Raw genomic sequence first — 72,089 nt, 5'->3', positions numbered from 1 at the left:
ATTACAAACCCACTGACTCACATGGCTATCTGGACTACACGTCTTCCCACCCTGCCCCCTGTAAAGACTCCATCCCCTACTCCCAATTCCTCCGCCTACGCCGCATCTGTTCCCAGGATGAGACATTTCATACCAGGGCATCGGAAATGTCGTCGTTCTTCAGGGAACGGGGATTCCCCTCCGCCACCATAGATGAGGCTCACACCAGGGTCTCATCCATACCCCGTAACACTGCTCTCTCTCCCCATCCCCGCACACGCAACAAGGGCAGAGTCCCTCTGGTCCTCACCTTTCACCCCACCAGCCGGCAAATACAACACATAATCCTCCGCCATTTCCGCCACCTCCAACGTGACCCCACCACTCGCCACATCTTCCCATCTCCCCCCATGTCTGCCTTCCGCAAAGACCGCTCCCTCCGCAACTCCCTCGTCAATTCTTCCCTTCCCTCCCGCACCACCCCCTCGCCGGGCACTTTCCGTTGCAACCGCAAGAAATGCAACACCTGTCCCTTCACCTCCCCCCTCGACTCCATTCAAGGTCCCAAGCAGTCGTTCCAGGTGCGACAAAGGTTCACCTGTATCTCCTCCAACCTCATCTACTGCATCCGCTGCTCTAGATGTCAGCTGATTTACATCGGTGAGACCAAGCGTAGGTTGGGCGATCGTTTCGCCGAACACCTCCGCTCAGTCCGCAATAACCTACCTGACCTCCCGGTGGCTCAGCACTTCAACTCCCCCTCCCATTCCCAATCCGACCTCTCTATCCTGGGTCTCCTCCATTGCCAGAGTGAGCAACAGCGGAAATTGGAGGAACAGCACCTCATATTCCGTCTGGGGACCTTGCGTCCTTATGGCATTAACATTGAATTCTCCCAATTTGGCTAGCCCTTGCTGTCTCCTCCCCTTCCTTAACCCTCTAGCTGTCGCCTCCCACCCTCCCATCCGCCCGCCCTCGGGCTCCTCCTCCTCCTCCCCTTTTCCTTCTTTCTTTCCCCCCCCCACCCCCCATCAGTCTGAAGAAGGGTTTCGGCCCGAAACGTCGCCTATTTCCTTCGCTCCATAGATGCTGCTGCACCCGCTGAGTTTCCCCAGCAATTTTGTGTACCTTCGATATTCCAGCATCTGCAGTTCCCTTTTGAACACCCAGTATCATTCAGTCCGCCTTGGCCTACGCGATCTTAGGACATTATTCACCAGCATCTCTAGAGCACCAACACACCCTTAAATCGTCAGTGGAAAAAGAAAGTATGAAGACCAACAGTTCAAAAGCATTAAATTCATAATTTAGTGTACATAAGTGATTGCCATTTTCCTGTATACATTGGATATATGGACGAGAAGCTTTCGAGAAGCATCTCAAAGTAGTGGAGAAACCACACCAATGCTTCTCCCATAAAATCCTCCAAATCCAATAGATGGATAGGTAAACTACATTTTCATTCTCTCTCAGGCCAACATTCCCAGCAACCAACCTCAGACCACACACAGCCAGCTCCAATATTGGCAACAGAACCCCAGAAGAAGCACTGTGGTGTTATGGCAAGAAATTCCAAGGAGGTCCAATAAAACTCTTCATGGACATATTCAAATCTCCTTGAAAAAAATGTAAACATCTGATCTCCTAGAACTGTAATGGAGGCTACATTTTTTTTTAACCTGAGCGATTGCCTGAGAAGAAGAAGGAAGAAAAAGAAGAAGAAGAAGAAGAAGAAGAAGAGGAAGAGGATGAACAAAATTAAGATAACAATGTTCAGTTCCATCGAAATAAATGATTACACCAAGTTGCTGATATTGTTGTTCAGGGTGACATAGTGGCACACCTGGTAGAGCTGCTGCCTCACAATCCCAGAGATCTGGGTCATTGCTACAATCTAATGCTATCAGTGTGGAGTGTACATGTTTTCTCTGTGATCATGTGGGCTTCCTCCAGCTGTTGTAGTTTCCTTCACATTTCAAAGATGGTATAGAGTCATGCAGCACGGAAATGTACATCACGATTAATGTCAATTACCAGCACTTGGTTATAGACTACTATGCCTTGCTTACTCAAGTTCTCATCAAGATACTTTTGGCAGCACTGTAACACAACAATAGAGTTGCTGCCTTACAGTGCCAGAGACCAGGGTTCAATCCTGACGACAGATTATATTTGTACAGAATGAGTACATTCTCCCTGTAACCACATGGGTTTTCCCTGGGTCCTCTGGTTTCCTCCCACATTCCAAAGATGTATAGGTCTGTAAATTGATTTGCTTCGGTAAAGATTGCAAATTGTTCCCACTCTGTAGGATAGTGCAAGTGTACGGAAATCTCTGACTGGCATGGACACAGTGGCCCAAAGGGCATGTTTCCGTGCCGTATCTTTAAACTGACCTAATCCAAATGTTATAAAGAGTTCTTAATTCCAACATCTTCTCAGGTGGTGCTTTCCAGATTGCAACAATCTTCTGGATGAAGAAAAATCTTCAGATCTCCTCTAAACCCTTTATATCTCACCTTAAACCCTCTATAGAGAATGGGAAAAGCTTCTCACTATCCCTCTGATCTATGGCCTTCATAAATGTGTTTACCTCTGTCAGATTCCTTTGCTCTAATGAAAACACATCCAGCATAACCAATCTCTCCTCATAACCGAACCTTTCCATCACAGGCAACATCCAGTTAAGTCTCCTTTGCACCCTCTCAGTTCCTTCCAATTATGTGGCATAATCAGTTAATTGGCCTCAATAAATTTCCCCTAGTGTACAGGTGAGTGGTAGAACCTTGATGAGAATGTGGGGGAAATAAAATAAAATTAATATAGGATTAGTGTAAATAATTGCTTGAATGGTTGACATGGACCTGATGGGCCGAATGGGCTTTATGGATATGTGATTCCATCTCGTGCTGGCCACCCCAGAGATTCCTTTACTCACAGCAACTTCCCCAGTGCTCATTCTTAAAATCCACAAATACCAAGGTACAACAATCTACTGAGCTGACTGATCCTGCTGAATGTAATACTTTTGAACTCTTGTTGTTTAGTGATTACGGAAACCAGATATGTTTTATTTTACTGAAATCAAGCAAAAATATAACTTTAACTGCTAAAATAAAATCTCAATAAATGATTTATGTTACTTCGTTCAGAGATGCGTGATCCGAAGGGATTCATTTCTTTGAAGTATACAGATTTTCCTGGCATCTTCTTAACGTGACAAAATGATCAGTGATTTACCATTATATGTATGAACTTCTTCTACTCGATGTCTGCCGTATATTCCACCTTCGCAGTGGAAATAGAAACTGTCATCCTAATTTATTAAAGTCCTTTCTTGTTGTTTGTTTTTAAAATTTGCAACGTGAAGTGCCCCCATATTCACCTTATTCGTTAAAGTAGGTGAACACAATGAGGTTGTCTCTTCTGAAGGAGTCGGGCAATGGCTTTCACCCAGCTCCATTAATTGTATCCAGAACACAATTGACAGGAGTGCAGTTGGTGTGATTTTCACTTACCAGATGAGAGCTATTAAGAAAATGGAGAGTGTCATCTTCAGAACACAAATATTTTCCCTCACCATATGCCCTCTTACAGCATGTGAAGTGGACGAGTATTGTTATGCCTCTTATATTCACATACTGACCATTTTTAACTGCCACAGCAGACTTTTAAGTGCAATCCAGAAGAAGTTACCACTTGTGGCTATTGTGGTTTATCCTTTTGGACAAAGACCCCACCAGACCCTCTGTTCAGAGCTGAGAGAGAAACTCGTTCCTTTTTTTGGGTTGGGGGGTCATAATCACCCTTTTTTCAGGGAAAGTTAAATAAATGCATCCAGGATAAGGAAAGTTTTAGATTCCCCTTGTTTTGTTTTGTCCTATTCTTTTCATTCTTTCTGGCTCTTTGTTAAGATCACTATAGAACAGAGAATGTTTTTGTTAGCGTGGATTGTGAGGATTGTTTCACATCATCAGGCTATTCATCGTTTCCCCTCCCCTGTTGTAAAACACAAGCTAGTGCCAGCTAAACAGTGGTGGCATTGTGCTGAGCCTCAATACCACCCAGATTCTACCTCAGCCAGCGTCCCACCCCCCTGATCCTTTTTTGTATGAAAAAATAAAGCATTTGCTCTGGGGAGGGAGGGGTGTGCCTGTTGCTTCAACCAACATGGATGCTTGCTTTAAAAAAAAAGGCAAGATTGATGGGAGAAAGTTCTCCAAGAAACCAGGATAAATTTCTTCCAGGCCAAGGCCAGTTGTTCTATTGTTTGGAGGCCATGTGTTTTGTTCATTATCTCTTACTCTCTTCTTTTATCAGGAAAACTAGCAGAAAAGCCTGAAGAAAAGGACAGGATATAGAGGTCAGGGGTTCTCATTTGACCACCTAGGTGTTCCATTTCTAATGCCAAGGAAGGGCAGGGCAGAGGCTGAGTTCCAGTTACACGGTGGAATGTATTCCTTTAAAACAATAAGGGATGGAAGGCGTAATTTATAGCTCAGCCTCTCTACCCCAATACCACCCCCCCCCCCCCCCCCCCCCCCCCCCCCCCCACCCAAACCCTCCCCTCCCCTTCAGGGTTAATATGCAAGAAAGTGGTAAAATCTACTGAAGAAGAGTCGCTTGAAACAAGGGCCTGTTGTCAAGGGAATAAGCCTAGCGGAGTGCAGGCATGATCAGAGCAGCTGCTGGCTGTGGCTGGGTTTGGGATTTTGCTGGTAAATGGTAGTATTTCTGCATGTTGGCAAAAGCAGAGGGAGTTGGGAAAAGGAGAAATGTTTTTATTTAAAACAAACTGAAAAGCTGGTGTGGTCATAAATGGCCGAATAAAAAGTAAGGGCATGTATGTTAAAAGCAGATAACCAGTTTGTTTTCCCTTGGTCGTGTACTAGTCTGTTTAGAAAAAAATGTAGATTAATTAAATGGTGACAATGTACCTTTGACAGGCAGCTGCATCTAACAAACAGAGCCTTTAGTCAGTAAATGATACTGCTTCCAGCAACAGAACAGAGAGAAAAAAGATAGGAGGGAAGGAAAAGAAGTTACTTATATCAAAGCAGCTGCAATGACAATCTGATATAATGAATGTCTTTTTCTTGATACCTGTTTACATTTCTGAAATTAATGGAAAAATAATTCCAAGAAATTGGTAAACAGGTCATAGGTGATCATGCAGAAAACTCCCATTAACTGTCACTTCATTACCTCAGCTTTATAATCTTTCATGGAAGTAAATTAAGATTCAAAAATAATTATCTGGCATTTCAAATACCTTTGCTTCCTGTATTCTATTCTAAGTAAATGAGGGAATCATTTACTAATTGTGTTTGCTGTTGTTTACAAAAGGTGTAGATGTTGCAGAGAATGTAAAGGAGGTATTCAAGGAATGGTTAAGGAATGGGATCATAAAATGCTAGGTTAGACACATTCGGCCAGGATGAGCAGACAGACAGACAAAAACAGATGCTGGAAATCTGAAACAAAATGGCAAAAGCCTGAGATACTTATCATCATGAGAGATAAACAGTTAATGTTTCAGGTCAAAGACGTTTCATTAGAACTGTTCTGATGAAGGCTCATTAACTGAAATGTACACTGTCTGTCTCCATACTTGCTACCAGTATGCCGAGTATTTCCAGCATTTTTTGTTTTTAATTATGAAAAAAGTGACCTAATGGAGGTTCTGAAACTTTGTTCGAGACAACGCAAAAGTGTTTTCACTTGTGTGAAAAATAATCAAAGCTGCAAGATATTCATATCAGATAGTCACTCAGAAATTAAACAGGGAATTCAGAAGAAACTACTATATTCAGAAATTGGCAACAGGGGAGCAGCACAGTGGCGCAGTGGTGGAAATGCTGCCTAACAGTGCCAGAGACCTGGGTTCGGTCCTGACTGCGGGTGCTGTCAGTAATGAGTTTGTAGATTCTCCCTGTGACTGCGTGGGTTTTCTCCGGGTGCTCTGATTTCCTCCCACACTCCAAAGACATGCAGGTATGTAGGTTAATTGGCTTTGGTAAAATTGTAAATTGTCCCCAGTGTGTAGGATAGTGTTAGTGTATGGGGTGATCGCTGGTCGGTGTGGACTCAGTGGGCCGAAGGACCTGTTTCCGCGCTCTAAATATCCTATGTCTTAAGTCTAAAGTATGAAACGCACTGCTACTGGGAGTGGTAGCGGCACACACTGTTAGAGAGGGATGGGAATGGAAGATAAGTAAAGTCAGGGAGCTTGAATGCACCATAAATGCATCCTTGGACTGGCTGGGCTGAAAGGCCTGCCTCATGTGCAGTCTATGCTATTTGCTTTCTGCTTTAATTCAAGAGGATGCCTGGAGTCCTCCAAGACAACTGCAAGCAGTTCAAAATTTGTCAGAAAACAGAATGCAATTAATGGCAGCAGACAATGCCATTATTATAAGAAGATGGGGATAAATAAACAGTTGTCTATCATGAATTGCTGCTTTCTAGCCTTTTACTGATTGAAAGCTCTTGTCCTCTGACTGTACACTATGGTGACAGTTAGAACACCAACTTTGGAGCCATTATAACTGGCAACATCTGACAGGTCTTAATTAATCCGTTTAAAAAAAATAATTCTTTGCCCCACTCTTTCTAACGATGGCTGAATAAAAGAAGAACAACTGAGAAGCCATTGTTTTGGTCGTGTGTGTGTGGTATGAGGCTGGCAGATGCAATACTTGGCTGACGCTGCACAGTGGCAGGTAGGGCACCCTGCTGCGAGGGCCTGCTGTTGTGCACACTCCTCGAACCAAGAACCGAGTGTTTTCAATATTCTCCCCTTAGTAGACATGATCAACACAGATCCATTCACTTCTGATGAGATGTTAGAACTCATTTAGAGATGACAAAAAAAAAAAATACTCCGAAAGATAAATTGAAGTTCTGTGGCACTGATTATAATCGTAAAGAGACTGGTGTCACAAATAAACAATCTCTGTTTTTTCATATAATCAGCTTCAACAAAATTATATTTGTATCTCTGGAAAAAACGATTACAAATAAAAAAAACTGAAAATTAAAATACATGTTGAACTATTAATAGATTTATATTGTACCAATATCCTGCTCTGTTTTCAACACCTATGTAAAGACCTGTGTTGAAATATTTTTGCAAAAAAGATTTAAAAAACAAATACCCCAAACAATCTGCGAAAAGAAAAGTAATAGGTCTTTCAGCCCATCCAGTCCAAGGATGCATTTATGTAAAAGTATTAGTTCAAGAGTATTAGTATTTGCTGAAAACGCAGCAAAATATCTCATCCAGTTGCAGATTTTTTTGGAAAAAGAGCTCTAAGCTCGCAATCTTCTCCATCTGTTTGCACACGCTGCACCTCTGTGACTTCTCCACTTCTCAATGACAATCAGAGGAGCCGGCTGCAGACAGAAGGCTTGTTGCACGGATCTTTGCTCAAGTGGCTGCTCATCCATTGTGAGATCAGCTATGATTTATGGCAGGTCCCTGGCCCTAGTGGCCACTGGATAGGGATCAGAAACCAGCATTCTTGCCCTACTTGAACAGTTGCCCTCAATGCCAGTTTAGTTTACAGATACAGAATGGAATTTGTATCGGGCCAGCAAGGCCATGGCAACCATTGATCCCCCAGTTCTAAGATATCCCACTTTCCACTTTCTTCTTTTGCAGGCGACAATTAACCTACAAACCTGCACATCTTTGGGATGTGGGAGGAAACTGGAAACACACACGGTCACAGGTAGAATGTGCAAACTCCACACAGACAGCACTTGAGGTCAGGATCGATCCAGGGTCTCTGGCACTCTGTGGCAGCAGCTTTACCAGCTGTGCCACTGTTAACAGTAATTTTAATCCTGCTGGGATCAGTTTAAAAAAAAGATAAGTTACAGTGAGAATCATGCCAGCTTTATAAATATAAAGCAAACAAGTCAGACACAATTCTAGCACGAGAAAATATCTTCTGCCTTGTTTATGATTCCATTGCCACAGCTTAGTTTACAGATACAACGTGGAAACAGGCCCTTCAGCCCACTGAGTCCAAACTGACCAGCGATCACCTGTACACTAGTTCTATCCTAGCCACTAGGGACAATTTACAGAAGCCAATTAGCACACAAACCTATACGTCTTTGGAATGAGGGAGGAAACCGACAACCGGAGAAAACCCACGCGGTCACAGGGAGAGCCCATAGTCAGACTCAAAGGCAGGTCTCTGGCGCTGTGAGGCAGCAACTCTACCGCTGCGCCACTATGCTGTCAAGAATTGTATAAAAAATGTTGATGTTATTTATTGGGGATCTCAAAGGCTGCGCAGAACTTTTCTGGGATCCACAGACTAATTCAAATCACTGCTGTTTGATATGTTATCGCACCACCAAGTTATAATGATTCTCCCGTACCCCACCACGGGCCCCACTCTGACCTCCATCCTTGCTTGCTGGGACAGACTTAACCCAGGGATTGCCATTGGTTCCTGGAAGTTTTTCTGTTTGATGTAAATAAGGCAGGAACACCAAAATACTGCAAATCTTTCATATCTAAAATGAAAACAAAAAATGTTGGAGATGTTTGGCAATTTAGTCAGCTACTGTGTGGAGAAAAAATGAGTCGACATTTCGGATTGATGTCGTTTCAGCAGAACTGGTAAAAACCTGCATCGGGGGGTGCTCCAGTACTTCCAGCTTGTGGACTTTGGACTTCTTATTTTTTGTCAACGCACCAAAATATGGCGACTGTGCATTTGTGGGTTGTGCAAAATTATTTCACTCTGCTTTGCATACGTGGCAACCATTGAAGCAATGAGCCACTGAAATACAAAGTAAACAAGTTTGAATTGTGAAGTTGTAGAATCATGCTGTCATACAGCATGGATCATGTTGAATGGTGGTGCAGGCTCGAAGGGCCGAATGGCCTACTCCTGCACCTATTTTCTATGTTTCTATGTTTCTAAACAGGTGCTTTGGCCCAACTGGACCATGCCAACCAAAATGCCCATCTATAATGCCCATCTATGCAAGTCCCACTTGCCTGTATTTGACACATTTCCCACTCCCGTTTCCAAATCATGTACGTGTCCAAATGTCTTTTAAATGTTGTTATAGTACCTGCCCCAACTACTTCCTCTGGCACCTCATTCCATATTCCCACCATCTTCTGTGTGAAAAGGTTGCCCCTCGGGTTCCTATTAAGGGAGAGCGATGGAGAAGGCTGGCAAATAACAACGTGTGTTTTGCAAAAGTGTAAATGGGAAGAGATAAATCTAAAACTGACTGAAGAAGGGAGCAATAAAAATTCCGCACAGGAAGTGCAGGATATGAGTGAAGAATGGCTGAAATTATTGAATTCAGCATTGGCTGCAAACGCTGTGCCTTGTTCGAAGACGAGGTTCTTTTCATCAAACTTACGTCGTCCTTTGTTGTATCTGTGCAAAGTCAGAGACTAAAGAGTGAGTGTGGGATGGAAAATTAAAGTCATTAGCAATGGGGAGCACAGGTTTCCACTTACAAACAAAACAGCCATGTTCTGCAAAGACATGTATACAGTGGGGTTTCTGACCAAATCTACAAACAGTTCTGAAACAGTCACTCCAATGTAGAATCAGCAAATTCTAAGTTCCTATTTCAAAATTGATATGAATTTACCAGGATGTAAAACACTTACATTTCAAACATTGAATAAACAACTATTCAGCACACTGACGCAGTGGAAGAGTTGTTGCCTTACAGCGCCAGAGACCCAGGTTCGATCCTGACTACGGGTAATGTCTGTACGGAGTTTGTTCAATCTTCCTGTGAATGTGTAGGTTTTCTCCAAGTACTCTAGTTTCCTTCCACATTCCAAAGATGCGCAGGTTTTTGTCGGTTAATTGGCTTCTGTAAAATTGTCTCTTGTGTGGAGGATAGAACTAGTGTACAGGTGATCGCGGGTCTGTGTAGACCTGGAGGGCTGAAGGGCCTATTTCCATGCTCTCTCAAATAATCTCTAAACAAAGTGAATAGTTCCAGAAATAAATGTAGAAAAAAGTGATAATATAGCTGGCAGTAACTTTTCCATATTTCTTTATGACATTGAAGGAAATCATTTGGTCCATCAAATCAAAAGTCAAGAGTTAAGAGTGTTTTATTGTCATATGGCCCGAAATGAAACAATGAAATTCTTACTTGCAGCAGCAGCACGATCGTTAGGCAATAATCTGAGAGAATGGAGCAGCTGGGCTTGTACACTCTGGAGTTTAGAAGGATGAGAGGGCATCTCATTGAAACATATAAGATTGTTAAGGGCTTGGACATGCTAGAGGCAGGAAATATGTTCCCGATGTTGGGGGAGTCCAGAACCAGGGGCCACAGTTTAAGAGTAAGGAGTAAGCCATTTAGAACGGAGATGAGGAAACACTTTTTCTCACAGAGAGTGATGAGTCTGTGGAATTCTCTGCCTCAGAGGGCAGTGGAGGCAGGTTCTCTGGATGCTTTCAAGAGATAACTAGATAGGGCTCTTAAAAATAGCGGAGTCAGGGGATATGGGGAGAAGGGAGGAACGGGGTACTGATTGGGGATGATTAGCCATGATCACATTGAATGGCGGTGCTGGCTCAAAGAGCCAAATGGCCTACTCCTGCACCTATTGTCTATTGTCTATTGTCTATTGTCTAATCGAACTGTGTAAACATCTATGCTATCTCACAGAGTAATCCCGAAAACTATTCTCTCTGCTTCTGACCGAATTTCACAGATTCTATCACCAATCTAATTTAGTGATTGGTCAATTAATCTACCAACCTGCGAGTCTTTGGGATGTGGGAGGAAACTGGAGCACCTGGAAGAATCACACACATTCACAGACAGCAGTGGAGGTCAGGATTTAACTTGGATCAGCCATGCTGTGAGGTATCATGTTTAGCAGCTGCACCAATCAACCACCCATTTTTATGTCAATTGATGCCATGAAAATGACACTTGATTTAACTATGTGTAGAATTATCATATCCCATGTTTTTGGAAAAAAATCACCGATTCAAAATGTAATCACATTAAGATCTTCCTTTTAGAATAAAAGCACAGTTCAAAAACTTCAAATAGTAACCCTGTAAAGACAGATAAGAATACTTGCTGTTTCAAGTCAAGTCAAGTTTATTCGTCACATACACGTACGAGATGTGCAGTGAAATTAAAAGTGGAAATGCTCGCGGACTTTGTGCAAAAGGACAAACAAACAAACAACCAAACAAACTACAAACAGAATGGAACAGAATCACATATTCTTTTACATATTAAATATTGTGGGCGGAAAGAAAAAGGGAAAAAAACAGCAATTTTAAAAAAAAGCAGTAGAGTGGTACAGTAAAGTTAGTCCCTGGTGAGATAGGAGTTTACAGTTGTAATGGCCTCTGGGAAGAAACTCCTCAACCTCTCCGTTCTCACAGCATGGCAACGGAGACAACAATTTAAAATTATATCTAATGATATAGGCAAATAACATTTATTGGATCAGCAAAACCAATTAATTGCACAAGGAGACAGAAGTACTCAAATATTTTTAAGCCCAACATGTAAAAGATGCCAGGACTTTAGTCTAGTTTAGTTTAGTTTAATTTAGTTTAGATGGGACGACTTGGTCGACATTGGCAAGTTGGGCCGAAGGGCCTGTTTACAATACAATACAATTCAATTTATTGTCATTTGGACCCCGTGAGGTCCAAACGAAATGCCGTTTCTGCAGCCATACATTACAACAAATAGACCCAAGACACAACATATTTTACATAAACATCCATCACATTGCTGTGATGGAAGGCCAAAAAAACTTCTCTCTCCACTGCACTCTCCCCCCCATGTCAGAGTCAAAGTCAAAGCCCCCGGCGGGCGATGGCGAATTGTCCCGTGGCCATTAAACCACGCCGGGTAATGCAAGTTCGCGCACCGGGTCTTGATGTTAGAGCCCCCGGTGCGCGCTCGCAGCCCGCAGCCATTCCAAGCCGCGCGGGGCGGTGCTGTAAGGCCCCGCTCCAGGAGCTCTTCAACCCCGCAACTCGGGCGGGAGAAGTCGCCGTTGCGGAAGCCCCGAAAAGCGGTCTCCCTCCAGGGACCCGCGGGCTCCCGGTGCCGTCCGCCAAACCCGCAGTTGCAGCCACCGAATCTCCGGGGGTCGGGCCGCAGCAGCGTCCACCACAGCTCCACCCGCTCTGGACTCGGCCAGCTCCGCGACGGTGAGGTGCGTAGTCGGCACCACAGCCCCCGGTTTTCCTGTTGGAGGCCGCTCCTCGTTGCAGCCCCAACTACAACGGAGACCCGACAAAGAAAATGTCGGGTCTCCCGTGCAGGGAGAGATTTAAAAGTTTCCCCCTCCCCCCCACACCACCCCCACCCCCCCACACACATGCCCCAACAAAAATAACAAAAACTACATTAAAACATAGACATAAAATAATAAAAACGCAGACGGACTGCAGAGGCCGCTGCAGAGGCCGCTGCTGGCAAGAGCCGCGCCGCCTCCATGCTGTATGACTCAATGATTATGACTTCTATGACTTCTATGATATTGTATGGGTTCACCTCACCTGTATGTACATGTACTCGTTGCTTGATCAGCACTTTTGTTGATAGTTGTGTCTGCTGGTGATGGTGCTTGCCATTACATTATCACTCATTAGTTGTTGGTTGTTCCTTTAACTTTCAGAGTAACAAATTTACGAAATTCACAAATATTTAATGGTTATATGGGGAAAAGAATCATCCGTTTCTCTTTATCCAATGTCTATCCATGAAACTGGCAGCCAGACTCTCAAGGTTTTCTTTCAGGAAAATCTGTAAATTATTGGGCAGCCACTCACCTGCAGGGAGCCCATTTGCAAGTTCAAGTATAATTGTGCAAATTTGCAGAAAGGTATTTATGCCTCTTTTCATTAAGCATTTCCTAATCTAACCCGTGGGGTCAAGGAAAGAGCGTTCACGTTGTGGCCCTTTTTTCCACCACTATGCACATGAAGCGTAAGACGCCATTGTATGCAGATGCCGAGAAGTGTGTTCAGCTTTGGATGAACCATTTCTAATCTTGTGATGTGCACTCGATAAGAAGAATCTAACCAGTGATCTTAAAAGGTCTGGTATTGGAAGTTCTTCACAGAACAGTTCAGGAAACCTCCCCCCCCCCCCCCCCCCACCTCTGAAGAAGGGTCCCGATCCAAAATGTCACCCAACGTCACCTTCTCCAGAGATGCTTCCTGACCTGCTGATCTACTCCAACATTTTGTGTCCATTTGTTTGTGAACCAGCCACCGCAGTTCCTTGTTTCTACAGTTCAGGAAACCTACTTGACTTAGGCTGGTCTGGAAGGAGCAGAGGTGTTAGTCGCAGATTCAGAGGAAAACTCCAGCTTCAAATTCACCCTCTCATCACTATTTTGGAATTTCCAGCCCTAGTCAACTGCAGTTCATATCCAAACATAGCTCCATGGCAATTCACATGTGTGGCCTGAATTGAAAATTCGCTGGGTTTCCAAATTGGAATTTTTGGGGAGAACTTCACCCAAATGATCGATGCTCATAACTGTAGCACCCATTAGGTACCAACGTTCAGTGTAGTTCAACAGATATGTTACTCAACCTCTACTTCTTCTTCTTTTGTGTCCATCTTCCATGTTTCAAACGTTGACATCGCTGTCATCGTCCGTCCTGAAAAGGACGCAAGCTTCCGGCGACAATCAGTGGGAGCCAGCACTTGTTGCAATAGATGATGGTGGTAGCAGAATTAGCTCAGGATCCTTCCAGTTTCCAGCCCCGCGACATGGACGCTTCTGCTATGGGGCCACTCAACCTCTACTGTCTAATTATAACTCCTACCAGTCCCAGATTGACCCCCTATTCCCAATCCCAACATGCTTGTCACATAACAATGGAAGCTGTTATGATTTTCCAGACAGTGACCAATGTGGGGTATCCAATGTCCACCTGTAGTTCAAATAAGGTCTCAAATGAAAGCATTTAAGCCTTCTCTCTGCCAAGCATGGCTCCTCAGTCAACTTCATAACTGTACCACATGAAGTGACACAACGGAGAGGTGCGTGGAATGATATTCATAATTCATTTCATCGCCTAACATTGGGTTTACTTATCAAGAGAACGGTAATTAAAAAGGATGCAGAGAGGGCAATGGTACCATACCAATGGTCCAAATGGTAGAGCAATTATCTTTCACGATATTACATATTTTATATTTCTTCAGTTTTCCTGTGCCTGAATATTTAGTCGGCATTTCGGCAGCTTTGCAAACAGGCAAAATCAGCAGCTGTGGCTGTTCCCTTCGCTTCCCAGTCAAAACCCTTCTTCCCTCTCCTCTCTTCACAGTTTTGTTGGCTCACTTAAATCCTGATCAGACCCTTAGCGAAGTCTCCAAGTTCTACATATTGAAATGCACAACACATGTCTTTCATACGTCTGAGTGAACAGAGCACACAGTGCAAGTCATTCAAGCCCCATAACAGATGTGTGAGAACGGCGGAGCTGGTACATGACTGTTCATCTGGGACTTGTTAAAAATAACTAAGGGCATATAATTAGTGGCTGGAAACCTCACCTGCACTCAAGTTTATGGCCCACATCTCACAGTTACATTTCATAATATCTTTTGCCTTTCATCTTCCACCGTTAAGGTATTCAGGTGTAGGATACAGTAACCGTTTATAACTTGCAATATTGTACTTTATTGATAATTTCAGATCATACAACAACATTCTCCTTTCATTACTCACAGATAGGACTATATATCCAGAATACAGCCAGACTCTTGACAACAACTTAATACTCTTAGTGATCTGTATTGCAGTAAGATATGACACTATCCTTCATATCAAGGAGAATAAAACTCTGGGCCTGATCAGGAATTGGAAAAGGGCAGTGAAGGGAGTTAGGGCGCCAAGCATAGGTACATCAATATAAAATCTTCTGAAGTGGTATCTCACAGAATGGAGGGGGATGATGAGACCGAAGGATCTTGGAGAGACATTAAGAGATATATGCGTGTGAAAGGTAGGCTAAAGTGGCTAAAGGCTAAGTGGAGGAAGCTGAGGAGAAGGGAAAGCCTGATCGGAGCTTCAAAACACCAATAGACCACAAGGGGAGAAGAAACAAACTTTTTTTGAAATTGGTTATGGGGAATGAGGAGTTGTAGAGCTCGAAGAATTATAATGGTGGAATCATATGGACTATAGACTGACATTTGGCAAATACTTGTAAAGGAGATGACTCAATAAAACTATTTATTTAAAAATATCCAATGATCTACAAATATATAAAAAATGAAGTTCAGACAAGGATCATCCAGCCTGTCCCTCATAACTGTGATCCTTTGTGCAAACTCTTTCCATTCCACAGCAAATCATCTGACTTGGGATGAGAGAAAACCCCAGCCCATTTTGAAGCAGGGGTAGGTATTGCTCTGATGTAAACCAGTTATCCCATCAGTGCAATTGTTCAGAAATGTTTGCTAAAAAAAAATACAAGGAGTAAAATTTCAAGTGTGTTTCCCCCCTTCCTTTCTCCCTCCCTCCCTCCCTCCCTCCCTCCCTCCCTCCCTCCCTCCCTCCCTCCCTCCCTCCCTCCCTCCCTTCCTTCCTTCCTTCCTTTTTCCAATTGTTCATTTCCCTCCTGGGATAAATAAAGTTCTACTGTATCGTATCGAATCGTATCATTCATTCGCTCCTTCCTTCCTACAATGCACATGTTTAAGAGTCACTGAAACCCCAGGAAACAGCAATAATATTGTTTCTCCAGGGATTTTCACAGCTGAGCAACCAAAGATTTAGCCTACAGTTACTCACTCTTAACGTTCTATTTGAAGGGATATTGAGCATTTAGACTGACAATGGAGAAATGTGTATGACTGACAATATAAGAAAGTTACTTCATGGATATTTTTCACAACCCAGAATATGTTACATGCATTAATGTGCACTTATGTTATAATTTTAAAAAAGTACTAGCTGGCAGGAAAGTCCTGAAGTGCACATGCAATTCTTCCTCAATAAGAAGTTCTCCACTTCACCAATTGGAATATTTAGATTTCCTCATAAAATTACATTTGATTTTTCCAAGAATCTTTTCATAAAATACTTTATGCCTCTTTGATTAACCATAGCTTGATTAATAATGTGTTGCAATGACCTTACGACTTTGGGGTCAAATCTAATAATATTAATGATGAAAAACAAAAATATATAAATGCTGGAGATATTCAGCAAGTCTAGTAGTATCTGCAAAGAGGGAAACAGAATTCTCTCCTGTGTGCTATTTGTAATTCTCCAATGTGCTGATTGTAATGATACCAATCGAATATCTGAGGACTATGATTTTCAGCACAAAGTTGTTTAAATTTGCTTCTTTCATTATTTCCAGAGAATAATTAATTGGTAGTGATCTTGCACACTAACAAATTATTAAACCTATCTGTTAATGTTCATTCTGGCTCCAGCGACACATGAGTTAGCACAACCTCGACCATGCCAGCTAAGTTACAGATGCCAGTTTAGGCGATTTCCAAATATTAGTTTTTCAGTTGCATTAATATGAATGGCTTGATTATCTGAAGTGTAATTTTGTCACTGTGAGCCTTTCAGGCCAAGGATCCTATCCACCTGACCCAGTAGAGGAAAGTAGAATCAATCATGGAATATTTTTGTATCCAGTGAACAACCTCTTTAAATTTTGGACAAAAGCAAAAATCATTCAGGTGGTTCAGACAAACAAGCCTTTGAAACAGAAAGTAATGGATTCTTTTAGTAGACGCAGCTGCACTGGCAGTCGTTTTAATATTCAGGAAACATGTCTTCGATGTTTCCAAAATCTGATACCATCTACAATGGTTAAACTGATGCATTGTGTGCTGAGAACACACTAGTGAATGAAATGGATGATTGGAGCAGTAAATCTTTATGGTATCATTCAGTCTGAGTGAACAAATCCCTATTAGATCAGAGACTAAGAACTTACAGAAAGGAAACTCACCTCCTGAAAGAACGCACAGATACAAGAGGAATAAACCGATCATATATAAATGCATCTGCATATGCCTCTTGACGTGATAGAGCATTTATCACTTGATGTGATGTGAGATGTTATGTTACAGTTGTACAAGTGGGACGTTATGATACAGCGTACAAGATGTTGGTGAGGTTGCATTTAGGAGTATTGTGCTCAGTTTCGATCACCCTGCTGTGGCAAATATGTATTAAGCTGGAAAGAGTGCAGAGAAGATTTACAAGGATGCTGCCAGGACTTGAGCACTTAAACTATATAGGAAGAGGTTGGGCAGATTGGGACTTTATTCCATGGAGTGCAGGAGGCTGAGGAGCGATCTTATAGATAGGTATAAAATCGTGATGGGAATAGATGGGGTGAATGTACGGAGCCCTTTATCCAGAGTAGAGGAATCAAGAACTGGAGGGCATAGGTTTAATTTAAGCGAGGAATGATTTAATATGAACCTGAGAGGTAATTCTTTCACACAGATGGTGGTGGGCATAGGTAACAAGTTGCCAGAGGAAGTAGTTGCGGAAGGTACAATAAGAACGTTTAAAAGACATTTGGATAGGTACATGAATAGGAAAGGTTTAGTAGGATGTGGGTCAGGCTCGGGCAAATTGGACTAGCATATTTGAGACTCCCTGGTTGGCATGGACGGGTTGGGCTCTAGGGCTTGTTTTCATACTGTATGACTCCTGTGACTATACATTTTAGTATAAAGGCTAGTATTTGGTACAGTATAAAATGTTTATCATTATCAATAGGTTAACTTGTCTGATCCTTGCATCTGATACACAGGAGCTCTTGGATCCAGTGTAGGCTTGGATAAGTGGTGGCAGTCAACCCTCTGAGTCAAACGGTTATTCAAGTAAAGTTATAAGAATGGCACATTATTGGAAGTACTGTAACATTGTTTTGATGAGATAGGCACATAAACCCTACAACACAATTTAAAGTTGACCAGTTCTTGCAGTATTCTATGCAACATTCATGTTTCCATCAAAGGCAGAATAAATGTTCATTTATGTCTTTCTGAATCTGTTTGTTTGCCTTCCAAAAAGGTATGCACATTTCCATTGATATATTGAATTTAAAATAATTTAGGATGTTTCAAAAATGTAAAACTTTGCTCAGATAACCATATAACAATTACAGCACGGAAACAGGCCATCTCGGCCCTTCTAGTCCATGCCGAACACTTACTCTCACCTAGTCCCATCTACCTACACCCAGACCATAACCCTCCATTCCTTTCCCGTCCATATACCTATCCAATTTATTTTTTAATGATAAAAACGAACCTGACTTCACCACTTCCACTGGAAGCTCATTCCACACAGCTACCACTCTCTGAGTAAAGAAGTTCCCCCTCATGTTGCCCCTAAACTTTTGTCCCTTAATTCTCAAATCATGTCCTCTTGTTTGAATCTTCCCTACTCTCAATGGAAAAAGCTTATCCACGTCAACTCTGTCTATCCCTCTCATAATTTTAAAGACCTCTATCAAGTCCCCCCTTAACCTTCTGCACTCCAAAGAATAAAGACCTATCTTGTTCAACCTTTCTCTGTAACTTAGGTGCTGAAACCCAGGCAACATTCTAGTAAAATGCAATTTTTCGTTTCGTAGTTTTATGCCTTAAAGCTTTCATTCATATATAAAAGCATCATGCAACTAACAACTCAAACCCCATTAAAACCCAAACTAGATATTGGTGTATGGTGTAATTTTTATTTATTACTCTGAAGATGGAAATAATTAAAAACTTGCACTTGCCTTGCTCTTGTCCTGACTTCATTGTGTTTTTATATTCTCTACAATCAAGTTTATTTTGAAATACAGTCACTGTTTCAATGCAATAAATATGTATGACAATTTCTAAGAACATCACTGAGAACATGACCAAGTAATCTGGATCAAATCAACAAAATGATGAAAAACATCATTCATTTGTTACTTTTTTGATTTTATCCATTTTTAAGAATTGGAAGTAATTGCCCTGCCAGTAAAGTGAGAATATCCAATAAATTATATTAAGCAAATGAGTTGAATTGTTGTGAGGATATTTTCCACTAATCTGAAATAATGTTATTAAGGTATTGAACTTAAATATGTAAAATTGTTGTCACCTGCTATTTTTCTTTGTAGACTCTATTTACATATGTTAGCCATTACCTACATCATTTAAAATCATTCGTTTTCTGACTAAACAAAAATACTGGATTATTGGTCAAGTCAACTTGATGGTGTTGATGGATAATTGATGTTGGAAAATTAGTCGGAAAAGACTGGTTTGAATAAGTTCCAGCGAAATGTGTTCAATCCCTCATAGACCTGTTAAAATAGTCACAGTGAATATACCAAATCAAGGAAAGGAATAGAGATGAGATGAAAATATGGATTTAAGAATTGTAATGAATTATTAACCAGTGTGGTATCAGGATATTAAAATAGTGTTAAACTGCTCATCATACCTAATTTGGAAAGGTATCTGCTAACTGTACAATTAAGACTAGAAAATCTAAAGTTAAATCTGTGGTAAGGCTGAATTAACTATTGTCTGCCTTGATGAGAGAAAAGGGCCAATTGGATAAACTTTCAACAACTCGGGATTAAGGAGGAGGTGAGGGTTGCAATTATCCAGGTTTCCAATTCCTCCCGCACTCCAAGGACCTGCAGGTTTATTGGCTTTGGTAAAATTGTAAATTCTCCCTAGTGTACTAGTGTATGGGAATCGCTGGTTGGTGCAGACTCAGTGGGCCAATGGACCTGTTTCCTTGCTGTAGCTCTAAAGTCTAAAGTAATAAATCTTTGGCTTTATATTTGCTGTAATTTTGTATTGCTTGAATAGTTTTGATTTTACCCTGGCATTTATATGGAAGCTTTTGGATTTCAGGACTCCGATGAGCTGAAATACTTTTGAAGTATTTTAACTATATAATTAATTGCTAGGGGTTGCAAAGTCACATATTAGTTCTTTATAAATGAATCTGCCACTTTTAAAATGTCATCTTATTCTTTCTTGTCTCTCCTGAATATATTATTTCCAGCTGCTATATTGATGGCTGTACACCAGAAGGTCTACAATACTTTACCCCCAAAATCCTACATCACATAATGTGGAAGGCGAGTGTTCGCGAACATTTTGACCAGGGTAGCTGTCAAAGTTGAGCCCGATCTTCTTCTAACCCAAAGCTCGCGTGCTCATGCAGAAGCCACTGTCAAATGGAACATAAGGTCAAAAGTGATCAGAGTCTATCTGAGGTGCAGGGACAGTAATACAATTCAGGGACCATCCAGTTTACATGGCTTGCCATTATAGCATGTGCCATAAACTGCCTCTTGCAAAATAGGCAATCAGCATGGTAATTATCTTATTTATTTTTGATTCCGTGCAACATTTCTCGGAAGACTTGTTTTATGATTTTTCACAATTCATCTATTTGAAAGGGCAGCTTCCCTTGCAAAAAATTGTCAAAGTCTGACAATTAAAATATGAAATGCACAATATATGGTGAGAATCTATTGGATTGGTACCTCTATCTTATGGCTATATACAGTATATATATAAAATGTATATAGCCACATACGGTTATATATATATATATATAAATGGATGGCTCTATTTGTGCAGAAAAGCTATTCAAAGCTTGACCACACATCATTTCATTGTGACTTTGTTTTTTTAATAATGTTTTAAATAATTATGAGAATAAATAGAGGGAGATATTTTAAAATGTAGTAACTCCAGCCCCTAAAGAGTTAACTTTACTCTTTGCACTTCTGAACCTTAAATCCATTAAAATATATTCAAAGACATGAATAAATATCGCACAGAAATCACAGAGCCACACAGGCTGCTGTGAAGTGGACCATTTTACTGTACTTTTCTGAAGTTTCCTTGAAGCATGTTTGTGTCGCCCGAATCGACAATCCAGGATTAAACAGCTCAACCTACCACCGAGTTCTTACACCCTCCCACAATCATTATCCTAAATCCGCCATCATTTCAGATTCATTTTTCCCTTCTTCATCTGTCCAACTAATTCCTGCTGCATTCACTAAGCTTACATCTTAATCTTTTCTGTTACATAGAGAATACAAAATGAAAAGCTGCATTTTCTGGGTACATGCACACATTTGGAACGGATGAACCATATGTGAAGTGACATACAATACTGAATGGAGCCTGAATGGTGTCCGGTGCTAAAGACAGTGCGAGCCAGGAACAAAGGCCCAGCGAACAAGGGGGCTGCACTGGGGTAGCTTCAATCTAACACTAGGGGATTGGCCAGTAAAACATGGGTATAATTTCACTGTTTTCAATCGCACAAGCTGTGGGAAAAGAATCACCATCTGATGTTTGATTGTGGCAGATATTTTCCAGCAGTGGCTCCAGTATTGCAGCTGAAAAAGAGAGAATAGGGCTACATTTGCTTCTTTGAGTGCCAGGCCTGGCAGAGGCACAGCTGATCGACTCCATGACTTTGGGAGGTTGGTGGCAGTGTAAAGGTTGTAAGGTGGGAAGGGGCTGCTGGTGTTGATGGGGGGGGGGGGGGGGGGGGGGGGAGGGGGGGGGGGAGGGGTGCGATTTGGCGGAAGAAGAGCTTGCAGTATCATCCAAAGTGGACTGTCAGATTATTTCACATTCTGAAACATGATATGCTGATTAAATTTGTAAATTATCCATCGTTATAACCGTTTGATAAGAGTTACATTATTCTCTTGTTTAAAGAATAAGTGAATCATATGAGATTCCAGAAAAATTCAGACTTCGAGAAAAACTATTAATTTTTTAATAGTCAGGAATAAATACCAAAAAGTTTTGTTTTTGGAAATCTTTCATCAAGGGTAGAACGCTTCTAAGTCTGTGCTTATTTATTATATGCCAACCTTCATTGAGGTGCTAACTTAAACATATTTAACTATATTTTTCCGATCAAAAATAAGCACGTTATGCATGTTGAAATATTTTGATAATTAATCCTTGTACGAACCATTAATCTGGATTGCTCTTTTATTTTTTAATCTATTTTTCTGTACTTTTTCAAGTGAGATAATTTCTTTGAACCTTTTCCCCTACTGTCCTGAAGATGCGCTGGTCTATATTTTCGTGGTGGAGATCGTGTTTGCATGATATTTGCTTTGGAACGGCATCGCATTGGATTTTTAATTGTTTCTTATTTATGGGATGTGGACATCATTGACGAGGCCAATATTTATTGTCCCTCTTTAAAATGCTCCTTAGACGGTTGCGTAGAGCTGCTTTCTTGAATTGCAGTAGTCGTTCCGGTGAAGATTTTACCACAGCACTCAAAATACTTGCAACCCTATTGGTGATAATATCATGGGAAATTTAAGCTGGTGCTCTTCTTATATCCTACCCTGGATGACAGAAGTCATGGATCAGGAGATAGTTTTGAAGTAACCTTTAGCAAATAACTTTGATACATTTTATAGATGGTATTAACTGTTGCCCCTTGTGGTGTACTGCTGGTATAAGGAATTGATGCTTAGTGTGGTGGAGGAATATAAATCAATCCAGCTCATTGTTACAAATGTTATCAAGTTTTTTGACCTGTTGTTGAAGATGCATTCATCCAGGGAATTGAAGCATGTTCCGACATACTAGACACAAAGGCCTACGGATGCCGGTTTACACATAAGGATACAAAGTGCTGGAGTAACTCAGTGGTTCAGGAAGCATCTCGCTGAACGTGGACAGGCGAGGTTTCCGGTTAGGACCGTCTTCAGACTGGGTCTGAAACAGGGTCCCCAGCTGAAATGCCACCTATCCATGTTCTCCATCGATGCTGCCTGACTCACTGAGTTACTCCAGCACTTTGTGTTTCAACACACTCCTGACTTACAGATAAGAACCTCAAGGAGTTAGGAGGTGAATCGCTTACTCCAATACCCACACCCAGACCTTCTCTTGTAGCCACAGTATTCAAGTGTATGGCCCAATTGTTTGATGGATAGCTCCAACCATTTACATGCTCAGTTAATAAATAATAAACACAATTCAAATGCCTGCAGATGCTGAATATCTGAAATCAAAGCAAAAAGCGCTGGAAATGCTCAAAGGTCACGCAACATCATGCAAATTACCACTGTTTAGTCTATTGGGTTTGTGGAGCTCCCTGAACACTTCATGGTAAAAGGCCATGTCAGGCAGCACAGTGACCTCTATCAATTAACAGTTTAGTTTAGTTTAGTTTAGTTTATTATCATTGCCACGTGATCATATAGTGAAAAGCTTGTGTTTGCATGTTATCCAGTCAAAAAACAAGAATATACATAAATACAATCAAGCCGTCCACAGTGTAATGGTAAATGGTAAAGGGTAGCATGAAGCTCTGTTGCAAGACTACGTGTGATTTAAGCTGGAAATATGTATCCAAATATTTACTAATCACACTTTAAAAAAACGATCATCTTTACTTTGTTCGAAATCTGGCATCAACTAGTGGAGGGTGAAGTCAAAATTAATTCAAGGACAGTTCAAAAGTGATCAACTGTGTAAAAGCTGCAGCATGTTTTCAGGATTGCAACTCGTTGTATTCTTTGTTTCATCGAGCAGTCCTCCAAAACACTCAGTAAGACATGCCTGAGATAATGAAACTCCCAGCATAATGAACCTCCAGGCACAATGAGACCTTGTCGTGAAATGTAATTTTTTAACTACATAAGTTGAAAGCAGCTGCACAAGCTCAGCATCTCCCAATGACCATATGTGACAATGCCCAGGGATTGACATCCATGCCTCTGATGAGATCTACACTTGACTTTGCATGGATCCGGAGAATGGATGTCAGAATGAGCATCAGCTGAGATCAGGTGAGAGATAAGCCTGCACTGAGGGATTACCTCAGTGAAAAATAAAAAAATAAAAGTGTTTGGGGCATAAAGCGATAGTTTAGTTTAAAGACACAGCGTGGAAACAGGCACTTCAGCCAACTGAGTCCATGGTGACCAACAATCACCCGTACTCTAGTTCTATGTTATCCCAGTTTGGCACCCTACACACTTGGGGCAATTTACAGAAGGCAAACAACCTACAAACCTGCACGTCTTTGGGATGTGGGAGGAAACCTGAAGAAAAACCACGCTGTCGCAGGGAGAACGTACGAATTACAAACAGTCATAACCCATTGTCAGGATCTAATTCGGGTCTCTGGCGTTGAAAGGCAGCAACTCTACTGCTGCAGAACTGTGCCGCCCATCAATAGATATTGAAGTGTTTCTTCTCCTGTTTGAGCTATCTAGACCAAAACAAGAGAGAAGCCATTCAAAACAAGAAATATAACATATTTCTTCCAGAAATTAAAATACATTTCTACTGAGGGTAATGAATACTTGGGAGAAAGTGTAGCTTAGTCACTCGTTTAAGAAAGAACTGCAGATGCTGGAAAAATCGAAGGTAGACAAAAATGCTGCAGAAACTCAGCGGGTGAGGCAGCATCTATGGAGCGAAGGAATAGGTGACATTTCGGGTCGAGACCCTTCTTCAGACTGATATGGGGATGGGGGGGCGGGAAGAAGAAAGGAAGAGGCGGAGACAGTGGGCTGTGGGAGTGCTGGGAGGGGGAGGGGAAGGAGGGAAAAAGCAAGGACTACCTGAAATTGGAGGTCAATGTTCATACTGCTGGGGTGTAAACTACCCAAGCAAAATATGAGATGCTGCTCCTCCAATTTGCGGTGGGACTCACTCTGGCCATGGAGAAGGCCCAGGGCAGAAAGGTCGGATACGGAATAGGAAGGGGAGTTGAAGTGCTGAGCCACTGGGAGATCGGGTTGGTTGATGTGAACTGTGCGGAGGTGTTGGGCGAAGCGATCGCCAAGCCTGCGACCTTAGTCACTCTATCCATTCAAAAGAGATATATTTTTACATATTAAAGGAAACATATTAAAGGAAAAGGATGTAGGGATTGTGTAAGAGAGTGGAACTGATGTAAGAAAGTGGAACTGATGTAAAAATTGGTCATGATGTTATTGAAATATAACGCAGGAAGGAGGGGCAGAATGGCAGGCCCGTATGAAGCTTTTCAAAAAGGGGGGGTGGCATGACAGGATTACAAAAAACTTAATGTGAAATAATGTGCGCGCTGCGCACATCACGAGCGCGAAGCGTGAAGTCCTTCGATGCCAGGGTCCAGGGCCCTGGAAGCTCTGGGGCCCTGGAAGCTCAGGGGTTTTAGATGCTCTCTGATGCATTCTGAGCCTTATTTTGGAGCATTTTTGCACCAAATATATGACCAATATTTCAGAAATTAACAGGAACCTGAGAGGTAGCTTTTTCACACAAAGGGTGCTGGGTGTATGTAACGAGCTGCCAGAGGAGGTAGTTAAGGCTGGGACTATCCTAATGTTTAAGAGACATTTGGACTCGTACATGGATAGGACAGATTTAGATCGATATGGGGAAAACGCGTGTGAGTGGGACTAGTTTAGATGGGACATGTCGGTCGGTGTGGGCAAGTTGGGCTGAAGGGCCTGTTTCCACACTGCATCATTCTATGACTAAAAAGTGAAGAAGAAAAATGCATGTAGATAAGTAGAGCAGATTTGAAAGAGGAGTGAAATGTAAAGGCAGAGAGAGGTTTATGGGTGGAAAGGAACATAGGAAAGGAGGGGGGAGAGTGGGCTTGGGCAGATGGGCGAAGGGAAAATAGTCACAGAGTGCTGGAGTAACTCAGCGGGTCAGGCAGCATCTGCGGAGAATATGAATAGGTGACGTTTCACAGAGTGCTGGAGTAACTCAGCAAGTCAGGCAGCATCTGTGGAGAACATGGATAGGTGACATGTCACAGAGTGCTGGAGTAACTCAGTGAGTCAGGCAGCATCTGTGGAGAAATGGTATAGATTATATTTTGGGTCAAGACCGTTCTTCAGTAATATTCATGATGTGACATGCATAGACATTCCTGAATGTTACCCAAACCATCGTGAGCTACTTTGTTACGGTGCTTGCCCTCTCCTATAACATCTTTGCTGCCTTGGGTGATGCAGGACAGGACACAAGCTTTGGGACACGGTGTGAAGCTGTTGCCGTCTGTCACAGCCTGGTAAAAAACTGGATGGAGTGGATTTGGAGAGGATGTTTCCACTAGTGGGAGAGTCTAGGACCAGTGGCCACAATTAAAAGACATTCCTTTAGGAAGGAGATGAGCAGGAACTTCTTAAGTCAGAGGGTGGTGAACTATGGAATTCATTGCCACAGACAGCTGTGGAGGTCAATTTAATGGACATTTTTCAGGAGGAGATTGATTGATTCTTGATTGATAGGGGTGTCAGAGGTAATGGGGAGAACGCAGGAGAATGGGTTTGAGAGGGAAAGATAGAGTCATAGGGTGATACAGTGTGGAAACAGGCCCTTCGGCCCAGCATGTCCCATCTGCACTAGTCCCACCTGCCCACGTTTGATCCATATCCCTCCAAACCTGTCCTATCCATGTACCTGTCTAACGGTTTCTTAAATGTTGCGATAGTCCCAGCGAGGGTGGTGTGGACCCAGCAGGGGTGGCGTGGGCCCAGCGGGGGTCAGCAGGGGTGGCGTGGACCCAGCGGAGGTCAGTGGGGGTGGCGTGGGCCCAGCGGGGGTGGCATGAGCCCAGCGGGGGTGGCGTGGGCCCAGCGGGGGTGGCATGAGCACAGCGGGGGTGGCATGTCCAGTGGGGGTGGCATGAGTCCAGCGGGGGTGGCATGAGCCCAGCGGGGGTGGCGTGGGCCCAGCGGGGGTGGCATGAGCCCAGCGGGGGTGGCATGAGACCAGCGGGGGTGGCGTGGGCCCAGCAGGTGTCAGCAGGGGTGGTGTGGGGGGAAGATGGCTTGTGCCCCGGCGGCGGAGGGAGGTGAGGGGAGCGGGCTCCACCACAGCGGCATCTGGTGTTGGGGTTACAGCCGTTGGGTTCAGATTCAGCCACTCTTGCCCGGCGACGGGAGAACAGAGAACTGGCCGTATCCAAAGTGGAAACGGTGATTTTTTTTCCCCGTTTTTCTGGGGGTTTTTTTGGTGATTTTTTCTTAGGGGAGAAAAAAGGGGGGTGCGGTCGCACCCAACGCACCCCCCCCCCCCCTTCGGACGGCCATGTATGGCCTACTTCTGCTTCTATTTCTTTAGTTCATGTTTAAACAAACACATTATGAAGAAATAAGGAACTGCAGATGTTAGAATCTAGATTAAAACTCAAGTGTTAGAGGTACTCAACACGTCCAGAAACATGTGTGTACCTTACTTTATACTGATAGTAGTAGGGAGAGTTACTCCAGAACGTTGTGCTCTACACAAAGTATATTTAAGTTTAGCTTAGTTGAGATATACAGCACAGAAACAGGCCATTCAGCCCACCGAGTCCACGCCGACTAGCGGTCTCCCCGTACACTAGCACAATCCTACACATTAGGAACAACTTATAATTTTACCAAGCCAATTAACCTACAAACCTGTACGTCTTTGGAATGTGGAAGGAAACCGGAGATCCCGGAGAAAACCCATGCAGATCACGGGGTGAACGTACAAACTCTGTAAAGACAGCACCCGTAGTCAGGATCGAACCCAGTTCTCTGGCGCTGTAAGGCAGCAACTCTACCGCTGCGCCACCGTGCTGTCATATATATTCAGCATCTCTGGCTTTTTCCTATTTTAATGGTCAATATAACCATCATCAATTTTCAAAAGCCTCAATGCTTTCCTTTGTCTTATTGTAATGGTAATATTCAGTTGTTTTTAACACGTCCATTTTCAATCACATTCATATGGATATTACCATCTGCTTTGTCAACTTTGTATCTCTCCTATCAGTTGTGACAGATTTTGTCTCCTTTTTGCCTGATTTTTCTTTAGGTAATATGTTCTCTACCACCCCACCTTTTTAGTGTTTAGTTTAATTTAGTATTAGTTTTAGAGATACAGCACGGATAACAGGCCCTTCAGCTCACCGATTCCGTACCAACCAGCGATTCCCACTCACTAACACTATCCTGCACACACTGAGGACAATTTAGATTTATAGCAAGCCAATTAAGGTACAAACCTGTATGTCTTTGGAGCGTGGGAGGAAACCGAAGATCTCAGAGAAAACCCACGCAGTCACGGGGAGATCGTACAAACTCTGTACAGACAGCAGCCGTAGTCGGGATTGAACCCGGGTTTCTGGCGCTGGAAGCACTACATGGCAGCAACTCTACCGCTGTGCCACCGTCCCGCCCTTAGTGGTCCATAACTTATTGTTTCCTCTCTGAGTGGAGCTCTTCCCTCTTAATGATCTGAACTAGTTCTATATCATTTTAATTCCTTTTGGAAATTCATCCACTGATCCTCTGTGGCCTGGAAATTCAATTCCCCGAATCCTGATTTCTCAAGTGTTGTTTCATGCTCCTTGAAAAAATCAACCAGGCAATTTTTGGTGTGAGTCCCTGCTCCCTGCAGCCCTGATGGAACATTCCGTGATCGAACATTCCCTGGATAACCTTGTCATAATAGAAACGTTGCACATTTATCTACATCCTTACCATCATTACACGACCCCCCGCAACCACAACCGCTCATCCCCACTACCCTTAGGTTTTGGGGTGGATTAATGGTGGTAAGGATAAATTAATTTCCCCCCCCTTGTTCCTCCACACCAGGCTGATCGCTCCATTCTTCCTGCACCATCAGCTGAATGCATGCTGGTTCAGTTCCTTCCCCTCCCCAACCCCTGTTTCTACCACACAGGATGACTGCAATGGTCAAAGCACCCCCTATCTTAGTAAATCCTTGATTAAATGAGATCTTAGATTAGAGATACAACACGGAAACAGGCCCTTCAACCCAACCAGCGATCCCTGAACACTAACACTAACCTACACACTAGGGACAATTTACAATTTTTTATACCAAAGCCAATTAACCTACAAACCTGTACATCTTTGGATTGTGGGAGGAAACCGGAGCACCCGTGGAAAACCCATGTGGTCACAGGGAGAACATACAACCTCTGTACTGACAGCAAACTGTAGTCAGAATTGAACCCAGGTCTCTGGTGCCAGAAGGCAGCAATTCTACCGTTGCGCCATTGTGCCACTTGTTATGTTTTACTGATAGAAAGATCGATGGTCAACTATATAATGCTGGAAAAAGAGTCAATGTTATTCAATTGAATTTCTAGGCAGAACTTTTAATGATGAAATATTTTATGATTAAAAATATATAAATTAGCAATAAGCTTCTGTCTGTTTTAAAATGCAATGGGCATTTTTGTGTTTGTGAATATTACACAACATTACTGAATCTCCAGCAAAAAGCAGGCCTGCTTATGACCTGCATAGGTTTTATGGTTAATTTGAGGGGTAACTTTATCACACAAAGGATGGTGGGTGTATGGAACAAGCTGGCAAAGGAGGTAGTTGAGGCAGGGACCATCCCAACATTAAAGAAACAGTTAGACAGGTACATGGATAGGACAGTTCTAGAGGGATATGTACCAAACGTGGGCAGGTGGGACTAAAGTAGCTGAGACATGTTGGCCGGAGCAGGTAAGTTGGGCCGAAGAGCCTGTTTTCACGCTGTTTCACTCCATGACTATGACCTGGGGACGGGGCTACATTTTATGATAGTTTTGCCATGGAACTGAAGTAAGTATGCCTGTCATGGCTAACTGTGGTCACTGAAGAGCTATTGTCTCAGGGTTTGTTATTGTGCTTCCGCTAAAACTGGTCTGTTTACGTTTTTCTTTCTCTCGTAAATGCTGGGATGGACCGTGGAAAATCAAAAAACAAACTGGTATTCGGAGGCAAACAGCCTTCCCCATAGAGAGGAAGAGCTCGCCTTTCAGCTATTATTGCAAACTTACTTCCAGTTCTGCGCCCTTTCCCCAGTAACAGGCACCACATACCAGAAGGAGAGTTCACTGGCTCGCACGCCTTCCTGCAAAGGAGCAGAATTCTTCTTTTTATGTGAACTTTCGTGTCAACTGTGACCATAAAACGACAGATAACAAAGCCTGGCAGAGAAAGTAACATGGCAGTATCCAGCTTCCTGGTGTAAAAGAAACCTGCAGACTTCAGCCAAAGCCATGGTATCTATTGTAAAATTCTCATTGTACTATTAGACTTCTTGTGTTGTTTTTGTGCACACTGCAGATAGCCTGTTTTTTATGCCACTGCTGTTATTGTACTGAACTGTCAGCTTGGATATCTGTTAGCAATTTCGCCTTGGAATCAGATACTGCTTGAAGTTTTCCATTTTATCCTTTTTAAAGCGATTTTGGAAACTGTGTTCACTTCTACCCTGCCAGAGTTTCTTTACAAGTTCCAGCAACCTTTGAATTTGACAATTCTCCCAAGTGCTCTACTTCTCTCCATTGGTTTAGTGGTTATAAAAAATATTTGGCTAACCCACCAGTGGAAATGATTTATTTCTCTTTAACTCATTGAAATTATCTGAACTCATTGAATATACTTTCATTTCATCCTATCCGAAGAGCACAACTCCGCTGGTGTACCTGATAGCAAAAGCATCTCAATCCTGTGATTATTTCAATGAATCTCTTCATTTATTTCATGAATTATGTTTGAAAGAAAAACATAAACAGACCAGTTTTAGCGGAAGCACAAAAATAAACCATAGTTTCCAAAACTCTCCAGGCTACTGATTTCTTTGCTGTAAAATGACAAATGTGACCACAAACTAAATGCTGATAAAGCTTTGGCAAAGAGAAGGAAATAGATGATTTTACTTCGGAGTCACGTGAGTGACTACGTGAAGAAGCCCGCCAGGACGCATGCGTGTCATATCGCTACACGCATTGCGAAACGTCAGACGCGGTGGAACGACGTTCCCCCGCAACGGCAGTTTAAAAGCCGCAACTTGCAGGTAAGAGTTTACTCTGCGGTATTTTTTGTTTCCATTTCCAACTACAGGTGGGAACATGGACAAAACAAAGAAGACAAGGTCTGCGACAAAGCTGGTGAGGGAGGACCGCGGAGCAGCGGGCAGCCAGCAGCAGCCAGCGGCACTTGGATCACCGATAGTGGGATCAGCTGTGCCCGATGTCGCCTCCGCACCGGCCAGATCCACGCGGCCGGGCGGTAAGGCTAGACAAAAAACAAACAAGGTCGTGGACTCAGAGGAGTCCGACTTTGAACAACCGCTGGCGGCCAGCGACCGTGAGCGCTGGAGCCGGATGGAGCGGTGTGTGGAGCATTTGCTCCAACGTGACAGACTCCGGGAGATGGAGTCGGGTCACAGTGGGCCCTATGATAAACCCACAGCAGTACCTCTTGAAGGGCTGCACAGTGCTTCTACCTCATTAGAGGGGAGCACTGCGAGTCAGTTCTGGGCTGACCTGGAAGAGGGGTCCGCAGAAGGAAAGACAAGTGTGCAAGGGGTGCAGGAACGAAAGAACCTACTGGACATGGTGTCCAATTTCATACAGCCAGACCAGACTGGTCAAAATCTGGAGCCAAAGCTAGCTGCCAGTATAGACTATATGTCTCTAAACCAGTTACAAGAACAGGCTGTACTGGACACCACATCAAGACACCTGGCACCTGGCAACTGCATATCCCTGAATGTTCCAATAGTAAACACCTGTATATGGAAACACATTGGAATAGGAGTCAGAAGTATGGACGTCAAATTACAAAAAGTATTGAAACTCCTAACAGCAGGGATAACAGCATTTGCCCGCACAGTGGATGACAAGGACATGTCCCAGGACCAACTAGATGCACTGGCACTAATCTGCAACACTCAACATGAGATAAACAACATCAGGAAGAGTGCCATTCAACCCACACTAAACCCAAAATTCGCGGGACTGTGCAAACCTGGGACCACAAAACCACCAATACTATTATTTGGAGGCAACCTATCGAAGCAAGTCAAGTAGCTCGATGAGGAAGCAAAAACCCTGGGACTAATAAAAGGGACTCCATCAAAAACCCACTACAGCCAAAGACAGACACCCCTACGCACCCACCAGCAGAACAAGAATGATTGGTGAAAGCTTGAAGGCCCGGTACTCAAAACATGAGACTTTTTTAGGCCATGGCCCAGGCCGGCCTTCTTGGAAGATGCGCGGACCTCCAACGCCAACCAAACCACAAATCCAGACACCAGCGCAACAACAGCAGCGAAGAAACTACAAAAAGAAGTTAACCTGCCACTGGTAACTATGGAGGTAGGTGGGTCTGGTTCCCTACAAAATACAGGGAGCATGGAGGTTGGTGGGAGATTACACTCTTTTCTGAATGCATGGAGCATGTTAACAACCGATACTTACATCTTAAGCAGTATCCAGGGATATACAATAGAGTTTATACACAAGTACAGCCCTCCAGTTCAACATATACCGAACCGAATGTTCGTGCTTTCTGATAAAGAAAAATCAGAAGCGCAAGCTGAACTGGAGCGGCTTTACGTAAAAGGTGTAATTGAGCAAACTCAACACGAACCATTAGAATTCGTGTCCAATATATTTACCAAAAACAAAAAAGATGGTGGTTGTCGCATCATCATAGATCTGACAAAATTGAATACATTTGTACAATATATTCATTTCAAAATGGAAACCTTTGTTACTGCTAAACAATTAATTTCCAAAGGTTACTTCATGGCCAGCATCGATTTAAAAGATGCTTACTATTCAGTGCCTATACGAGGTGACCACAGATGTTACTTAAAATTCAACTGGATGGGACAACTCTGACAGTATAAAGCACTGCCAAATGGGTTATCATCAGCCCCCAGGCTGTTCACAAAAATTTTGAAACCAGCCCTAGCGTTTCTACGGAAACGAAAATACATGGTCATGGCATATTTAGATGACATACTCATTGTGGGCAAAACTTTGGAATTGGCCAAACAAACCGTAACAGCCACAAAACAGTTATTTGAAAAACTGGGATTTATTATCCATCCAGTTAAATCTAAACTAACGCCTTCCACTACTATGGACTATTTGGGGTTCACCATTGACTCAGTTCACATGTCGGTGACTCTGCCTAAGGGAAAGGCTAGAGATTTAATAGAGGCTTGCAATAACCTCATTGACATCAGCAAACCATCCATCAGATTGGTAGCAAAAGTAATTGGCAAAATGGTGGCTGCCTTTCCAGCCACACAATTTGGACCTCTACATTACCAAAACATACAGAGAGCAAAAATACAAGCACTCAAAATCAATGCAGGTCACTTTGACAGACCTATGAAACTACCAATCAAAGCTAAAATGGAACTAAAATGGTGGATAGATAACATCTGGCTTTGTTCCAATCCAATCATTGTCAGTAACCCTTCCATGGTACTACAAACTGATGCCAGTGCACTTGGGTGGGGAGCCACCAATACCATCACCAGCTGTGGAGGTAGATGGACTGCTCAGGAGGCATCATTATTACTCACACTGGCATAAACTACCTGGAAATGTTGGGTGCATTCCATGGCCTAAAGTCATATTGTACTGGGTCATATCACCAGCATGTTAGACTACAGATAGACATTACCACCGTGGTAGCATACATTAACCACATGGGTGGAAACAAATCGACATCATGTGACAATCTGGCTAATACAATTTGGCAATGGTGTATCCAGAGAGATATTTGGATATCAGCCACTTACCTACCAGGAAGACTAAATTTAGTGGCAGACACCAGGTCACGCAAATTTAATGAAAACACCGAATGGATGTTGAATAAAAAAGTATTTGCTGATATTACAGCAAGATATGGAACACCAGATATCGATCTATTCGCATCCAGACTTAACCACCAGTTAGCAAATTATGTTTCATGGGAACCAGACCCTGGGGCAGCGGCGACAGATGCATTTTCGCTGCATTGGGGGAAATTGTTTATTTACGCATTCCCTCCTTTCTGCCTCATCAGTCGGGTATTAAGGAAAATACAACAAGATTCTGCGTCTGGTATTTTGGTAGTACCCGATTGGCCTACTCAACCATGGTTCCCAGTGGTACTAAACATGGTATTAGAACCATGTATCACCATCCCACATAGACCAGATTTATTGCTACATGCCGTAACAAGGGATAGCCACCCATACCATAACCATTTGAACTTATTAATTTGTAGAGTTTAAAAACACCTCTACTACAACTGGGACTGACGGACCGAACAGTGAACATGATCTCGGCGGCCCAAAGACAGTCAACCAAAAAACAGTATCTGGTCTATATCAGGAAGTGGGAGATGCATTGTCACAAAAACAACATCACCCACAGAGACATGAACATCCCGTCTGTTCTGGAATATCTGGCAGGCCTCCACTATGATGAGGGGCTCAGTTACAGTGCCATCAACTGTGCCAGAAGTGCCCTATCGACTTACCTATGGCAGGGGACAGAGCGTTACTCTGTTGGGACTCACCCACTGGTAACAAAACTTATGAGGGGAATTTTTAATACTAATCCCCCAAGAACCAGGTACTCCCAAATATGGGATGTAAGTATTATCCTGAAGATGCTCAGGAATTGGTCTCCAGCAACAGCTCTGTCCCTACACAGACTGACATTAAAAACAGTCATGCTAATGGCATTGGTCACGGCACAGAGGGTACAGTCACTGCATAAACTAAGACTGGACAACATGACTTCCTCAACTGAAAATATTACGTTTCATATCTATGAATTAGTAAAGCAGAACAGACAGGGATCAGCAGGCCTCAATATACAATTTAGGTCATACCCAACAGATGACCGTCTCTGTATAGTAAGACATTTGTCGTTATACATGGAGAAAACGAAAATCATAAGAGGCAATGAGAAGGCACTTCTGGTCAGCCACAAGCAACCACACAAAAGAGTGACGGTCCAGACCATCTCAAGATGGCTGAAACAGGTGCTAACACAGGCTGGGGTGGATACTAATATTTTTAAATCTCATTCCACCAGGGCTGCAGCTACATCGGCAGCAATACAGTTGGATGTACCAATGGACCAAATCCTCAAGGCAGCAGGATGGTCAGGGGAAAAAACATTCCAACTATTTTACAACAAACCAGTAATGAAACCTGGAACGTTTGCAGAAACAATTTTAAGTTCTGTAAATTAATTTAAACCCATAAAAAGGGGTTATAATTTTGTGTTAATAAATTTTATGATTTCAATGTCGAATTCATGTCCAAATTATGTTAACACAATTCCTCCTACAGTCATCAAGGCAGACGTGATGCATGGACTCGTTTCCACGGCATGAAATCACAGAGCTTTAAAATCTTCACATAGTAACTCACGTGACTCCGAAGTAAAATAGTAAGATTAAACGAGAATTTACCAGTTTGAAGTTTGATCTGTATTTTATGAGGAGTTACGATGAGGGATTACGTGCCCTCCGCTCCCACCCTTGATCATATACTCAACTGGTATCTCTTCTCTAATCTTACTATGTTTAGTCATTACAGTTATCTGTGATTTCACACCGCTGCTTTGAAGAATGACATGCATGCGTCCTGGCGGGCTTCTTCACGTAATCCCTCATCGTAACTCCTCATAAAATACAGATCAAACTTCAAACTGGTAAGTTCTCGTTTAATCTTACTATTAATCCTTACTTCCTTATGATAGGCAATGCGCTAGATTTCTTCATGTTTAGATGAGTGGCAGAATCTGGGAGAGAGGGGGGGGAGGACAAAAAATGGAATTAATATGGGATTAGTGTAAATGAGCACTTGATGGTCAGAGCAAAGCCCCTGCCTCCCTGCTGTAGGACCCCATGGCTCAGTGATTTATCTCCCAAAACAGACAACTTCTCCCTGAGCTCATGGGAGAAGGTTACCAGACAGACGGAAGAAAAACATTTAAGGATATCCTCAGTCTACATGAAAGTTAGGCCAATGGAATCAAAGATCAAGATCAGGACCTTCCATGCTGCACAAATTCAGTTATCTCACAATTTTGATCAATTTCTGCAGAAGGGTCTCAACCAGAAGCATCACCTATTCCTTTTATCCACTGATGCTGACTCCTACTGAGTTACTCTAGCATTTTGTGTCTGTCCTCAAAAGTAATCATCTCTGGATTGCTACTTGACTCTAGCTGATGAGGGGAGTTATGCATAATAACAATTTGAAAGAAAAGGTATGTAACATTGTGAGGATTACTGATAGGCCCAAAAATTGGGGGAAATTTAGAATCCAATAAAAATGGCTAAAAACATGATAGATTAAGAGTAGCTGCACAAAACATTAAGGTAGACGGTAACACACAGAAAATAAAAAATATATATAATAGTTAGCTTCATAAACAAAACTGTGATTGAGCGAGATTCCTGATATATTCCGATCTTTGCTTTTTTTATTTTATCTCTGACATGGTCATTACAACTAAGGAAGGATATAATGGCTACGGTAAAGCATAACTAAAGCAGTATAAGGAATCGTGATATAAAGGTCTTTCCAGCAGCTAGCATCAGCTAAAGACCACATCCAGGACAAATGCACATAATTTTCCGACAGCTCTCTGTGAAAACCCGTGTCTCTCTGCTGAATTAGGAATCTATCCATCTGTTTTTGAACATTTTAATGGGCCAACATTAGTTGCTATGTGTCATTCTATTCCCAAGCCATACTACTCACTTGCAACACTGTCAGTCTACGACTATCAGTGAATGCAATGAGATTCGGCTCTGATTAGTGCTTTAAATTTGATGTATTTTTATTTCTATATTGTTTCCCAGTTTTTAAAGCAGAAATATCTTTATTTTGTGATCAGCGTTATGTTGTTATGTTATGCCAGTGTTAATTTGCTTAAAATAAATTGATTAATACCAGCTCTTAAATAACGTTGAGCAGAAAGGCTGAACTAAAATTCCTTAGAGAAAACCCAACAAGGTATATTTCCCAGTAGGATGCCTTGTGATCTGGATACCACAGTTTATTGGGTGATTCATTGCAGATTAGGCCCAGCATCCTGTCAATCCTTCATTCTGTCAAAAGTAGACATAAAAAGTTGGAGTAACTCAGCAGGTCAGACATTTCTCTGGAGAAATTTCTTAAAGGTTTTATCTATGGTCATGTTTATCATCGGCGAACTCCATGCCAGGTTTGGTTGCTCACTGTTTCAGGCTCATGTGCAAAGAGCTGTGCGTATGCTACTTATTCCATAGTATTTCCTCTTTAAATAAAGTCTTTGTATGGAACAGCAATGACATTAGGATTGCAATGTTGCATATTACCTGACATTCCAAGGACGTATGGGTTTGTAGGTTAATTGGCTTGGATACAAAAAATTGGAAATTGTCCCTAGTGTGGGATAGCGTAGCATGCGGGGATCAATGGCTGGCGTGGACTCGGTGGGCTGAAGGGCTTGTTTCTGCGCTGTATCTCTGAACTAAACTACATAATCTGACAGCTCCTCAGACCTTTGGAGATGGGCGTTATTGTGAAAGGTTTCAGCTTCCAGATTTCTTCCATTCCAAAGGCAAGCCCAGCGAGTTGTCAATCAGTTGATTGTACCATGTGGAACCACAGCCTGGCCAGCTGATTTAATTCCTTTGTTTCCATCTTCACCTGTTTTTCCTTTATTACGTTTGGTGTTTTTCCTACTACCTTGCTAGCCATATGACAATAAGACATTGGTGCCCTTTCGAAGGAGAGAGCCCCAGCCTTGAACCGTGTCGCGAACGGTGCCAGGTGTTCAAGATCAGGAACATCCTGCGGCATGTTCTGCTGTGTACTCGAGGTTTGCGAGTGCCTACGGGGATACGTGAGTCTATGTGCTTATTTGGTAGTGTAATGCCCTGTCCCACATAGGAAACCTGAATGGAAACCTCTGGAGACTTTGCGCCCCACCCAAGGTTTTCGTGCGGTTCCCGGAGGTTCCCAGAGGTTTTTGTCAGTCTCCCTACCTGCTTCCACTACCTGCAACCTCCGGCAACCACCTGCAATCTCCGGGAACCGCACGGCAACCTTTGGTGGGGCGCAAAGTCTCCAGAGGTTTCCGTTCAGGTTTCCTAAATGGGACAGGGGCATTATAAAATACCTAGTGAATCAAACTCTGTTGTTTGAATCCGGTGATTTATCAAACACAACACAGAATTAAGCATTCAGCCTATCGAGTCTGCTCCACCTTTCAATTATGGCTAATCTATTTTTCCCTCTCAACCCATTCTCCTGCCTTCTGCGTGTAATCTTTGACACCCTTACTAATCAAGAACCGATCAATAGATTAAGAATATTAATGGTGACAGAGTGAAACTCAGTGCAGGGAAAAAGGAAGTTAGGTAGACCAAATCAGCTGGGATCAGAGAGTAAAATAAATACAATTACAAACAGAACAGTGATAAGCAAACTTGGTTCCAGTTTTAACAGGACAGGATGCTGCCTGTCCCACTGAGTTACGCCAGGGTTTTGTGACAGGAGGGTAAATACAGAGAGATTCATAAAAATAAGCAGATTAGTCAAAAAGAACAAAAGCAGGTGTAAGCAAACAATAACAGGTGATGTGGATGCATTGTCATAACCAAAAAATATTTGTTCACATGAAGATCACAGAGCATACAATAATGATAAACGCAACAATAAATACAATGACTAGTGCAAAACGGCAGAATAGTGCAAAATTGCTGTGCAAAATCCGAGCAGTGAGAGAACGATTAAACTCCAATAGTGAGGTAGATTTAAGAGCAAGACCACTGGGAAAGGGGTGTGAAAAAGGTGATTGTTTCAGGAGTCTGATAGCAGTAGGGAAAAGTTTGTTCTTAAATCAGGTCATCCAACCTGTATCTTCTGCCGGAAGGTAGAAGAGAAGGAAAGAAATGGCCGGGGTGACTGACACCCTTGACAATACAGCCATCCTTCCTGATACAATGCACCATGAAGATGGACTGACAGGTCACCAACAGGACTGTATTCCAACTTCCATAGATCTTAGCTCTTGCCTACGTCCAATAATATACCTGCTTCTCCAACATTCAGGTACCTAATTAACTTAAACTCTTATTTAATATTTTGATTTAGCTTCTATACCCTCAGTGCTTCCATTTTGAAAATTCACATCCACAAATTTATGACTCTTTCCTATCTGTGTACACTCTTCCAACTTTACAAGCTTAAAATCCCCATTCCTCAATTTTGGATTGTTTTACACCAAAGTGGCCAATATCTTTTAGTTAACTTGGTACCGTGTTCTAGCATTCACTCTCTTAATGTCTTCTTCTTTTTCTGACCCCTTGTTGTCTATGTTCTCTGCAGCACCTCCAGCCCATTGCCCATCACCCCATCCCATCACCTTAAAACCTGCAATTTGGACAAATCATCTTTAATTTATCCTTAATATTTCCAATTTTAGTTCCGTGTCCATTTTTGTTTGGTAATATGACTGTAAATGAGTTCAAGCAAATTTTGATGCTAAAGTTGCTGTTATTCAAATTGTATTTTGTTTTGACTTTCTAGCTGTCACAGAATGAAATACCTCCACAGGATTTACTCTAATGACAGCCTGAGGTTTCATGGATCGTATATTAACATTGTAATCTTGTTGCAAGTTTACGATTTAAATAGAAAAACACTGATGCAATTATAAAGAAAGCACATCAGCGCCTCTACTTCCTGAGAAGATTACGGAGAGTCGGTATGTCAAAGAGGACTCTCTCGAACTTCTACAGGTGCACAGTAGAGAGCATGCTGACTGGTCGCATCGTGGCCTGGTTCGGCAACTTGAGCGTCAAGGAGCGGAAAAGAATGCAGAAAGTTGTGACCACTGCCCAGTCCATCATCAGCTCTGACCTCCCCACCATCGAAGGGATCTATCGCAGTCGCTGCCTCAAAAAGGCTGCCAACATCATCAAGGACCCACACCATCCTGGCCACACACTCATCTTTCCGCTGCCTAGAAGGAACAGGAGCCTGAAATCTGGTACATCCAGGTTCAGGAACATCTTCTTCCCCACAGCCAATCAGGCTATTAAACTCGCCATCAAACAAACTGTGAACTATAACTGCCTATTGCACTTTATCTGTTTATTTATGTGTATATATCTGGTCTATGCTATATAGACACGCTGAACTGTTCTGTATTTATGCTTACAATACTCTGTTGTGCTGCAGCAAGCAAGAATTTCATTGTCCTATCTGGGACACATGACAATAAACTATCTTGACTCTTGACTTGACTCTTGAACATTATAAAACTTGCATTCTTCATACAATTTCTCTCTGTGGTTTCTTTAGGGAAAGTTTCAAGTTTAAAATGAAATTGTTTCAAATTATTGCCTGCTTCGTGCAATTAACACACAGATCCGATTGAGACATTCTCAATTTTTCAGTTCTTCAGAATCATTAAGCCCCTGTCCCACTTAGGTGATTTATTCGGCAACTACAGGCGACTCGGCTGACGCCACATGGGGTGATGCCTGTATGGTCATGAGTAGTCTACTCAAGTCGCCTAAAGAGTCATAACGATTTTCTGGTCGAAGCTGAATTTGAAATGTTCAAAACTTTTCTCCAAATGTGGGCTTCACGTAGCTTGGTTTCTCCTGTCGTAGGTACTGTCGTAGGTTGTCGCCGGGATGACACAGCTTGTCGCCAGGTGACGTTGGTTGTCGCCGGGTGCTGACTTTGGTGAATTCCATTGGCGACTACCTACGTCAACCTACGTCATCCGGCGACAGGTACCGGCGACTGAATTGTCTTCAGTCGTTTTCAGTTGTCGCCGATAGGGTCGTTGCTTGTCGTAGTTTGTCGCGGGTGGACGTAGGTTGACTTTGGTTGTTGTAGATGGTCGCCTGTGTTGTCGTAGGGCGTCGTAGGTTTGGTCCTAGGTGGATGTCCTAATGGGTCACTGGTTGTCGGTAGCTTGCCATAGCTTGACGTCGACTAGGTGGTAGGTTGTCGTAGCATGTCGTAGACATTGTCGTAGGGGGGGTCCAGTCGCCACTTTTTCGGCAGCCTGCTACGACTGTGACAGTCGCCGGCAGTCACCGAAAGAAAATCGCCTAAGTGGGACAGGCCCTTTAGAGTAGGACCTCCAGATTCAGGGACAGTTTCTTCCCAGTTGTTATCAGGCAACTGAACCATCCTACCAACAACTAGAGAGCAGTCCGGAACTACTATCTATCTCATTGGAGACCCTCAGACTATCTTTGATCAGACTTTGTTGGCTTTATCTTGTACGAATCGTTATTCACGTTATTCCCTTGTACGCTATGGATGGCTCGATTGTAATTATTGTCTCTCCGCTGACTGGTTAGTTGGCAACTAAAGGGCCTGTCCCACCAGCATGCGACTGCATGCGGCTAGCGCGACCTAACGTGGTCGCTTGAGCAGTACGACCTCGCGGGGCCGGTCCCACTTTGATCGGCAGAGCCGTATGGAATTGTGCGGGGCTGGTCCCGACATCGCGCGGGGCTCAGAAAAATTGACACTGACCCAAAATTCCGCGTGACAACAGCCTGTCGGCCCGCAGCCGCATTGAGGCCGTATGCAGCGCCTCGATGGGCGTATGCAGCGTCGTGACAACGTACGCAGCGTCTTGACGCCGTATGCAGCGTCTTGACGGCGTACGCCTAACGCATGGCATTGCGCGATGATGTCACCACCCGGCGTGCCGTTGCGTGATGGTGTAACCGCCCGACGTCGTGTAACGTCCAAATTCAGTCGGCCCAGCTCCTGCCCAACGGATTGGTGAGTATGATGTCGGGACCAGCCCTGCACAACTCCAGTCGGCTCCGCGGTTGGAAGTGGGACCGGCCCCGCGAGGCTGTACGCCTCAAGCCACCACGTTTGGTTTTAGCTCTTCACTCTACCTCGGTACACATGACAATAAACTAAACTAAACTAAACTAAATCATAACTTAGATTTAGGTTTGTATCCAGACCTGAAAGCAAAATGAACCCTTCCATCAATCCCCTTAATAACACTATCAGCATTGGGTTTGAGCTCTTTATGCACCAATAGCTGGTTTGTTTTTCCTTCCTGTCTTCACCAAGTGTTTTTGGCAAATATTTCATTGAAGCAGCTCCAACATGCATCTCAAAGTCTCTCCACTATTACAGTAACGGTAGTCATTACCAACAGATAAGACAAATTATGACTGTGACCCATTTAATAATCAGCCAACCTAACTGTTTAGTTATATAATGACCCCTCACCTGTCAGTCACCGACATACATTACATTGTAAGTACTGTACTGGAGCTAAAGAGGAGCTGATTGTCAGCTGCTGCCAGCTGCCAATCTAAAACCACACTGAGAATCAGAATGTTGCCTGACGTGACACATACGTGCCATTTAGTTTGTTATTGTGTGGGGAGCTGTCAGATGCAATTATGACCCCGAACTATGGGAGGCTGGCACGCGGAACAAGGAAAACCATCCTTCGGTGTTGGGGAAAAAAAAAAGAATTAAATCAATTTGGAAATGACACCATTAAATAATGAACTGCATCAAAATCTGCCCTTGGGGAAGTTTAATTTAAGTCACTCATGGCGTGTTATGCTGGTGCAAGGAAACTAAACTGAATGTCGACTGATGGCAGTTTATATTAATAATTCTACTTGTTATTCTATGATAATTTCTGCAAAAATTGACATGAAAATCTCCCAGTTTGGGTCCCTCGGGGAGTTTCGATTGAGTTTTTTTGATCCTGTTGCTCATTGATTTGAGGTCTGATGTAGTGCAAGGGTCCTTATTAGTGGCGTCTGTCAGTGCTGTAATGTTTTTGTTATTTTTCTCGTTTGTTCACTCTGACATCATGTCATTACAGAATGGTGCTGTTCAGGCACTGCCATGCCTGTTCGTTAGCATGTGTTTAATGAGCAGCTTAATTGAGCTGTCTAGTAGGCCACCTGTCACCCTCAGACCTTATTAACATACTAATGGTCCGACATTGTACTCTCTGACAGGCAACAGGGTTTGTGGAGTTGACGTCTGGATAGAGGGATTCTGGAGAAACTGTGGAAGGTTGGGATGGGGGTGGGGGTTAAGGCTTGTAGGGTGGTTTGTGGATGGGGCTGCCGGAGCTAAAATTAACTCTTTCTATCCTACAGCATATACAATATCTGACATAAACAAAACCCAAGAAAATGATATTGTGCTGTCATTAGCTTAATCCTCTTGTCATATTTCCAGACAATGCAAATATTGCGTGCGCGGGTTATTTTCTCATTAATAACAGGCAACAGAGACAATGAACCAGGAGGCAGGGTTTGAAGCTATTTTTAAACAAATCCCTTGTCATTAGTTGGATAATATATATGTTTTGTGAATCCAGCAGTTTTACTGACCAACGAACGCGACAAAGGAAACGATAGTAGAATGTGAAATTTACGAAACAATACTGATACTTAAATGTTACACTTTGTTTAAGCTTATACCTTGTCTAAAAAAAAGTTAACAATTTGATATCAAAATATATTTTTTAACCAGATTTAATACACATTCGGTGCAGCTACAAGTCCACTTTTTTTTAAATGGACACAAAGTGCTGGAATAACTCAACGGGTCTGGTAGCATCTCTGGAGAACGTGGATAGGAGACGTTTCGGGTCGAGACCCTTCTTCAGATTGGTCTACTTTTTCAAATGTACATATGACATAGACATAGAAGGAGGCCATTTGGCCCATTGAGCCTATGCCAGCTCTCAGGACAACACCATCAATCCCATGGCCCCACTTATTTCCCTTAATCTTTTTTCCCCTCACATGTCCATTAATGTTATCCTACTTTCCTTCCTGCCACCAACACTCAGTTTACAGTGAACAATTAACGGAATGGGCTGTGAGTGGAAACTGGAGTACTTGCACACATTGTGCAAACTCCATATCAACAGCGATTGAGATCAAAGCTAATCCGTGCCACTAGCTGGGAGTTGCCGGCTTCTCCATTGTAGGAATTGCAGGAATACGATTAATTCTAGCCCTTCCGTGGAATGAATAAGCCAAACAGACAGAGGTATTTTAACACAGGCCCTCGATATAAAATTGCAGCCATTACTGCTCGTGTCTCTCAATAATCCGTCTGATTAGTACAGGCTTTAGGGGTTATGGGGCGAAGGCAGGAGAAAGGGGTTGGGAGGGAAAGATAGATCAACCATGATTGAATGGTGGAGTAGACTGGATGGGCCAAATGGCCTAATTCTGCTCCAAGATTAATTTATGAAATCCCTTCTGGCAGTCAAACCAAGTTTTAGAACATCATCCTGGACTTTGCAATATATCAAACTGCAGCAGTCAATAACAAGCTATTTGATGCATTGAAAGACCAGCAGGTTTTGAGCAGACCAGAGACCATCATCCTTCATTCAGCTGATAATCTTCCAGCAACAGATGATCATTGTGTCAGTGTATATGCTTGAAATTAGAGATATCAATTTTCATACCGCTGGGTTGTAAGTTGGCCAAGTGAAATATGAACACATCACATTTCAATTAGAGAGCTTACAACCCAGGGTATGAATATTGATTTCTCTACTTTCAAGTTACCCTTCCATTCCCTCTCTTGCCATACCTCCCCCACCCTAGTCATCCTACTAGTTTCAACATTCGTATCTCTTCGTTATCATCTCCTCCGCAGCCAACAATGGACCATTGTGGGTTCCTTGGCCATCAGTGCCAGCTCTGATTTGTTCTCTACCTTTTCATACCTCTAGTTTCCTCTCCCATGTCAACAGTCTGAAGAAGGGTCTCGACCCAAAACTTTACCCATTCCTTTTCTCTAGAGAGGCTGCCTGACCCGCTGACTTACTCCAGCATTTTGTGCCTGTCATCATTCCATCATTTTGTGTCTATCTTTGATCTCTTCTTCTTGCGTATGGCATGCACAGCCTAAAGTTGTGGGACAACTTGGTCTATTTGATCTTATTTGATTGTGCACGCCAGGTTGATTGCATTCGTCGAAACAGGGCGGACCACGTGAAGGTTGCAATCTTCCACCCCTCTATCTTTGATGTAAACTAGCATCTGCAGTTCCTTCCCTCACCGGTTAGATATCGTGTTCAGATTTCAAACTGGGCATAGCCCACAAACTTCTAGATCAGAGATGAAAGTGGTAACCCTAAGCCAAGCAGACACTATACAGCCTACAACTGGTCACTATGACTCTGTGCAATCCAAATGTTACTGGCAGGATTCTCAGAGATATTTTTGAATCAAATAGCATCAGTCATAACTAAACATGTGTCATTCTGCCGACAATGCTACTGACAAATGAGCATGTCAGATAGCTTTTAAGGTGTGACTGATTTTCTATAATTATTTTGTGCATATCACTGGAGTGCATCTAATTAAGAAATACAAATGTTATGCATGGGACCAGAAAATATAATAGGCTTGAGAGTTTGCAAAACTGCCCTACTTTAGTTACAGTGGGTGGAGTTCAACAGTCACTGAGAAACAACCTAATTATATGAAAATTAACTGGTTGACAGTGCAGGCGTTGGACTAAAAAAGTAAGTAAATTCACGAAAAAATATTGTGCTGAGTATAGATTTCAGAAGAATTGGGTATTTCAGAAAAAATGAGCAAATCATAACAAATCACGGGGTGCAGTAATTCCTGAAGTATTTAGCAGCCCAAATGTGCAGGAAGGAACTGCAGATGCTGGTTTAAACCAAAGATAGACACAAAAAGCTAGAGTCACTCAGCGTGACAGGCTGCATCACTGGAGAGAAGGAATGGGTGACGTTTCGGGTCGAGACCCTTCTTCAGACTCCCCTAAATGGTCTTTAGCAGGCCATTTCTGCAAAAAAAGTGTTAGCAATACTTATATACACAATACACTTGCCTATGCCAATCTAGACTTTCTGGGAGTGTACTGTGGGAGCCAAGATAGAAAATTCAGGCATCACCCAAAGCCATAACCCTATGAATTGGCCATGATAACCAATGAAGTCTACAGTTTATAACCGTCAGCTGGACATGAAACCGCACAATTTTAGACAGTCGCTTAAAATCCAACTGATTCCATGAAATCTAGTCTGGCGCAAGTTTTCTATTGCACTTAACCTCAGGTTTGTTACAGAACTGCTGGCAACATTATGACAGTCCATCGGAAGAGCTGCTGAAGAATCCTCAGGAGGTCAACCTCCAATTTCCAGCAGAAGGAACAGGCTGGAAACCTTGGAACTTTGAGCCTAGCTTTACTGTCTGAACTTCTGTAGCAGGTTCGAAGAGGTTTCTATTCAGAGATCATTGCTAATCTGTGATCTAATTTAACCAACATGTCTATGCATATAAACTCTTAATACATTTCTCACAAAAATCTAATAATATCAGCTTTTAAATTAACAATCTACAAAACATCCAATGTCACTCGTGGAAGTATGTTCCAAACTTACACCACACTCAGCATACAATGTTGAAAATGTTTCTTAATTTTCTTCTTGTAAAACCTAGCTTTGACATTTAAACCAAACATTGCATCATTTTATTGTATTACCTGTAATTACAAGTTACTCTATAGATGAAAAATCACTCATTTAGCTTTTTTCCACAATATTCAAGGTCAATAATTTGAGACATGGATTTATTTATAATTTATCAACACTTCCTAAGCTACAATAATAATTGTTTTAGTTTTAGTTTTAAGTTTTTGAGACACAGCAGTTAGGAAACTGGCCATTTGTGCCACCAGGTCCACACTGAACATCGATCATCCGTTTACTAGTTCTATGGCTATCCCACTTTCACAATCTACAAACTAGGAATAATTTACTGAGAAACAGGGACAATTTACAATTTTTACCAAAGCCAATTTACCGACAAGCCGCCCTTTGAATTAGGGTATATTCATGGAATCACTTGGAACAACACCAAAGGCAACCAAGTTGTAATATATTAGAATTCATCAGTATATATACCTGCAATTACTGTAATTGCTGTTTGCATGTTTTTTGTGCTGTATTTTCCTTGTTAAATTGTCCCATCACAGGTATCTCAGATGATACCAAAATTATTGCCCATGTAATGTTGAGTAATGCCATTGGTTATCTCCCAACCTTTATTATTTATTGAAACTTTTTAAGAGGCCAACCACTGATGAAACATTAATAGATCATTAACATGCAAACAGCTTTAAAAATGTGCATTGAAATGATAAATAATAAATGATCTTGATAAGGTAGACACAAAATGCTGGAGTAACTCAGCGGGACAGGCAGCATCTCTGGAGAGAAGGAATGGGTGACATTTCGGGTCGAGATCCTTCTTCAGACTGATGTTAGGAGAGTGGGTGGGACAGAGATAGAATGTAGTCAGAGACAGTAAGACTAGTGGGAGAACTTGGAAGGGGGAAGGGATGGAGTGAGAGGGAAAGCAAGGGCTATTTGAAGTTGTAGAAGTCAATGTTCATACCGCTGGGGTGTAAGCTACCTAAGCGAAATATGAGGTGCTGTTCCTCCAATTTTCGCTGGGCCTCACTCTAACAATGGAGGAGGCCCAGGGCAGAAATGTCAGATTGGGAATGGGTGGGGGAGTTCAAGTGCTGAGCAAATGGGATATCAGGTAGGTTAAGGAGGACTGAGTGGAGGACTTCAGCGAAACGATCGCCGAGCCTGCGCTTGGTCTCACCGATGTACAGAAGTTGACACCTGGAGCAGCGGATACAGTGGATGAGGTTGGAGGAGGTGCAAATGAACCTCTACCTCACCTGAAAAAACTGTCGGGGTCTTTGGGGGGGGGAGATAAAGGGACAGGTGTTCCATCTCCTGCGGTTGCAGGGGAAAGTACCTGGGGAGGGGATGGTTTGGGTGGGAAGGGACGAGTTGACCAAGGAGTTGCGGAGGGAACAGTCTCGGCGGAAAGCGGAAAGGGCTGGAGATGGGAAGATGTGGCCAGTAGTGGGATCCCGTTGGAGGTGGCGAAAATGTTGGTGGGTTATATGCTGTATGCGACGGCTGATGGAGTGGAAGGTGAGGACAAGGGGGACTCTGACCTTGTTACAAGTGGAGGGAGGGGGAGTAAGAGTGGAGCTAAGGGATATCGAGGAGACCCTAGTGAGAGCCTCATCTATAATAGAAGAGGGGAACCCCCATTCCCTAAAGAATGAGGACATCTCCAATGCCCTGGTATGGAAAACCTCATCCTGGGTGCAGATGCGGCATAGACGGAGGAATTGGGAGTAGGGGATAGTCTTAACAAGAAGTAGGGTGAGAAGAAGTGTATTCAAGATAGTTATGGGGGTCAGTAGGTTTGTAATGGATGTCGATCAATAGTCTGAGGACATGAGGACATCTCCAATGATCTAGTCTGGATAACCTCATCTTGGGCGCATATGTAGTGTAGACGGAGGCAATGTTCTTGATAATATTACTTTATAGATTAGCTAAATATGTAGAATCTCACAATTATGTTTTTTTTGCCATGAGTAATTTCAGTGAGAATGGATGTTTCTGCACAAACAATATTAAACGCATCAATTGCAGACACTGCTTAGGAGTTCTAAACTGCTCAGCAATATGTTATTTTATCCTTGGAGAGTTAAGTCGAGTTTCTTGTTTAGTTTAGTTTAGTTTAGTTTAGTTTAGTTTAGTTTAGGGATACAACGGGGAAACAGGCCCTTTGGCCCAACAGGTCCGTGCCGACCATAGATCACCCACACACTAGTTCTATCCTATTACACTAGAGATAATTTACAGAGGCCAATGAACCTACAAACCTGCACGTCTTTGGTATGTGGGAGGAAACCGGAGCACCTGGAGAAAACCCTCGAGGGTCACAGGGAGAATGTGCAAACTCCGTACAGACAGCACCCGAGATCAGGATCGAATCTGGGTCTCTGGCGCTGTAAGGCAGCAACTCTACCAATGTGCCGCCCACTTTTTCAGCATAGTATAGTGCAGACGCCAGGAAGCATATTCATAAGTATAGCGAGATATAGGTACAATGAAAATCTTGCTTGCAGCAATATTAGAGGTCATAGACTCAGACAAATGCACAAAATCATAAATTATATATAAATGACACGTAAAATTTCTAAAATAAAGAATAAAAAACAAGGTATTAGTGCAAAACACAATGAGTTTCATCGACTCATCCAGAAAAATCTCTTAACTCAGGTCACATTGGGTGATGTGATAATCAACCATTTCACTTTAAAGATCAAACTATTAAAATTGCCAAAGTACAAAACAAAAATAATGAATTTTACTTCGGAGTCACTTGAGTGACTACGTGAAGAACCCCGCCACGACGCATGCGTGTCATATCGCTTCACGCTTGCGAAACGACAGGCGGGGTGGAGTGTCCCCCGCAGCGGTAAGTTTGAAACCGCGACCTGCAGGTAAGTGATTTACTCTGCGGTAGTTTTTGTCCCCGCGCTGTTTTTACACAGGGGGGGAAGCTGGACAAAATAGTGTCCACAAGTGCTGCGAGTAAAGCTGGCTGGGGAGGACCGCGAAGTTGCGGGAGCCAGCAGCAGCTGAAGGCACAAGCCCCGTAAGGGATCAGCTGTGCCGGCTTTTGGTCCCGCGCCGGCCAGAACACCACGGCCGGGCGGGAGACTATTCAAATAGGGCCGTCGACTTTTTGGACAAGTCGAATATGGCAGGAGATGGGGTGGAATGACATTCCCCCGTAGCGACAATTTTAACTTGGACCTCCAGGTAAGAGCTGCGGTCTTTTTGTGTTTTTACCATGCCAATTACAGGTGGAGAAACCAACGGGCTGCGACAAAGCTGGTGGGCTAGATGGGATCAGCTGTGCCCGATGTCGCCTCCGGACCGGCCAGATCCACTCCACGGCAGTAAGGACAAAGCTGGTGAGGGAGGACCGCGGAGCAGCGGGCAGCCAGCAGCAGCCAGCGGCACTCGGATCACCGATAGTGGGATCAGCTGTGCCCGATGTCACCTCCGCACCGGCCAGATCCACGCAGCCGGGCGGAAAGGCTAGACACAAAAACAAACAAGGTCGTGGACTCAGAGGAGTCCGACTTTGAACAACCGCGGGCGGCCAGCGACCGAGAGCGCTGGAGCCGGATGGAGCGGTGTGTGGAGCATTTGCTCCAATGTGACAGACTCCGGGAGATGGAGTCGGGTCACTGTGGGCCCTATGATAAACCCACAGCAGTGCCTCTTGAAGGGCTGCACAGTGCTTCTACCTCATCAGAGGGGAGCACTGCGGGTCAGTTCTGGGCTGACCTGGAAGAGGGGTCCGCAGAAGGAAAGACAAGTGTGCAAGGGGTGCAGGAACAAAAGAACCTGCTGGACTAATAAAATGGACTCCAACAAACACTACAGCCAAAGACAGCACCCCTACGCACCCACCAGCAGAACAGGTGAAAGCTCGAAGGCCCGATATTCAAAACATGAGTCTTTTTAGGCCATGGCCCAGGCCGGCCTTCTTGGAAGATGCGCGGACCTCCAATGCCAACCAAACCGAAAATCCGGACACCAGCGCAACAACAGCAGCGAAGAACCTACAAAAAGAAGTAAACCTGCCACTGGTAACTATGGAGGTAGGTGGGTCTGGTTCCCTACAAAATACAGGGAGCATGGAGGTTGGGGGGAGACTACACCCTTTTCTGAATGCATGGAGCATGTTAACAACCGATACTTACATCTTAAGCAGTATCCAGGGATATACAATAGAGTTTATACACAAGTACAGCCCTCCAGTTCAACATATACCAAACCTAATGTTCGTGCCTTCTGATAAAGAAAAATCAAAAGCGCAAGCTGAACTGGAGCGGCTTTACATAAAAGGTGTAATTGAGAAAACTCAAAACGAACCATTAGAATTCGTGTCCAATATATTTATCAAAAACAAAAAAGATGGTGGTTGTCGCATCACCATAGATCTGACAAAATGGATACCTTTGTTACTGCTAAACAATTAATTTCCAAAGGTTACTTCATGGCCAGCATCGATTTAAAAGATGCTTACTATTCAGTGCCTATACGAGGTGACCACAGATGTTACTTAAAATTCAACTGGATGGGCAACTCTGGCAGTAAAAAGCACTGCCAAATGGGTCATCAGCCCCAGGCTGTTCACAACATTTTTGAAACCAGCCCTAGCGTTTCTACGGAAATGTAAACACATCGTCATGGCATATTTAGATGACATACTCATTGTGGGCAAAACTTTGGAATTGGCCAAACAAACTGTAACAGCCACAAAACAGTTATTTGAAAAACTGGGATTTATTATCCATCCAGTTAAATCTAAACTAACGCCTTCCACTACTATGGACTATTTGGGGGTTTCACCATTGACTCAGTTCACATGTCGGTGACTCTGCCTAAGGGAAAGGCTAGAGATTTAATAGAAGCTTGCATAACCTCATTGACATCAGCAAACCATCCATCAGATTGGTAGCAAACGTAATTGGCAAATGGTGGCTGCCTTTCCAGCCACACAATTTAGACCTCTACATTACCAAAACTTACAGAGAGCAAAAATACAAGCACTCTAAATTAATGCAGGTCACTTTGACAGACCTATGAAACTACCAATCAAGCTAAAATTGAATAAAATGGTGGATAGATAACATCTGGCTTTGTTCCAATCCAATCATTGTCAGTAACCTTTCCATGGTACTACAAACTGATGCCAGTGCACTTGGGTGGGGAGCCACCATTACCATCACCAGCTGTGGAGGTAGATGGACTGCTCAGGAGGCATCATTATTACTCACACTGGGCATAAACTACCTGGAAATGTTGGGTGCATTCCATGGCCTAAAGTCATATTGTACTGGATCATATCACCAGCATGTTAGACTACAGATAGACAATACCATCGTGGTAGCATACATTAACCACATGGGTGGAAACAAATCGACATCATGTGACAATCTGGCTAATACAATTTGGCAATGGTGTATCCAGAGAGATATTTGGATATCAGCCACTTACCTACCAGGAAGACTAAATTTAGTGGCAGACACCAGGTCACGCAAATTTAATGAAAACACCGAATGGATGTTGAATAAAAAAGTTTTTGCTGATATTACAGCAAAATATGGAACACCAGATATCGATCTATTCGCATCCAGACTTAACCACCAGTTATCAAATTATGTTTCATGGGAACCAGACCCTGGGGCAGCGGCGACAGATGCATTTTCGCTTCATTGGGGGGGGGGGAAATTGTTTATTTACGCATTCCCTCCTTCCTGCCTCATCAGTCGGGTATTAAGGAAAATACAACAAGACTCTGCGTCTGGTATTGGTAGTACCCGATTGGCCTACCCAACCATGGTTCCCAGTGGTATTAAACATGGTATTAGAACCATGTATCACCATCCCACATAGACCAGATTTATTGCTACATCCCGTAACAAGGGATAGCCACCCATGCCATAAAAAATTGAACTTATTAATTTGTAGAGTTTTAAAAACACCTCTACTACAACTGGGACTGACGGACCGAACAGTGAACATGATCTCGGCGGCCCAAAGACAGTCAACCAAAAAAAAACAACAAAAAAACAGTATCTGGTCTATATCAGGAAGTGGGTGATGCACTGCCATAAAAACAACATCACCTACAGAGACGTGAACATCCCGTCTGTTCTGGAATATCTGGCAGGCCTCCACCATGATGAGGGGCTCAGTTACAGTGCCATCAACTGCGCCAGAAGTGCCCTATCGACTTACCTATGGCAGGGGACAGAGCGTTACTCTGTTGGGACTCACCCACTGGTAACAAAACTTATGAGGGGAATTTTTAATACTAATCCCCCAAGAACCAGGTACTCCCAAATATGGGATGTAAGTATTATCCTGAAGATGCTCAGGAATTGGTCTCCAGCAACAGCTCTGTCCCTACACAGACTGACATTAAAAACAGTCATGCTAATGGCATTGGTCACGGCACAGAGGGTACAGTCACTGCATAAACTAAAACTGGACAACATGACTTCCTCAACAGAAAATATTACGTTTCATATCTATGAGTTAGTAAGCAGAACAGACAGGGATCAGCAGGCATCAATATACAATTTAGGTCATACCCAAACAGATGACCGTCTGTGTATAATAAGACATTTGTCGTTATACATGGAGAAAACGAAAATCCTAAGAGGCAATGAGAAGGCACTTTTTGGTCAGCCACTAGCAACCACACAAAAGAGTGACGGTCCAGACCATCTCATAATGGCTGAAACAGGTGCTAACACAGGCTGGGGTGGATACTAATATTTTTAAATCTCATTCCACCAGGGCTGCAGCTACATCGGCAGCGATACAGTTGGATGTACCAATGGACCAAATCCTCAAGGCAGCAGGATGGTCTGGGGAAAAAACATTCCAATTATTTTACAACAAACCAGTAATGAAACCTGGAACGTTTGCAGAAACAATTTTAAGTTCTGTAAATTAATTTAAACCCATAAAAAGGGGTTATAATTTTGTGTTAACAAATTTTATGATTTCAATGTCGAATTCATGTCCAAATTATGTTAACACAATTCCTCCTACAGTCATCAAGGCAGACGTGATGCATGGACTCGTTTCCACGGCATGAAATCACAGAGCTTTAAAATCTTCACGTAGTCACTCACGTGACTCCGAAGTAAAATAGTAAGATTAAACGAGAACTTACCAGTTTGAAGTTTGATCTGTATTTTATGAGGAGTTACGATGAGGGATTACGTGCCCTCCGCTCCCACCCTTGATCATATACTTAACTGGTATCTCTTCTCTAATCTTACTATGTTTAGTCATTACAGTTATCTGTGATTTCACACCGCTGCTTTGAAGAATGACACGCATGCGTCGTGGCGGGGTTCTTCACGTAATCCCTCATCGTAACTCCTCATAAAATACAGATCAAACTTCAAACTGGTAAGTTCTCGTTTAATCTTACTATTAAAGTGAAACTTGCAGTATCATCAATAATCAAAAGCTCTAAAATTCTACAATTACATCCCTGTAACTAAATTGAAAATAATTGAAGTGTGTAGTTTAGTTTACTTTGGTTGATTATTGTCACGTGTTCCGAGGTAGAGTGAAAAGCTCTGTTCCGTGTATCTAGCCAACAAAAAGACTCTACATGATTGCAATCAAGCCACCAATGTGTACAGATGCAGGATAAAAGGGTATATCATTTAGTGCAAGATAAAGTCCAATAAAGTCCGATTAAAGATTGTTTAAAGTTCTGCATTAAGAAGATCAGGATTGCTCTCTCGTTGGCGAGGGGACGGTACTGTTGCCTGATAACAACTGGAATGAAACTGTTCCTGAAGCTGGAGGTAAGCGTTTTCAAACTTCTGTACCTTTTGCCTGATGGGAGAGGACACAAGAGGGAGTGACCAAGGTGAGACTCGTCGTTGATTATGCTGGTGACCTTGCCAAGGCAGCGTGAAGTGTAGATGGTCCATGGAAGGGAGATTGGTTTGCGGCATGTCCACAATGCTCTGCAATTTCTTGCACTTGGATGGAGCTGTTCACTACCCATGCTGTGATACATCCCGTTAAAATGTTTTCTACGGCACATCTGTATAAGTTGTTGGGGACCTGCCGAACGTCCTAAGCCTTCTAAAGAAGTAGGGGCGTTGATGTATTTTCTTTGCTGTTCCTTTGATATGACTAGTCCAGGACAATTTGCTGGTCACATTTACAGCTAGGAACGAAGCTTGCAACCATTTTTACTTCGGCGATGTCAATGAATGTGTACCACTTTGCTTCCTGAAGTCGATCACTATCTCCTTTTTCTTGCTGACATTTAGGGCGAGGTTGTTGTTTTGGCATCAGGTTACGAGGTTCTCAATCTCCTTCCTGTACTCCGTCTCATCATTATTTGATATCCGGCCCATTGCGGTGGTGTTGTCTGTAAGTAACTGCTTGCATTCTTTATACAGCACAGGGAACAAATTCAAGGGTTCAGATTTTAATGATTATATAATATTTCACAATTATTACATTAAGAAAATGTTGTTAGAGATGAATGATATTGAATCGTTCCCTGAGTAAATGCTCTCAATGTCTACAGAAAGTGTGAAGTCAAAAACCTGGCCCAGCATGTTAACAGTTAATTTGATTTCAGGCAAGCAATGGTATAAATTTAACATTCCCTCCACCCCCACAGTTTTTTGCTACTGAAAAGAAACCTAATTTAATATTCTGTTATCGCTAATTGAAACAGTTATCACCTGTCTCTCAGTTAACCTTTGTTAATAATTCAGTAACCACATAAATTGTGGTCAGCTGTACGGGATGACATGGATCAGATCTGCCCATTATTCGCAATGTACTGTTTAGGCATCAACTTCTGACTCCAGCCAACAGTTATTGAAAGTACAACAAGTGAATTTAGCCTGTCCATCAGTGTAAATGGTTCAGACAATATGCACTTTAAGAGTCAACTTCTGCCTCTAAGCTGTGCAGATGTTCTGAATCAAAAACTAAACTCTGACACAAAGGAATTAAGTACTTGGACCTGAATTCATTTGATAAATGAACAATGACTCTTTACAGGATTAGGCTTCAAAACCATTGAAAAATTGAATACTCCTTGGCTTATACGAACCTGCATGAAGACCAGAGATAATTTTCCCTTTTACGGTGAAGGATTTATTTACTGGAACAACTTGCCCTTCCTTTTTCTTCTCTTCTTCAACAGATGCTCTGGATTGAAGATGACTTTCTTACACTCGAGCTCTGTGGGTTCTAAGGTGGCCGATGAGAATATTGTAGGGTCAACAGTCTCTGCCACAGGGGAGGAGAGGAGGACCAGAGAGATGATCGACACAAAAAGTTGGAGTAACTCAGCGGGGCAGGCAGCATCTCTGGAGAGAAGGAATGGGTGGTGTTTCGGGTCGAGAAATGTTACCCATTCCTTCTCTCCAGAGATGCTGCCTGTCCCGTTGAGTTACTCAACTTTTTGTAGGGTCAACTATCTTCGTCCTAAGCCAGCATCGGCAGTTCCTTCCTGCACACTACCAATGAGATGTCTGCCCGATAATATCTTGGTGTGAAGCAACTTGGAATGGAGTTCAGGTGAAAGTTCATTGACCTGAAGCATCAACTTTGTTTCTTTCCTCATTGACCTACTGAATCTTTCCAGTAATTTGTGTTTCAAGCATGGAATAACGTTCCATTTTCTGGAAGCATGCGGATTCATTGAGCCTTCTGAGTTTAATTAAAGCTTTACTGCTTGGGAACAAGGGTTTGTAAAGGGCATTAAAATCGCAAAACTGAGGGAAAAAGATGCCTTTGAGATCCCTACTAAATCTCTCCCCTCTGACCTTGCTTATACATTCTAGTTTTAGAATGCACAATCTGGGAAAAAGACTCTGGGCATTTTCTTTATCCATGCCCCATGTGCTTTTGTTTACTTCAATAAGATCACCTCTCAGCCTCCAAGGCACCAGTGAAAAACAATCCCAGCCTATCCTGTCTGTCCCTGTAGTTAAAGACCACAAATCCCGGTAACAAATAGGGTAGATGACAGAAGACCCCGGTGAATGCTATCCCGTTGGTAGACAGCAGAGTGAGGCTCTTCTGCAGTTAATGCAATTGAATATGTCTCCTTTTTTGGAGATACTCACATCCTTCCTCCCATCTCCTCCTCTTCCCAAACATGGGGAACAAGGTTGTGAACTTGTGATTGCCTTTCCTTTCTGCCAAGCACTGGAACGTCAGCAAGGAAACCAAGGATACCTAAAATGCCAATCACCTCCCCCCAAATCCAAAGCAAAATTCTGCTGTTTTAGCAGGTTTGGTGACACATATTAGAACACGGATCAAATAGTAGGGATCTTGTACAATGCACTTTCTTTTGCCTTCTCCACAATGAAAGAGCAAGCGGGGAAAGTCTTGTGGTAGGTCCATAGGGGACTGGCTAGATTAAAGATTTGTGGGAAATTGTGTGCAGTTGGGAGCTGGGGAAGAAATGGAACTAAGAGTGGAGGTTTAGAATGTGGACAAGTGCTTAGCTGAGAATATTAGAGGTGCACCGGTAGCACTTGAGTTGGGAAGGACCTAGTTCCTTTAGCAGAGCAGTTCACATCTAGGTGGAATAGATTTGAGGTAATTGATAGGATTAGTTAAAGAGATGAATTGACTTTTTTTTTAATCAAAGATGATAGGGATTATTTCACTGGCTGAAAGAGTGATGGGCCACAATCTGGCAGCATATTTAAAAAGTACCTGGAAGAGTACATGAAGGATAGTAACAAATTAGGTGAGGGATCAAGAGCTGGAATGAGGGATTAGCCACAATTATTTGTTCCCCATGTTCATAATAGACTAAATGACATGCTTTGGTGGTGTACATTTTCCATGATTCCATGTTATGCTGCAAGGAGGATGCATTATGCTCAAAAGAAATGAAAGACAGAATTGTATTTATAAAACACCTTTCACCTCTGCAACACACTTTACAGCTAATGATGCACTTTTTCAAAGTATGTGATCAGTCATCATTATCAGGAGGTAGTTTCATTCTAAGACAGAGTTGAATGCGGTTGCTTACCAAATTAGAACGGGAAACTAAATGAAGAAATCAAAACTCAAAAATAAAATACAAAAGTTATCTCCTGATGTGTTTATGCTCCTTTGCATCTTTTCGTAGCCGGATTATCGACTGTGAGATTAGATTGGAATTTGGCAACAAAATGGAGGTGTTGAGCAATGTAGAGGCACAATAAAGAAGATACTAATTCAGAGAAGGGAAACTTTCATTTACATCTTGGATATTAGGTGGCACAGCTTGATAAAGACTTTATCGCTCAAGATGTCTTTATATTTCCAATATATTCACCACTGTATTGAAAGCAGTAAACATTGCAACAGCCTTGCATTCTTTCATCAAAAGGTTACCTCCTATCACCTGGGGCCTCAAACCACTACAGGGAAGGATATGTAAGCACATGTGTAAGTGAGGGTGCAGAGGAGATTCACTAGGATGTTGCCTGTGATGGATCGTTTCACCAATAAGGAGAGACTGCAGAGGCTAGGTCAGCTCACCCTGGAACTGAGGCTAAGAGGTGTCATGATATATAAAATTATGAGGGGTATAAGATAGAGTAGCTTGCAGGAAACATTTCCCCATATTAGAAGGTGATAAAACTTGGGGACATAGATTTAAGGGTAAGGGATTTAGAAGGGATTTGAGGGACATTCAGATGAATGAGAGTTTTTGAAACTAAATAATTGACTAGGGTTTAAGAAGAGACTATATGAGCACTTGGCTATGCTGAAAGGAGATTAATATGGATGTGTACAGTTCCAATCCAAAATGCCACCTATGCATTTCCTCCAGAGATGCTACCTGACCTTCCGAGTTACCCCAGAATGTTGCTTCTTTTTAGTTTAATTTAGTTTAGAGATACAGCGCGGAAACAGGCCCTTTGGTCCACTGGGTCCGCGCCGACCAGCGATCCCTGCATATTAACACTATCCTCCACACACTAGGGACAATGTTTAGTTTTACCAAGCCAATTAACCTACATATCTGTATGTCTTTGGAGTGTGGGAGGAAACCAAAGATCTCGGAGAAAACCCACGCAGGTCACGGGGCAAACGTACAAACAGATAGCACCTGTAGTCGGGATCGAACCCTGATCTCCGGCGCTGCATTCGCTGTAAGGCAGCAACTCTACCGCTGCACCACCGTGACGGCTACAGTTGCCATCGTTGTGCTGGGGTGAATGGCCTGTTACGCTGTATGACCCTATGAAACCTTTCAGATGAAATTGTGATTATTCTGAGTATTAGTTCATGTGCTACTTACATTTGGCCTCCTCTACATTCAGGATATCAAATTCCGAATGAGTAGACTCCTCCCTGAGGCACCTCCTGTCAGTCCAAACCATTTGCTTGCTCTGGTCAAGAAGGCTCACTAGCGTCTCTTCTTCCTGAGGAGACTAAAGAAGATCCATCTGTCTCCTCAGATTCTGGTGAATTTCTACCGCTGCACCATCGAGAGCATCCTTACCAACTGTATCACAGTTTGGTATGGCAACTGCTCTGTCTCCGACCGGAAAGCACTGCAGAGGGTGGTGAAAATTGCCCAACGCATCACCGGTTCCTCACTCCCCTCCATTGAGTCTGTCCAAAGCAAACGTTGTCTGTGAAGGGCGCTCAGCATCACCAAGGACTGCTCTCACCCCAACCACAGACTGTTTACCCTCCTACCATCCGGGAGACGCTACAGGTCTCTCCAGGAACAGCTTCTTCCCTGCGGCTGTTACACTACTCAACACTGCACCTCGGTGATTGCCAATCCGTACACACCTCCCACCAGGGAGAAAAATACTATGACTATTTGCACGTAAATAGATTTATTTATTGCTCGTATTTATGTCGCTCTTCTAGGGAGATGCTAACTGCATTTCGTTGTCTCTGTACTGTACACTGCACAATGACAATAAAGTTTAATCTGAATCTGAATCTGAATCATCTTAATTCTTCACTCTGCTCCCACTCTGATCTGAGAGTTGTTCCCTGTTCCAACAAAACATTAAAAAATCTAAAGAAACAGCGCTTTCATGTCATCCTGACTCAACAGTCTTGATGTATAGAGGAATCTTGGGCTCCAAGTCTATAACCTCCTGAAAGTGGCAACACAAGTAGATGGAATGGTAAAGAAGGCATATGGTATGTTTGCTTTCATAGGTCGGGGCATTGAGTATATGAATCAGGAAGTTACAATGCAGTTTTATAGGACTTTGGTTCGGCTGTATTTGAGGTATTGAGAACAGTTCTGGTCACCCCCATTATGGGTAGGATGTGGAGGCTACAGAAAGGGTGTAGAGGAGGTTTACCAGAATGAGTATGAAGGAACTGCAGATGCTGGTTTAAACCGAAGATAGACACAAAACGCTGGAGGAACTCAGCGGGACAGGCAGCATCTCTGGAGAGAAGGAATGGGTCACATTTCGGGTTGAGACTCTTCTTCAGACTGGTTAGGGATGAGGGATATAGACGGTGATGTGAAGAGATAAAGAACAATGAATGAAAGATATGCAAAAAAGTAACAATGTTAAAAGAAACAGGCCATTGTAAGCTGTTGGTTGGGTGAAAATTAGAAGCTAGTGCGACTTGAAGGGATAGAGAGAGAGGGAATGCCGGGTCTACCTGAAGTGAGAGTAATCAATATCATACCATTGGACTGTAAACTGCACAAGTGAAATATGAGATGCTGTTCATCCAAATTGCATTTAGCCTCACTCTGACAATGGAGGAGACCAGAATGATGCCTGGATTAGTAGATATTAGCTACAGGAAGAGGTTGGACAGATTTGGATTGTTTTCTCTAGAAAATGGGAAGTTGTGGGGACACTTGATAGAAATATATAAAAGTATGAGAGGCATAGATAGGGTAGACAGTCAGAATCATTTTCCCAGGATGGAAAAATCAAATTTATGTACAGCATAAATTTCATATACAGCAGCTGTACATGAAATAATGGAGGGTTTGAATACAAAGACCACTAGTTGTTCTGTGATGTGCTGAAGTCTGAAGAAGGGTCCCGACCCAAAACGTCACCTATCCATGTTCTCCAGAGTAACTCAGTGGGTCAGGCAGCATCTCTGGAGGACATGGATAGGTGACGTTTTGGGTCAGGACCCTTCTTCAGACTTCAGCACATCAGCTGCCTGACTCATAGTTACTCCAGCATTTAGTGTCCTTTTGTGATATGCTTACTGATAGGGTAGAGAATATAAATTCATTAGTAGCCTTCAAATGGAAACTGTGTAAATACTTGAAGGAAGAAGAGTTCCTTCCAATCTACCTCTTCACCCTTTGTATATGTTTATTGTGTGGGTTTAAATACTCCTCCCAAAATGTATGTTCTGCAGCATGTCACCCTCTTGATAGGAAAGGTCCATATCTCTTGTAATATTCTTATGTTGCTGATTTTTTAAGATGTCCCTTATTGTTTTTACCCATGATTATAACAATGGCTTAATGTGGAACAATATTCTCAAAATCCTTCATCATACACTTACATATTGCATAGTTATAATTAGCAGATTATTATGAGTAATATGTTGCTGGCACATTCAGTGGCATTTGGAAAGAAGGTGCAGATTTAGTTGTAAGTTATTCTGATTGCGTATAGCTCATTATGCTTGACAGTGTAAAGTCAAAATGCCTGCAGCATCAACATTTGTGCATATGCAAACTTTAATAAACAAACATTAGTCAGTCGTGGAGATGTCCTGCTGAGATTCGACATGTAACAAAGCATCCCTGCTGAATGCAACATTGCAGAGTGGAATAGGCAGCTCCAAGTAAGCAGCAGCAATAATATTATCTTAAGTGCAATCCTGGATCAATGCTGTTTAAAGATTGCATGAACAGGAATGCATCACTATTCTGTATTCTAACCTAAAAGTTTAGACTAACGCCCATTTTTGATTTTCTTTTGTACTTTTCACATACTGGGTATCAGTTCGATACCAATTATTACACAATTGTGTTTTGCAGTTCTCATTCAATAATAACTGAATTGAGAAGCTCAATTATTTCAGTCCTTTACAATTGGAGGAGTTGCATTCTTCCCAGGATAAGTTTAATGGTCTGCAATGCTCCGTCCATTTGTATAATTCGAATCAAAACTTTAACTTTTCAACAAAAAAAATTCCATTTAGCTTGCAATCCAGTTTCCGCAAATTGGAGTGTTACAGAAAGCTGTCTTTTCTGTCTCCCAAACTCTGATCATCTTCACTTGTACATGTCCCAAGAGGGGAAGAATGCTGTGCTATGTGTCAGAAGAGAAATCAGTCAATTTTGCACAGTTGCTATTGCTATTATTGCTATTTCGGGGAGACTGTGATCACACTCCCCAATTAGAGGGGGCTATGAATTCATACTAGATTGGCATGACAGATATGCTAAAAATATTAAAGTGCATGTCAGGTAATCACCAGTTCGGCTGACAGGAGAGTGAGAAGTACTAGCACTGCAGCATTCAAAACTGTTGAAGATTATTGTTTCATCCTTACAGTATTAATGCCATTTATGTAGTCTGCCAATATGTACTTTAATGCAATGGTGTATATACTTCAAAAGTGGTTCACTGCTTGTGATCGTAACCTGACCCATAAGTCCAGTTTAGAGATACAGTGGAAACAGGCCCTTCGGCCCACCGTGTCCGCACCGACCAGCGATCGCCGCACATTAACACTATCCCACCTCACACTCGGGACAATTTACACTTATACCAAGTCAATTTACCTACATACATATACGTCTTTGGAGTGTGGGAGGAAACCAAAGATCTCGGGGAAAACTCACGGGGAGAACGTACAAACTCTGTACAGACAGCGCGCGTAGTCGGGATCGAACCCGGGTCTCTGGCACTGTAAGCACTCTAAAGCAGCAACTCTACCGCTGCGCCACCGTGCCGGCCAATTACATTCAATAGCAGTCGCATCTCAGTGATAGTAATCTGACCCGTCAGTCTGGTGGTTGTAGGTTCAATTTACTTTGCTGACACTATCAGACCTGCTGCTGTCTGGATGAGGTTGATGCTCCTGGATGGATGAAAAATAATTTATTGTACAATTTCTGGTGAAAAGTGGCTCATATGTTTCCCGTGTTAAAACAGTGACTGCAATTTAAAAATAATCCATCAGCTGTCCTGAAGATGTGAAAAGTGCTATTTAAAAAAATGCAATGTTTTCTTATCTTTCTTTGAAATCTAGTGCCACAAAAATTAGCTTCTACGCTTCGGCTGGTGAGATAAAGGGACGGGGATGGCATGATATATATTGGAACGTGCCTCACAAACAGACTAAGTTTAGATGTCGTAAAATTCCAACTCCTTAATCCGTTCCAACAAAGGAAGTGGTGAGAATTTTGTGGAAGTTCATAAAAAAAACTATGACGAATTACAGACAAAAAAAAATCCTTATATTACGCATCTTTGACAAATGCCTAAACTTTTGACCTGCACTTAAAAAGGAGAACTCTCATCTGTGAGGTCCAATAATAATATCAGCTTTATCCGTACACTCTGCCAGTCCATCAAAAAATCTTTAAGAGCCTTATGCACTTAAAGCTTGGGAGGTGCTCGATTTACCAAGTAGCAGTCCTTCCGAAGGTAACTTTACTCCTGACTTCTTTTACAATGGGCTGAACTTCCCAGCAAGGTCATGCTTTGTGTCTCGGTCCCTTTTGCCAGAATGTTGAACTTTGACTGAGGTCATGTGGTTGGCCTGCTGTGGGTCTGCTGCAGAGTGGACCACAGACTGTGGCCTGAGGGAGTCACCTAACTCAGGGCGAGCTCTGCCCATGCCAGTTGATACTGCCTTACCCTGACCTTCACCTACCCCATTCCTATCAACAGATGTCAGGGGGCATGAGGCAGATGGTCTTGAACTGTCTCCCTCCGACCACCTCTAAGGATGGGGGATCAGGGCAAAGGCAATGAGTTATCATGTGAATAATATGTCTGATTATTGTACGTCATCAAAATCAATTATTAGCTTATTGACATTAGCGATATACTCTTTGCAACAATGAAGGTTAAGGGACACGATTGTGAATTTTAGAAAGAGTAAATCTGAATGGTTTCCAGGAAAGGAATTGTCAGATTTAACAGAACAAATCTTGCAGTACCAATATATTGCCATTAACCCATGTTACTACCAGTGGATTTGCACAGATGTCTGGGAGTCTTGAACTTGCTGATCTCTCTTCACTGGCTATTATCTGATTATCAAGAGAATTTGAACTCGTTTAGTTTAGTTTAGGTTAGTTTAGAGATACAGTGCCCTTTCGCCCACCGAGTCCACGCCGTCAGCAATCACCCGTACACTAATTCTATCCTACATACTAGGGGCAATTTACAGAAGCCAATTAACCTGCAAACCTCCTACTCCAAGAAGGCGGCGCTGCCTTAGCAGCTGCGGCTTGCCTGCAGTCCGTCTGTTTTTTTTCTTTTTTGTGTTGTTCTTTTGTCCTGTTTTAGTTAAATTTTGGTTTATTGTGTATGTATGTGTGTGGGTGGGGGGGAGAAACATGTTTTTGGTCTCTTATTTCGGGGGTGATGCGACTTCTCTTGTCGTATATCCCCCGTCTCCGCCTGCGCCGAGGCCTAATAGCGGAGCTGGCGGCCTCGGAGCTGGAGCAGCGGCTGTGGCGACCCGACCATGGAGCGGGCAGCGGCAGCGGCGACCCAAACTCGGAGCGGGCAGCGGCAGCGGCAGCGGCGACCCAAAATCGGAGCGGGCAGCGGCTGTGGCAGTGGCGACCCGAACTCGGAGCGGGCAGAGGCAGCGGCAGCGGCGACCCGACCTCGGAGCGGGCAGCGGCAGCGGCAGTGGCGACCCGAACTCGGAGCGGGCAGCGGCTGTGGCAGCGGCGACCCGAACTCGGAGCGGGCAGCGGCAGCGGCAGCGGCGACCCAAACTCGGAGCGGGCAGAGGCAGCGGCGACCCGACCTCGGAGGATCGGCCGCGGGCCCGGTGGACTCAGCCGCGGGCCCAGTGGACGACATCGTCGGGAACTCGCAGGTTGGTGACCTGTTCTCCGGAGCTCCCGTGACAACAGCTGCGTCCTCTAGACTGGAGGGTGACTTCGACCACCCCGGGCCGCGGAGTTGAACCGGCCCGTTCGCGGAGCTTGGATTCAGCCACGGGACTGACATTACTTACAATCATCCGGCGGGGTCACAACATCCGAAGCCTGGATCGCCTCGGCGCAGAGGGAGAATAAGAAGGGAAGAGACAAAGACTTAAGACTTTTGCCTTCCATCACAGTGAGGAGTATTCAACTCACTGTGGTGGATGTTAATTTGTGTTTATTGTGAGTTTTTGTCATTTTTTACTATATGTAGGACTGCAAGGCAACGAAATTTTGTTCAGACCGCAAGGTCTGAATGACAATAAAGGCTACTTTGACTTTTACTTTGACATGTTGGAATGTGAGAGGAAACCGGAGCACCTGCAGAAAATCCACGTGATCACGGGGAGAATATACAAACTCCGTACAAACGGCAACCGTAGTCATGATCGAACCTGGGTCTCTGGCGCTGTGAGGCAGCAACTCTACCGCTATGCCACTTTGCCGCCCTTATGCAATCCATGTAATCCTAAACAGAGGACAAGGTGAACCGATGAACCTTTGTCAAATTAGACCTAGCGAAGGAAGAACAAACTCATCTGTTTCAATAGTGAGGAACTAAAATTAGGAAACATTAGGAACCTCAGTAAACTTTAGCTAATTCACCTTTCTAATTGAGTTTGGCCCATTGTTTTAATCATTTGTTTTGTATGTAATTTTTTTTTTTAAAGTCTAATTCATTATGAAATGTTTTTTTCTGAAAAACAGGGATACTCAGAAACATTTAATTCTGCTAATTTGTGAGCTGAGCTTGTATTACACCCATGCATACAAACCCTCACCAACACTCCCCTCATGCACCTCCCCATACCTCACCCCCAGCACCTTCCGGAGAGCTGTGTATTTTCAATGCATTATATCCTGTCTGTCAGGAAGCTGGTGATCCACCGACAGAGGGGCTCTGACAGACAGGAAGCAGCATGTGAGGCTGGGAAAACACATCTCGGACCCGCAAACCCTCAGCAAAGGAGCACCGCAAGGCTGCATACTCTCCCCTCTCCTCTACGCTCTCTACACCAATGACTGCACCTCCACTGACTCCTCTGCCAAGCTTATCAAGTTTGCGGACGACGCAACCCTGATTGGACTGATGCAGGATGGGGAAGAATTTACCTACAGACAGGAAGTGACACAGCTGGCGGCCTGGTGCCATCGCAACAACCTGGAGCTCAATGCTATTAAGACAGTGGAATTGATAGTAGACTTTAGGAGAGCTCCCCCTCCCCTCACCCCACTCACCATCAACAACACCACAATCACATCTGTGGAGTCTTTTAAGTTCCTGGGAACCATCATCTCCAAGGACCTTAAATGGGGGGCTACCATTGACTCCACAGTCAAAAAGGCACAACAGAGGATGTACTTCCTGCGGCAACTGAGGAAGCACAATCTGCCACAGGGAATGATGGTCCAACTCTATACGGCCATCGTAGAGTCTGTTCTCATCTTCTCCATCATGGTCTGGTTTGGCTCAGCCACTAAACAAGACATCCGGAGGCTGCAGCGAATCGTCCGATCAGCTGAGAATGTTATTGGCTGCAACCTTCCCTCCATTGATGAACTGTACACTGCAAGGGCCAGGTAGCGAGCGGGTAAGATCATCTCTGACCCCTCTCACCCTGGCCACAAACTCTTTGAATCACTTCCCTCTGGAAGGCGACTCCGGACTGTCAAAGCTGCCACAGCCAGACATAAAAACAGCTTTTTTTCCATGAGTATTAGCTCTGCTCAATAACCAAAAATCTGTTGCATCCTTTTGCTCTGGCATTTTGTTTAATGCACGTTTAATCAATAATGTTTTATTATTAATGTTTAATGTTTTATGTGTTATTCCTAACTGTCACTGTATGTCGTTGTCACTTGCGGGCAGAGCACCAAGGCGAATTCCTTGTATGTGAATACTTGGCCAATAAACTTATTCATTCATTAATTCATCTGCATGCATATCACATGTTGTATGAGCATGTTTTTATTATGAATGTTATATGCCTCACTGTAGCTGAATTTTGACAGGAATAAAATCAAAACATTTTGTTTTGGGGAGATCTGTATCAATTGTTAAATTCATTAGGATTGTAGTCCTTACAATGCAACATGCATCAATATTTAAATTCCAATAACTAATTATTCACAGCATGCCACAAGTACCTGCTGGGCTATATCCACCTTTTAGCAACACGTGTCTATGGAAAGAGGAGAAAATCAATTTGAATTGATTGCTGAGTTCAACAAATGCTTTGACCTTCCTGGTAAATAATTATAGAAAATTGCCGCTGACCTGCAGCTTTTCTAATAATAATCAGTTCAAATTTTCAACAGCAACAATAAAGTGTGTTTGAAACAGATTTTATTTATTTTCTGATGAGGGGGTTACACTGCAGCAGCTGAGAGACGGATGGTATAATAAATTCTATTGCATCAATTAAATCACTGCCAGATTAGAGTGACATTATGGCACGGAATTTCAGTTCAATAATGCGATACACCATTAGATTAATTATAGAAGACACACCAGTGTGAGGAGCCCTAGCAAACTCGAAACCACTGCCATCAAAGAGAAAGCACACCAAAAAAGGAAGATAGTTTGGTTGTTGATGTTTAATCCTCCCTGATACTGGACATCATTGCAGGAGCTCATTGGGAGTAGTGCCCTAGTTCCAGGCATCTTCATCAATGACCTTCAATCTTCAGGTTATGAGGTCAGGAGTGGGAATGTTTACTGATGTTAACTAATCAATTCAAAGTGAGCCTCATCAACAAATGATGTTGTCCATACCTGCATGCAACAAGGCCTGGGTGACATTCAGTCAAGGAGTGATAAACTGAAGACACAAGGAACTGCATGCAGATGATGGAATCTTGAGCAAAACACACAAAGTTCTGGAGGACCTCAGCGGGTCAGGCAGCACCTGCGGAGTCAATGGGCAGATGACATTCTGGGTCGGGACCTTCTTCAAACTCAGTGTGAAGAAGGATCCTGACCTGAAAAGTCACCTAACCATTCCCGCCGCAGAGGCTGCCTGACCCCCTGAGTTAATCCAGTACTTTGTGTTTTGAAGGAATGGAAAAAATCACTTTTAATATTCACACATGCAATTGTGACTGACAGTGACTATCTGCAACAACAGAGTATAACCCTTTACATTTGATATTCATTGGCAATTACCATTGAGAGATTTAGGGGGGCGAATTCCAGATATCATGGCTCTGGCTCATATCCCTGAGATTAAATTCAGCGATAATCAGGAGGTCAAAATCAGACTATTACAGTCATCAATGTGTTATAATCACAGTAAATCAGATGAAAGTGATACATCTTGCCATCTCATACTTTCAAGCCTTATTCTTTAATTTGCGCGGTTACCTGCTTTAAATGATAATAAGCTTGTAATTACGATACAAATCATCCCCATTAAACACGTTCCACAGTGTGTCTTAGTGTTACACACTGAGCCAAGCAGCAATGTATGCCCTAGGCAGGATCTCAACATTCACATGAGTGAATGCAAGCTGAATAGTACCATATGTTAAAGCTTGGTGACTTCAAACAGCAGATTCGAACATGAATGCATTTGTAAGCTGATGGATGCCTGGAATTAGTTTGTAAATTAGTTTTTCTTGTTTGTGTTTTGTTTTTGGCAGCCTCGCACATATTGGCTCAAATCTGTGTCACTTGTTCTGTATGTGTATCAGGTCTAAATGTTATTTAGCAAGGACAAAGCCCTCAGGTAGCCCCCTGCGGCTTTAGCGGTTTGGGATGCTGGACTCCCACCGGGACTAACAAGGCACCCTGCTATGGAACCATCCAAGGTCAATGCTGGGTTTGTAGGCATCTGCAGACAGCACAAGCCCTGTTCCACCCCTGTGGTCATTGTTACCTTCCACTGACCAGCTGCTGGTGATCGCTAGGTCAAAACAAAACGGGTATAGAAGCTCCATTCACCCAAGATTAAATGCCTGAAATGAGCCACACCTTTGAACAATTGCATCCTATAAGAGGAACACTATTCAATAGCTGTGGGGCCCCACTGATCAATGCTTAAGAAAGGTGCAGCCTACAAAGCATTTCACACCCTCAGACCTTACACTGCTCAAGCTCCAAGATCCAATATTCCCTTCAGTGTAACACACGCACACATTCGTAACAGTCTGCTCAGCATAAAAATTGACAAGACTTTAATTGGCAGAAACCCTGTTACATTTGAGCAATATATCTTGCAGTGAGACAATTAACACTTGGTTTATCATTCACACTTCTCTAAACGTCTGAGGTAATTTTAATGGGTCTCACAAGTGTAAACATTTTACGAAGCTTATATCAGAGTGAGTGTTCCGTCATATTTTAGATGTAAACATTCCAGAAATGAATGCTTTGATACTGAATGCATAATTCCGAAGCAGCTTTTGCATAAAATTAACTGCCTGCACAAAGGAAAGAACCGAGACATTACAACTTTCCAGGTTGTTAGAATTAATGGGAATAAACATGTCCAATTTTGTGAAACGTCTTTTGAGATCATTTTATACTGCTCTCAGAAAAGAAAATTGAATATCATTTCTTGCGAGAGGACTTCCCTTTTAGGACATGAAAAATAATTAATAAGTACATGATATAAATAAAACTAACCAACAGGTGATTGAGCTGTTGTACATGTGTGGCACAGAAACACAGATTTTAAGTTACTATGTTAGACTCATGCCTGTTAAAAACAAATATGACTGTTGCTTTAACTACAACTGGTTGTAATGGCAGTCTCATATTGGGAAAGACGATATTCTTGATTAGGATGCTGTGCGTCAATAAGTTTCCAAACACTTTATTTTGTGTCTTACACAGAACAGAATGAAGCATCCATCATCATATTGGGATGAGGATGATCTGTTTCATTTTTAAAAGGCACGCCTTCAGGAACAATAAAGTATTTGGTAAATCTTTTTTGGTTTTTCAATTAATTAAGCCACATGGAAACGTTGCCTATTTCCTTCACTCCATAGATGCTGCCTCACCCGCTGAGTTTCTCCGGCATTTTTGTCTACCAACATGGATACTCACCTTCAGTTGGAAGAGGTATATTTTGGAGTTTTTTTCTCCACATTCACTGTCATTTCATATGTTTACTTTAAACTGTTCCAAATAAAATATGAATAGCTTTGTGCTGAAGTACATTAAACAAAATGTCATCATGAGATGATATTTCTGAGGGCAGTGTAGATTGACTGAGGCTTGGTTTAAAGTTTTCATTGTTTCTCAACAGTACAGAAAAAAATCTTGTTGCGTGCTGCTTTAAATTAAATTGCGCAAGATGACAGGAAGAAAATTCTCTCAAAATTTGATGGACCAGATACAATAAGAAAATTGTTTAGTCCCTACATAAAAACTCATACATGACCAAACTCCACCTCTTATTAACAGGCATTTTCTTTGACAGAATTAACTGCATTAGAATTACAACTTTGCTGCGACTGTTACAAGCTAAGTCTTCTGGAAATTACAACTCAAAATTATAACAAAACATCCAATCAACCCCAGTTTCGTCTGCCGTGCAGCAGATTAATCAGCCCCTTCAGAAATTGTTAAGAAAGGGGGAAAAATCTGTTGTCAGATTTGGGTGTTTATCGGCTACATTTTAGGCACTTGACCTGATGTTCTGGACACCTAATCCGCTGATCTGCATGCCGAGAGCCATGTGAGGCTCAGACTCCGTATACACATGAAATTGGCTGTCGTACTTGTGCTAATACATAGAGGCCTCCGCACATTGTCTGCCCCAAATGCAATTCCACTCACAAAACTGGTGGCGAATATGAAATGCGAGGCTGGGTTTTCTGAATCATCCGACTAATGAAACAGTCTGCGGCCATTATACAAGCTCGGCAGCGAGAGGCTTTGCAGCCCTCACGCCACAGAGCTTGTAAAGGTTAAAGTTGTTGAAATGGAGGCCACAAAAGAATAAATAGTTCGATGTTGTCAGCTAAGACTGTACAAACCAATTGGCACACAAATGGTTACAGCATGTCTCCGCTTGTGGCTTTAGATCCAGGTTACTTAAATCCACTGATTTGTAATTACAAATTATCTGGGACTATAGATGTTTGCAAGTGAATGCAAGCCAGACAAAAAAAAAGGAGGGAGAAGAAAGATAGGTTTGTTTAGATTCAGTTAACCACAAGGTACAAAGATAACAAGCAAGGTATACTGGTGCTTTTTCCAGAGAAATAATTAAATATATTCATAACTTTGAATCACTCATTCCTAATATAATTGTAACATAAAATGTAGCCATTCCTGAAAAATAAAACATGATGGTTCTTGAGGAATGAGTGTGTTATTATAATTATAAAAGGACTGGACAAGCTAGATGCAGGAAAAATGTTCCCAATGTGGGGCGAGTCCAGAACCAGGGGCCACAGTCTTAGAATAAAGGGGAGGTCATTTAAGACTGAGGTGAGAAACAACTTTTTCACCCAGAGAGTTGTGAATTTATGGAATTCCCTGCCACAGAGGGCAGTGGAGGCCAAGTCACTGGATGGATTTAAGAGAGAGTTAGATAGAGCTCTAGGGGCTAGTGGAGTCAAGGGATATGGGGAGAAGGCAGGCACGGGTTATTGATTGGGGATGATCAGCCATGATCACAATGAATGGCGGTGCTGGCTCGAAGGGCCGAATGGCCTCCTCCTGCACCTATTTTCTATATTTCTATGTTTCTATGTTATGATGGCTGCTTTGCCACAGTAGAAAGGACATATTCCTATTACATGAAATATATAGAATTCTATATCATAAAAATCATTCATAATGTCAAGATTTCCTCACAGTTTAATGAATATTTCCCTGTTCCTTTCCTGCTTCATTCCAAATGTGTGCACTTGTGATTGGAGATGTTTCTAAGGATTCTGGAACATTTATTTTCCACCCAGAATCCATAATAAATACTAAATCGCGAGAAATGAAAAACAGCATAAACGTTCTGCTTAGAAATTTTCTAGTGTTGCTACTGTTGGATTAATAGGATCAGCAAAGATATATAATCGTTAGTGTATGGGGTGATCACTGTTTAGTGTGAACTCAGGGGACCGAAGGGTCTGTTTCTACGCTTGTATCTCTAAAGTAAAGTCTAAATGCAATTCCTATTCTGAATATGTCTGTGAGAACATTTGGGCCATGTATTAATTCCTCCACTGATCCTTTTGTGCAATACTTTGACTGAGATATTCTGAACCCACAAAGTAACAAGCAGTCATTTTATCAAAATGGCCCTTTGTTCACCAATAACTCCATAAGGCAGCATTCCAGTTTCCCAGTCAGGCATGATTCAGGGGTAACAAGCAAACAGCATGCTGAATCATCTCTGTACTCCAGAAAGAATTGGTTCATCGGATGATCCACAGGGAATCAATTGAAAGTTGGTTTTATTACACACTTATCAAGATGTGTAATTCACAAGTTCACATGTTATAGGAGTAAAATTAGGCCATTTGGCCCATCCAGTTCACTGTCATTCAATCATGGCTGATCTCTGCTTCCTAATCCCATTTACCAGCCTTTTCCCCATAACCCTTGACACCCGTTCTAATCAAGAATTTGTCCATCTCTGCCTTAAAAATATCCACTGAATTGGCCTCCACAGTCCTCTGTGACAATGAGTT

This window comes from Amblyraja radiata, chromosome 14 (genome assembly GCF_010909765.2).
Source record: "Amblyraja radiata isolate CabotCenter1 chromosome 14, sAmbRad1.1.pri, whole genome shotgun sequence".
Classification (NCBI taxonomy): domain Eukaryota; kingdom Metazoa; phylum Chordata; class Chondrichthyes; order Rajiformes; family Rajidae; genus Amblyraja; species Amblyraja radiata.
Note: the sequence above shows the minus strand (reverse complement) of the source record.